General features: G+C 33.7%; 1 long non-coding RNA gene across 1 annotated transcript in view; it reads right to left on the bottom strand.

The window, feature by feature from the left end:
- Window positions 1-70,819: 70,819 nt before the first annotated feature.
- Window positions 70,820-72,089, bottom strand: part of LOC145287954 (uncharacterized) — a 6,491-nt gene continuing 5,221 nt past the window's right edge. Inside the window, exon 2 of the long non-coding RNA XR_013869237.1 lies at window positions 70,820-71,504. This is a non-coding gene — a long non-coding RNA (uncharacterized LOC145287954). The remainder of the gene's footprint in view (window positions 71,505-72,089) is intronic.

The raw sequence follows: 72,089 nt of genomic DNA, 5'->3' as shown, positions 1-72,089 counted from the left end.
TTTTCCACACGTCATAGTGGTAGAGGATCCGTAATGGTATGCGGTGCGTTTTCTCACAGAGGGACGATGGAGCACCAGGTTGTGCAGAGTCGTCAGACAGCAACTGCTTATGTTCAGATGCTACAAAAAGCATCTTTGATGATGGAGGGTCATCGTTTGTGTGGGGATCGGTGAGTAATGCTGCAATCCACACTGCATGACGGACCTTGAGATTTTTACAAAAAATGGTGTCCCTCTCTTGGGACATCCTGCATGCTCAATGGATTTGAATCCAATTGAAAATATTTGGGGATGGATGACAAGAGAGGTTTATCGAAATAGCAAACACTATTGTACAAAACTGAACTTTGTGAAGCCATCTTCAGAGACTGGAGCATGATCTCTCGCACCTAAATGAAACCCTTATTTCTAGCATGTTCCACAGAATTTTGGAAGTCATCAAAAGCAGTGGATATAGAACTCATTATTAAGGTTGATTGTTGAATTTTTACACGCAGTTTGAATACACTTTTGTTACAATTTAATAGAATTTTTGTCTCTAGTCTTATAATTTTGATCATATGTAAAAAACTGAATTTAATACAAATGTAAAATTTTAAAATAAATCTTTGGAATGTAGCTTTTTGTTCCCATTATCTTTAAGATTGTATTATTAGTAACCTTAAGTCGGAAGAGGTTAAAATCTATCCTTGATTTTTTTTTTAAAAGACTTTAAAGTGGTCTGAAATTTTTGATTTACAATGTATATATATATATATATATATATATATATATATATATATATATTTATAATTTACTCAGATTGACCCAGAATAAGAACCTTTATATATATATATATATATATATATATATATATATATATATATATATATATATATATCACCAGCAAGTCTAACACCCAACAAAAATCCTATAATCTACAATAGGCGTCCAACTGTGTAAAGTAATGGTTTTGGGCTTGTAAATATAAATAACCTACACACACACACAGACACACAGACACACACACACACACACATATATATATATATATATAAATATTAAAAGTTTTTATCGCATTAACCATATTTATATCTTTATTGTTTAATTTTATATCTATATAATTTCAGTCAATGAAGCGTTTTACTTTATAGATTATTCTTCTCGAAATAATATTTCAGAATTGGGATTTAAACAAACTATTAGTAAACACAGTTCGTTTAAATACATTTATTTCTTTCTGATGTAAATAACAATAGATTTAATAGAATCATTTTTATGGCACACGTGTAACATAAAGTCACTCCTTTTTTTGCAATTATACAATGGATGGTAATGTTACATCGTGTATTATAAACCCTAAAGCACCTATTTCTGAGCACCACATCTTACTGCACCGACTAGTGTGCGGTCATCTCTACCCGATTTTCTTCATGTACGTAATTATAAAACGCCGACTCTTCTTTTTTTCTCTGGTTTACACGAGTTTATTGGACTTCCATATAGCAATTAGAAAATGCGTCGACAAATATCTGCGATTACTCTTACACTTGGCTCGGACTGATAAACTCTTGCAATTCGGTGGGCTACATCTATAAACACTTTCTTGTTCCCTCGCTCTCAAGAACAAAATTGACTTAACTGTCTAATATGCTGTACAGTCATCTAAATTATCGAACATATGAATGTTGCGATATAAATTAAATTTTCCATTAAGTTTCTTGCAGCTTACTAAGAACGCAATTCGTTTTTCGTTTCTATTTTTAAGCTAATAATTTGTATTTGTTAGTTTCAATCGAAAATATTTCGACCAACAAGCCAATAAATTTTTTCTGTAGATTCCATTAAATTTCAAAATATATTTCGAACTCTGACAAGGCTAGGAAATAGCGCTGGGCAGCTGTTTTCAGTTGTTAATGCGAGCTATAATAAACATGCCGTAGAACTGAAGAAACCCAACTAAACTACTGCTTAATTATGAAAAAGGTATTTTTATGCGTATATAAATAACGACAATTGTGTGCTTTTCTCTCTGTTAATTAGCCGTTTAATTTCCTCAATATGATTATTATATAAATACAGTCGCCCTTGTGCATGTGTGTATGCCCATGAAAAAAGGGGGGGGCAATTAATATTTTCTTGATCAGCGTTGTTCCGGATGAATAATAGTTACATTTCAGACAACGATATTCAGTCTTTGGCCGTATCGCATATTATCGCAGGTTTCATAAAGAGCCAGTTGATCTTCCAACCATTTCCTGCAGTAAGAAATTGTATCTACTCTGAGTGTCAATGAAGGAGTTTAATCCCCTAGTTCATTCCATAAGGAATCTAAAATATAAGAAGTAAATTGTGCGTTTTCCCATGAAAATTCTTGTTAAAGAAAACAACTTGAGGTGGGGAGAAGAAATAAACATTTTATAGACATATCTTATAATATTGTTCCGGCTAACGTCGTTACTAATGTACTAAATGGCGAAACGGCATTATGCTAGTATAATTAAAGTTGTTCTCTCAAACTAACATCACTAAAATAACCGCTCTGTCTAAAGTGTATTTTACTTTACTGCCGTTTTCTCAGTTGTTCATTGGATGTAATAAAATGATTTAAAATAAAGTTAACACTAATTTGTTCAATAACACATACAACATGATGAAACCCAATAGCTCTAACTTAATGTTTTATTTTTTACTATGATTTATGGGTGCCGTTTGCATAAAAAAGAATACGACCATGAACACGCTTTTTTATACGGACATTTTACATGCAATTTTTGCACATAATTACATTTTAACTTATAATTACTCTATCAGTTCGATGTACACACGTCATAAAACCCTTCATCAATACAAAAATAACGATTCCATCAATGGGCAGACAGTCATTAATTCATCCCGCGTCGTTTACCAAAACGTTACAGAACTTTAAAAGTCAGCCGATCAAATAATTTATTCATTGAATTTCTTCAGGACCCGTTAAGGCAATCATCCGTTATTGACGCCATGATCTTTCGCCCATGCTTTTACTAATTCGATCAGAGTCAAGTGTTGAAAAGGCGAATCACTCAGATGTCTCGTTTCGACGTCATCGGCGCTTCCGGGGCTTCAAAAGCATTGCATTTGCGGCTTATCCCGTTTATTTGTCCTGGCCATTAAGGGAAAATCTATTAAATGTGTTTGTCTTGTGAGGACTGCTAAATAACTGAAATAGAAATGGAATTGAAAGACCTGGTGTTAGCAAACATCTCATAATTGACTTTTTATTCATAATGTTTAATGAGAGTGACGGATCACGTTTGTTTATTTTATTAGTGTAGAGGTTGTCCACTCCATTTCCCTTGCATAACATGGTAAATTGGACAAAATATGAGAATATTGAACAAAAATATAACTTGTCTCAAAGGTTATTGTACCTACATTTTGCTCTTATCGACCGGTACTTAAAGTGGTATTTCCCTTTAAATCCTACACTCTGATATGCGTCCATCGCATGTAATTATATCATGCTGAAAGCTAGTACTTTCTTTAAGCGGGTAAGCAGTGTATTTTACGTTATTTACTCAAATTAGCAGAGCCTTAGATTAACTTTGCTTTTAAGGAGCAGGGATTATGTAGTAACTATTTTATTGTCGTTATATGTTCCTCCTACATTTTACGCTAGTTTTCAGGCAGGTGGGCTTTATTTAAAGTTAACTGGGATAAGGGTTAGGTAGATTAAATTTTAGATTTAGTGATTAGGGCAGTGTAGTGATACCATACTTATTACGAAATATTTTTGGGATTTTACTCATAATGCAGCATGCTAACCATTATATAAACAACGACATTAATGATGTCGTGTTGGAAAATATCGCAACCTAACACGAGACCATAGACTGCCTGGCAAACAGTCGGAAATACAGATGAGGTTTCTTTGTATAACTTTCTTTGTAAAATATATTCTTTCTGCCAATAACCCGCTGTTCCCGTCTTTCTTAAGGATCCACAACAACTGTCGACAAGAATGAGGCATACTCATGAAAGAAACACAATTGTCCACATAACAAATGGCGATAAGGATTTGTGAAACCAGGCGAAAAATAAAATTCAACATACCTCAGCGTTCACTACTCAAACTAAAAGACTTGTATGCAAACGACCCACGCCAATGACATCGATCTTGCGACAAAGTAATCGAACATCCAGATGCTGTTCCAAAAACACTAGCAACGAAGCAGTTAGTGTATCTACACAGTAGAAGAGGGCGATCATAAAAGAACTAAATGACTTAATAAAACCAAGAAGGATGAAGAGGACAAGGTAGCAAATAGAAACTGAAAGTGAATAAATCGCTAATCTTACACTTAACTGAATGATAAAGAAAGTGAACTTATTCATGAAAAGACACTTAAATCTTTTGGGGAACCAGATTTTATGCAACAATTAAGATTGTTGTGAGATTTGCCCACGAATACGTTTTATAAAAAAAGTCGACACTATAACGTCAGAGAAGAAGAATCCAAAGACATAACTAAAAGACCATTTCTGTGCAGGTTTTGTAGCTGGGTTGGTAAATGCACAAAAATGTCAGCCAAACTCGAACTGAAAGCGAATACGCAATCAACATTAAAAAAAAAAACTAAAAAGGGAACTTCCCGTTCGCCTCATTGCTAAAAAAATGATAAGGAACTTTAAAGACTAGAAACAAAAAGGCATGCTATCAAAAGTTGAATTCAGTGAATGGGAAATCCCTACTGTCTATGTCAAAAGGAATTCAAAAGATGATTTACAAAATAGCTAGCTGAAATTGACAGATTCACTTCCAACATATTTTGAAAAATATCTTGGAGTAATCGTAACAGAAGACCTGGTCGTTGTGAAAATTTTCAAAATAGTTTCGCCCCGCCATAATGGAACTGCACCGTAGGGAGCAACTTATTCCCATTAAAATCTAATTCAAACCAAAAGATTGTCAGAAAATTTGGAAGCACAGCGTTAAAAAATATGACCCCCCAAACATACTTGACGATGAAAACTCTAGTCCGAAAGAATCTCAAAAATTAGGAAAATCAGTGCAAGCAACTGCAACATAATTCAGAAAAGAATCTCAAATATAAAGTTCCGTATCAGGAATACGACATTTAAACGTTAAGTCCGTATAATTACTCTTTGAATAAATAAATTTAAAAAAAATAGGAACATATGATATGGAACAACTTACGTGCTTCAAATATTAAAGATACACCGCTAACATTATGCTCCTGGAGAAGAGTGTTGGCGGGGTATCTCCGTTATTTACACCACATTCGTTGTTCTCAAAGGAATTCATCTGATGAGTAAGCCACTAAAAGTGCGACAAATATATTATTTTCTTTACTTGTTAGTTGCAAACGAAATAATATTGTAAAACTTTTCCTTTTAAAATGTAATAAAGAACCAACAAAGTAGAATGTATTTGTGATTTTTGAAAGCTATGATATTACACTATATATATATATATATATATATATATATATATATATATATATATGTGTGTGTATGTATGCATATATATATGTATATATATAACCCCCACACACATATATATATTTTAATTTATATATATATATATATATATTAATTTATATATATATATATATATATATATATATATATATATATATATATATATATATCCTATCAGGCCGCAAAAAATTGTCCTGTCGTAAATTACGCTCAAAGATGATATTTTGATTTATGCAGATTTCGTATTTATTATTATTATATTATATTGTACCAAGTATATAGTAATGTGCCAAAAAACTGTCACGTGCGCCACCACCGAGAATCGAAACCCAAACTTTAACTTACTATTTGCTTTTTCATTTGACGTTAATACCTGAGCTTTGAAACATGTTTTTTCAAGGCTAATAATAAAAACATAAACAAATAGCGATTACCTTAAGCATATTCGTAATGCCGTCGTTGAAACTTCATGTGGAAAATTTAATTAAAATTTTCACACTACTGCATTTCTTCATTACATCACATAAATTAATATTGTAAAGTATAAATTTATGCGTAATCTTTTAGTATTTACTTTAACAGTGCTCAATACGTAAGTAGAGCTAGGTAGTAATTTATAAAATATATATGGTGATTAAGCTATACATAATATTCCTCGTTCCATCCAAGCAAGGATTCATCAGGCTCATGTGACTTATGAATCCTAACGTGGATGAAACGCGAAATATTCTGTGTAGCTTAATCGCCATATATATTTTATAACTTATATATATATATATATATATATATATATATATATATGCATACATAAATATATCTAGAAAAAGATTTGTGTTTACTATAAGCTTTATATGAATCATGTAGAATATCGGCATGAATATAATTATACATAAGTGTCAACTAACAATTATCATCCTATAAAACACTGAAAAAAGCTAATAGAAAACTAATGAAAATGAATGTTTAAAAGAATTAGCTAAAATGTTTTACAGAGGAGTGCAATTCCATGCCCCATATATCATGAAGGTGTATTTTTTTAATAAATAGAAAAAGGGGGTTTAATATGAATATCAATACATACACAAAAAACAGAATTTATAAATATATATATATATATATATATATATATATATATATATATATATATATATTACGCGATTTTCAATAACCCCCCCCCCGTTTTCGGAATAAATTGAAATGCCATTTCTTATGTTTCTTTAAAATGCTTACATATTTGTATATAAAACATATAACACACAAGAAAAACAAACATATACAGTTCTAGCTATGATTCTAATGAATCGTTGATCGGTTTCCGTTTCAATCTTCTCATTAGTATTAGTTAGAACTTATATACAATGTTGAGTTCAATAGATATTTGGCCGATTATTTTGTGATATAATAACTTGTACAAAAATATATCACACTCTTTCACCATACACCGTATTTTATACTTAATTCTAAACACCATCCTATCTGGTTACTCAGTGCAATGAGAATGTTCTTATAATGAGGTCAGTTTTTTAACGTGATAATATTATATTTTGTGATAGTTGTGATGCAAACGCGTCCATTTTTCACCTGGGTTTTGCTTATTTGATTATACACATACATGAAATTTATGAAGTACATTTTGCGTCTATAATTAAATAAAGATTCCAATCATTACTAAAATAGCGACAAAGTACCATACCGAAAGTATGCAAGAATTTGCTGTGAATATTTAATATATATTTTGAATAGACTTATGATTGGTTAAGATATTATTGATTAAAATCGGCATTCTCTCATATACATGTTTTCATATTTATTTTCTTATATGAATAAATATAGTAACATATAATTCTCATACTCTTTATAGAGCGTTTCCAAAGAAACACACAGAGACCAATACTTTATATCTCTCTCACTCTTTCTGTCTCTGTCGGTCTATCTGTCTGTCTGTCTGTCTGTCTGTCTCTCTCTCTCTCTATATATATATATATATATATATATAACCACATACACACACACCCATATATATATATATATATATATATATATATATATATATATATAATGTACACCTCTCCACACCCACACACATACATACACACACACATACACATATATATATATATATATATATATATATATATATATATATATATATATATATATACAAGGCAATCATGAAGGGAAGACGTATTCCTTCGGAATTCATTTTATATTAAAAAAAAGACCGAGGAGAGAAGGAAAATGGATAGCGACTAAGTAAAAAAAGTAGGGAAATAAAGGAAGAAAAAAATCAAAACGAGTCAATTGACATGTTTTGCCTTCACTCATCAAAATTTGAATCGAGGGATTTATTTTTTAGTAATTTGTTTTTCTTTAATAATAAAATCTAAAAAAAGAGACGGGATTAAGATCAATCGTATGGGGATGAATTTTTAGAGATTGGTTACTTTCAAACCAAACAAGCAGTCCTTTTGCTTACAACGGGAAGGCTTCTTAAGGCGAACGTGAACAGTCTCCAAGACTTTATATGATATACGGAGTGAGCTCGACTCAATACGGATTAAGAGTCGATGCTGCAGACCGTTGCACAATCTCGGTATTTAATGAAGTGTTCCGTTATAGCGGCTCCATATGTGTTGTTTACAGCGTCGGTAGGTAGGAATGTTCCATTCCTGATTTTGCTCGGTACATGTTGTTGTATGTGACTTGCCAATTTTAAAGACGTTCGACCTACGTATTCGACACTGCAACCACATTTTAATGAATAAATAGCATTACTAATATGATGAGGGGGTAGAACATCTTTTTTTATTGGAACCCATTAATGGTTTTGTATTATACACAACACGAACATTTGAAGCAAAATAACATCCTTCAACAGTTGAACTAATATGTTTGGTGAATTTTTCACTTACTTTCCCAACCACGGTGTTAAGTTTTGATACATTGTGTTGAACAAAGATGGCGGCGAAGTTCAGTTCAGTAACCAAGATGGCGACTTAGAATCAAATGCGGTCCGTGGCGTAGTTAACCCCTTAAGTTCTGAGATATTGTGTTGAACAAAGATGGCGGCGTAGTTCAGATCAGTAACCAAGATGGCGGCGTAGTTCAGATCAGTAACCAATATGGCGGCCAAGAATCAAATGCGGTCCGTGACATAGTAAACGGCGAACTGATTGAATCCAAAATTCGCCAATTTTTATAATAATTTTGGGACGTTTTCATTGGTTGTTTAACACAGCCATTAGTTATAAAAATGATTGGCGAATCAATTCCTCTCATACCCCAGAACTTCACTATGATGGGATGTGTCTCCTAACGGCTTCGGCTGCAGGGAGACAGGGTAGTACACGTCATGCATTCGTCACTTGACACTCAGCCCAACAGGTGAGCGGCCGGGAACCGGCCCAGCACCTGTTGGACTGAGGTACGCCGCCTGGGTAATACCTAGGAGATCCACCCTCCCAGGCCTTGCCACCGGGCTTTCCGGTGGGGCAAGTTTATTGCTTGCTGCCTGAGGCGCCCCGACCGGGGAATGTGGACGGGGTTACTCAGTCAATTTTTAAAATTACAGGAGTACCCCTCCTTTAGGGGAGCCTGCAGGGTTCCCACTTTCCGGCCTTGTGCCACATAATGCTGATGTGGGCAGCATTTAAATAAATACCCCATGACTGCGTCTGATGGGGAAGGTCTCCTAGCGCCTTCGGCTGCAGGGAGACAGGGTAGTACACGTCAAGGATTCGTCACTTGACACTCAGCCCAAAAGGTGAGCGGCCGGGAACCGGCCCAGCACCTGTTGGACTGAGGTACGCCGCCTGGGTAATACGTAGGCGGTCCACCCGCCCAAAGCCTTGCTACCGGTCTTTCCGGTGGGGCAAGTTTATTGCTTGCTGCATGAGGATCCCTGACCGGGGAATGCTGACGGGTTACTCAGGCAATTTTTAAAATTGCAGGAGTGCCCCTTCTTTAGGGGAGCCTGCTGGGTGCCCACTTTCCGGCCATGCTGATGTGAGCAGCAATTAAATATATATCCCCATCATAAGTCAAAAACATTCCACACACGGAAATCGAATATAAACCGGACATTTATGCACCATGTTGGTTTTGTTCGGAAAAAAATCTGCTCTTTTCCTTTTAATGGTGGTTTCAATTACATCTAAAGAATACCCATTATTGGACAAAGCATCTGTAATTGTATTTAATTCCTCATCCAATTTTTCTTGCTAACAGATCATTATATTTGCGCTTGTTAGGGCAGACTGAATCCCAGCGTGTATACAGCCCAGTGAATGTTGGTTTGCGATATATCCAAAAAACAATAAAGAAGATCATATTTTTTTTTGTTTTAGTCAGAGGCCATTATTTTATTTATAATGTTTTTTTTTCTGATTCATATAATAATTACAAAGGGTCAATTTATATTGTTTTAATTGGAATTCATTATTGAGATGATTATTATTTATATTAATTTATTTTATTGCGGACTATTATTCTCATTTTATTTTCGAGGCCCGTGGCGCAGTTGATACGGACGTTGGGTCTCTACGGTTCCAGATGAGCATTGTCTGAAGATAGCGGTTTCAATCCTACCCAAAGCCGGCCAGAGGCTTACTTGGTCACAAACGTGGTGAGACGACAACAGCTACGGATGGCAGTGATTGTTGAGAATGCAGTTAGGAGATTCGAATTTCCTATCCATCGCGGCTACAGAGGAACAGTTATCCAAAACGTCGTGAAACAACAACCAATAAAGAAAAGAATAATAGTCTGCAATAACATAAATTAATATAAAGAGTCAATTGTTTGCGGATTACATGATTCACATTTTCAATTTAGTCGATAATTTATCTGTAATAGAGTAGAACGACTCCTTTCCCCCACAATGCTATCATTATGTTCTTTTAATCTGTGACGTTAATTCCATTAGTATTTACAAAACACACACATTAACCATCTCGTTTTCCACAGTATTTTTCTGTCTTCCTTGACTCAAACATATCGGAATAACATTCTAGTTATTATTACTCGCTTGTAAGTCCAACTACAGTGGAAGTAAGTTTAACGAATCAAGGTATACATCAAAAGAATAAACGAATGCAGGAATACATGTTTACACACTTTGCAGCATACACCCTAGTATACATGATGACGTGTTCATATAGTTTCTACTCTTTTGGAAACAGTGCTTTATCTAGTAAATTCGTGCGTCGACTTTATGAGATGTGTTTTAAAATGTTTTATTAAGTCAATTTATATCTTATATTTATTATATCAGTAAATATCTATCAGTGTATCTGTCTATCTATCTATCAAACGATATATACATCTATATTTATATGCATATATATATACGCACACATAGACCCCCTCCACACACACACACACACAAACACACACACAAACACACACACACACACATATATATATATATATATATACTAGCAGTTCCGCCCGGTTTGCTCCAGCCTTAGAAGTTCCGCTCGGTTTGCTAGGGCCTTATGTACCGCTGATAAGATTACGTGTTTATGTATACATTAACAAGTGTGAATATGTAAAGTAATGCCTTTCTGTATAATATCTTCCTTAACTACTATAGAGAAAAGATATACATTTTCACTTTTATAGATAGATAGATAGATAGATAGATAGATTGGACGCAATATATAGCAATGATTTAAAAAGTATTAAAAAAAGACTCATGCGCACCCACTGAGAATCGAAACCAAAGCGTTTTTCTCACGATTTATTTTGCCTCTGACAACAATGTCTGGCCTATGAAAACATGTTTACTGCAATTAAAACATGAACCAATAGCTACTAGATTATGCATTCGTAATGTCGGCGTTCGACCATCACCTGGCAAGTTTCATTTGTTTTTAATTTTCACACTTTTGCACCGATTTTCCGGTCTAAAACACAAATATAAAGTTGTTCATGGATTAACATACCTTATATATGAAGTTGCATGTCTGTAGCCCAAAAACTCTAGGAGGAGTTTGGTAGGCAACATTTTTGAAACAAAAATATATACGCATACATACATATATATGGAAGTAATTTTGTGTTGACTATAAACTTTTTACACAAAAATTATGCAAGTATAAATTATGTAGAATATCTGCATGAAAATAAGTACACGTAATAGTTACCTTAATATGATTACCCTATTAGAAAACCGAAACAACTAATAGGGAGTTAAATAAAATGAATGTTTAAAAGAATATGCAAATTAGCTAAATCCTTTGTTAGTGAATGCAATTCCACAACCCATATATAAGAAAGTTGTACTTTATTTTAAAGAAATAGAAAAGAGGTTTTTATTTCTGTTGCTCTTGGCCTTCGGGCCAGGATCAAAGTGTAGTATCTGCCCGGCAGATAGTGAAAGCAAAGATAACCTCACATATAAGACCTTGGTTAATGTAGGAGCAACCCTTCATACCAGTTGTCGCTATCCAGCTCCCCTACTCCCTGGGGAGTTGGTCCCCATTTCCCCTTCACTCCCCACATTAAAAATCGGCCCTGTGCTTAATTTGCTCGGTAGGAAAGCAAATAAATACCATCTTTTCTATTGTTCTTGGCCATCGTGCTGGGATGAAAGAGTAGTATCTGTTCTGCAGATGCTGCACTTAAGGTAATTTGCCCCAGTCAATTGAGGAGAAACCTTCCTTTTATACTGAGATAATTACTATTGAGGGACCATTTTTGCCTTTTTTTGGGGGGAGCTGGTTTAACTCCACATTAAAAACGACCTCGTGTCAAATTTTGCGTTGGTGGGAAAGCAAATAAATACTAATAGAAAAGAAGCTTGCCTTTTTTCTTTTGTTCTTGGTCTTCAGACCGGGATCAAAGTGTAGTATCTGTTCCGGCAGATACTGCAAGCTATGACTAGCTATGACTAGCAAAGACCAGATGTGGGGGCAACCCCACATGCCTGACCTTTAACCAGCTCCCATTTCTCACCTCTCGGGAGCTGGTCCCCTTTTTCCCTTCCCCCTCCCTTCACTCCTCACATTAAAAATTGGCCTTGTGCCTAATTTGCTCGGTGGGGGAGCAAATAAATACCATCTGTTCCGGCAGATGATGCACTTAAGGTAATTTGTCCCGGCCAAAGAAGGCGAAACTCTCTATAGTGCAACCCATTTCCCCTTCACTCTCCACATTAAAAAAAAAACCTTGTGTCTAATTTGCTCTGTAGGGAATCAAATAAATACCCTGTTGTTCTTGGCCTTCGAGCCGATATCAAAGTGTAGTATCTATTCTGCAGATGATGCACTTAAGGTAATTTGTCCCGGTTAAAGAAGGCGAAACTCTCTATACTGCAACAATTATTATTTTTGGTCCCAACCAGAGTGCGCCTTTTGCCTTTGTTTTCGGGGAGCTGTTTTAACCCCACATTAAAAACGACCTCGTGTCACATTTTGCTTTGATAGTGAAGCAAATAAATACTAATAGAAAAGAGAGGGGGTAATATGAATATCAATTCACACACAGAAAAAAAAAACGAATTTATATATATATATATATGTATATATATATATATGTGTGTGTGTGTGTGTGTGTGTGTGTATGTCTGTATATTCTTTTCATCTCAGTTCGTAAATTACGTATCGTGGTTTCAGGTTATTGTGTCTCGGATATCGTAGTATTTTAGACACACACACATACACACACACACACACACACATATATATATATATATATATATATATACACTTACACACATAATCACACACATATATATATATATACACTATTTATTTGTGACAACTATATTTGGAAATAAACATGTGAAATTGATAATTATTGATATCATTCAATATTGATATCGCTATTCATTTTACTAAATTGACCGTTTCTCATAGATTTTATTGCCATAGCACTCAAACATAGCCCTTTCGCATACTTTGCACAATCCTTCAGGAAAACCTACAATTATCCCAATGTATATATATATATATATATAACTACTTCATTTATTCACATAAATTTAATATACGAAAGTATAGATTTATGCGTAAACTTATAGTATTTACTTCAAAAGTGCTCAATAGAGCTAGTTAGTAATTTTTAAATTATATATGGCGATTAGGCTACACTGAATATTCTGCATCAAATATGTTGCTAAGGTCGATGGGAAAATGATCCAGTAGATATCTTACTGCTGCTGCAATTCTCTGCCTATATAAGAGTCCGGTACGTCCAACGTTGGAGTATTGTTGCTACATCTGGGCAGGAGTTGATAGAAAGACTAATCCTGCCTTGACAGATATTATGCATAAGCCTGACGAATCCTATAGTTGGATGAAACGCAGAATATTCAGTGTAGCTTAATCACCATATATATTTTTTAAATTACTATATATATATATATATTTAGTCATCCACATACAGTACTGTTTCGCTGTTTCACAGCTCATCAGTGCGGCTATATATATATATATATATATATATATATATATATATATATATTTATATATATATATATATGTGTGTGTGTGTGTGTCTGTCTTACTATGTGTCTGTCTCTGTGTCAGTGTGTCCGTGTGTTCGTGCGTGTATGCATATATGTATGTCTACATGCATTTATATACATATATATGTATGTGTGTGTGTTTGTGTGTGTATGTGTGTTTGTGTCTGTGTGTCTGTGCGTCTGTGTATACATAATAGTTAAATTTATCTCTAAGTGTGTATGTGTCTCGCACCAGTAGTGTAACTAGTTTATCTTAGAGCAAAATTAACGGCATATTTGGAACCAACATCTTTGATCCGCTATCTTTATTCATATCAAATGTTAAAAATTTCACTGCGTCGTTGGTTTTAGTAGTTATATTCGTCCCAAAGTTCTTTGTCCTTTCTTCTCGGACTTCTAACCAGTAATTGAAACAGATTTGATTCATTGATCACATGCATGGGCGAGATGAACGGCCATCTTTATGATCAAATGATTAATGACGCGATGTATTCATTAAACTCCTTGATGATATATCAAGTTTTCTTGTATTTCTCACTCATACGAGATTTTCTAAATACACCATATCATAATCAGCTGGAAAGCAAGCAAAAGGAAGGTTCCGCAGGTATGCAGTTCTAAGAAAGAAACTTTGTTCATGGAATCTACAATTAGGTTTAGGCACCGGTAAAGAGTGGCGGAAATTATTGATAGTGTTTTCAGCCAGAGGAGTGTATCTCGCGAAAGTTTGGTGAGAGGGAACAATAGATTGGAGCTCAGATGATCAGGATATGAAAATAACGATAAAGCAGAGACAGTCTCGCAACGTCTCCTCTGTGAGAAAGAGGCTGCAGGGAAGAGAAAAGGGATTCGCCCACTAGACTACGAAGTCGTATTTGAACTCTGCTAAGGCAGGATAAGTCTTTCTATCAACTCTTGCCCAGATGTAGCAACAGTACTCCAACGTTGGACGTACCGGACTCTTATATAGGCAGAGAATTGCTGCAGCAGTAAGATATCTACTGGATCATTTTCCCATCGACCTTAGCAACATATTTGATGTACGTAGTCCATCTTAAATCAGGAGTAACGGTCAACCCCAGGAACTTGACAAAACATAGATCCTCCTCAAGATGAGAGTAATTCATTTTAATAGATGCTAGATTGGGACAATAACGTTGATGATATGAGGACAAAATTTTGGTTTTAGATGCATTAAAAGTAACCAGTTACGTAGTTTGTCTTCTTGGGCACAATTCCTTATGTGATATGCTGAATATGTTGCTTGCTTATTCATGCTATTCGGCTTTAGTTTGAGTAAACCAGTAGTCGCCAACTCATTAGTCTCGCGGACCGGATCCGATTATAATAATAGGCTGCGAACTGGTAAATTAAGTAAAATTATATGTACAAAAACCTATCAATCTTAATATTTAAAACCATAATAAAATAAAAAGAAACTCTAAAATTAAAACCATTTAACAAAAGTTAGTTTTTCCTTCACGAGCTTCAAAATTCTTCAAAGTAAAAGAAAAATAACCCAACGCAAAATGAATGAAATTATGTCATGTATGTTTGAAACAATAACTAAAAAACAAAAGGATACAAAACGTGGCCCATTCAAAGATCCCAACAACTTACATTGCCTAAGCGACGTGGGAGAAGGTGGCTGTTAAAGGAATAACACAGAATGCCGACTGAGAAAAGACCTGAAGCTGATCCGCTTTATGCCTGTCGCCAGTCGATCGATCCCATCGGCTCTAAATTTTAGTTTCATATGATGATTAAATATAATAATAATATAATAATATAATAATAGTTTCATATAAGTGATTAAATAAGTGATGAAATATAATAATAATATAATAATATAATAATAGTTTCATATAAGTGATTAAATAAGTGATGAAATATAATAATAATATAATAATATAATAATAGTTTCATATAAGTGATTAAATAAGTGATGAAATATAATTATGCCTATTATTGAGTACTTTCTATTGATTTAATCGCCTTCTGGCAGAGTGTAAGGTTTGTTCGTATCTGATGATTTCGAAAACGGTGCGGCTAGTTATGGGTTTTTAAATGTTCTTTCAGTGATACTGGTGGTAGTTCACCATAAAGCCGTTGGTTTGCAGGAGGCACACAGCAAACCAACAGTTTATGGTGACCTACGGCCATTATCACTGAAAGTACAGCGAGGAAGAATGAGAGTAGCCGGTCATTGCATGAGACACAGCTAAGAGGAAGCCAGCAAGTTAGTTCTCTGGAGACCAACAGACGGATACCCAAACTATGGAAGTAGAAGTATAACCTACATTGACAATCTGCTACAGGACACAGGATTATAACGTATTTGGGACCTGCTAACAGCCATGCGAGAACGAGAATTCGTATGGCTTCGGTGGTGAAGCATGCTGATAGACGACGGAGCTGAGAGATGATGATAAATGTACCCAGTTGAGATGTGACATTTATATATATATATATATATATATATATATATATATATATATATATATATATAGAGAGAGAGAGAGAGAGAGAGAGAGAGAGAGAGAGAAATAAAAAAGAAACAAAACGAGTTATATGTTAATCAACTTTTCATCTTTATTTTGAGAATTCCTCTCGATGAATAACAAAGACAAAACGTTGATGAACATATAACTCTGTTTGTTCCTTTTTTATTTCTTTATTTTGTAAGGTATTATTCTCCGACAGCTCTCGTTGGTCTATTTCTTTTCATTATTTGTTACTGCATTGGGTAAGAGGGAGTTGTTGATATAGAAACGTAGGCAAACGTATCGCCTTTGATTTTACCTTCTCTCTGGTTAGTTTGTCTTACAGCATATCAACCATCTTGTGTTATTTAATTCCGAATCTGATCATTTTAGTAAAGGTGTTTATACTTGAAGCTTACTCTTCTGTCTGGGAATAGATCTGGTAAGCAAACTTCTGCAACAAATCAGACGTCCTACAATCTTAACAAGAGTAACCAACAAGATCCGAAAAAAAGACTTATTGCATCTGGACTCGTCATCTGGTTAATGTAATTTACAGCATTGTATTATTTCCACGAAGTCAACTGGATTCTCGACGCACGGTAGACATTTTATTACAATTAGATTCATCCATTGAACCGATATTCGGTAGATATTAGGTTGGTGCAAAAATAATGCCGTTTTATTATATATATATATATATATATATATATATATATATATATATATATATATATATATATACGATAAAAAACGGCATTATTTTTGCACCTACCTAATATCTAGCGAATATCGGTTCAATGGATTACATTCCCATCCTCGGTAGCTTACAATATACCCTCATGCTATATCATCTTTAGGAATCCTAGGAAACTCATATAGGTGTGGTAGCTTGCTGTAATGTTAAAATAGTTGTCTGTACTTTGCAGATGGTATTAGCTCCTTAATTTTACTGGAGATATGTGACAGCGTCCTTTCTTTTTTAAAATTCGGATGACATTTACTTCAGAGTAGGCAATCCATCCTCTTATATTTGCCAATTTCTTGAAATATGCTGCTCTATCCCTTACCACTGTATCACTTTTTTATGTTCGTAGTATTATGATATCATCAATACTGCGGAGTGACTTGTTTGCCACGATTCCTTTCTTTGAGATATTACGCTTTGGATGCTTTGGAATGTAATGTGTTTCTCTCACATTCCACATTATGTCATCTTATTTTGTACAGAAAAATACAATGGAACACATAGATGTTTATTTATCACTTATTGATGGACAAGTTCAAGCTCCTAAAATGAGACTTTAGAGGAATGCATTTTAATTATGATTTTAATGTAACAATAACTATTATATATTTCCAACTAAAACAATCCAGTACACAATTTTATAATGCGGCAACAATGAAAGCACAATGCTATTTGAACTTATTAATTCTTACTAAAATACTTCTATTACTCATTGGACCCTTAACTTAGTTAATATTTATTACACGGTTTTGAACGATATAACTTCCAAATTCTTCAGTTTCATTTCAGGAGCATTCAAAACATTCTAGTTTTATTTGGATTATTGATTTCGAATTGCTTCATGCAACCAGAGGATGTATGTTTTTGGATTTTTTGTCAATCGCTTCACGAAGTACGGAGATATCATTTAAATTCTTAACCAAGGAAAGAATAAGACAGTTCAAAATAACGAAAAATCATGTCATTATACTAAGCAATATAATCAACTTAACATTAACAGTAAAATTATATTTGTTTTATATGATTTGACAGTTGTTAATATGAAATAAATCTAAAGTAAAATATCCATTTTCCTACTGACAGGAAAACATTAACTTGGCGCCAACACTATGAGGAAGATAAAAGTTGAATAGTGTTTCAAAGCAGAAAACGGCTCATGTATATATCCAGGAAAACTGATCATGTCTTTAGATATGAAAGATTTTACTTGCAGCACTCGAAAACCGATAAAGGATATTACTTTCTTAAAATAGTCCGCATGCAGACGACTGGATGATTGCAAATATGATTTTTCTGTGAAGTTAAATTGAGATCCGGCCTGAAACCAGAGTTTGCTTACTAAAAAAAAAAAAAAAACAATTCGCTTTCTCTGTCCGTCTGGCTCTTAACGAACATATACGCTCACAAAACACAGAAAACGAACAAAACACATACGCACAGCTCCAGCTCTAATAGGCGAGCACACACACATAGACACACACACACACACACACACACACACACACACACACACACACACACATATATATATATATATATATATATATATGTGTGTGTGTGGGTGTGTGTGTTGGTGTGTGTGTGTGTGTGTGGAGAAAAAAAGAACAAACAGAGATAGAGGGAAATAGAGAAAGCCACTTTCGCTACTTGGCTTTGCCCGATGAAACAAGCTTTATTTTCTTTCTCTACTCTTTATAGTCAGGAAAGAGTTCTCTATTCTCTGAGGGAAGACAGCATAAATCTACATATTAATTTTTACCAGAAATATAGGAATCTATAATTTACCTAAAATATTAGAGCAAAACTAACTGCGTCGAAACCGTTCTAAATATTTATTCTTATTTATTAATCTTGTTAACATTCTCAATGAAATAGAAATTACAAAAGAAAAATTTGTCCATATTTTTTCCAAAATGTTACAACAAAGACTCTGCAAATATATGTGTTTTGACTCGTACAGGTTTTTTCATTGAGAGATCATATACACATTTAGAGCCACTCAAAGTTAACTGCTATTATATAATCTATTATGGATGAAAGCATAACGGTAAAATGGATTCTTTTATCAACTTTATAAATAGAAAAGTCGCGCGAAGTTAAGGAAATTGACACGATACGATAATCGTATGCATCAAAACTGAGCACCAAAAGTAAAAGAAAAAAATATAATAAGACTGTCTTTAGTTTGCGCTTCTCTTAATTTTGTTATTTTTCAAAATTAAGGAGCTGACAGATTGGCGGCGTCTCTTTGAATTACCTAATTATGATTGATGATCTGATGATGGATGTAGGTATATATTTTGTATATAGCTCGGTTACCGGACTTTAAAAAAACATTCATTCCAGGCTTATTAAATATGGGGCGGTTGTCAGCTCATACCGATTCGATCGACTAATGCTATTTAGAAAAAAAACACGTATATTCAAGAGGTTTGAATGTGTGCTTGTATGATTTAAGAATTATTTCTCTAGCAAACGACCCATTTTGTTAAACCATATTTATATAATTATGATTAAAGTAAAAAATCCAACAATTGTAAAAATATTATTTTTACAAGTAAACAGAGAACACAAATGAATGATTATTACTATACATTAAGTTTTAGGTTTGATGTTGAAAGTTAATATATTGTCGTTATGTAGTCTTTTTAAAACACATTTTGCCAAGTTTCAAACATCGTTGCTAACCCTCAAGACATTAATTCAAACCACACTTGATAAATTGCTTGACTTATCATTAACTGGCCATTGCCTCCTCAAAACCATGCAGCGTTTCATGCATTGACAAATACGTGCTGTTGTCAGCAAGTTGAAACAAATATATCTCGATGATTTTTGTTGAAAGTATGATAGTAAATTAATCAAACAAAGCAGAAGCTGGATTGAAAATTAGAGATGTTATCTCACGCAGACACGTAATGCATTTATTTTTAACTTCAATTTGCTGTCGGGAATAATGAGGCCCCTTTTCCCTTGGAAGGTCATATGATTTTTATATGAGATACTTGGAAGGTCACATGATTTGTATATGAGATACTTGGTAGTTCATATGATTTTTATATGAGATACTTGGAAGGTCACATGATTTGTATATGATATACTTGGTAGTTCATATGATTATTATATGAGATACTTGGAAGGTCACATGATTTTTATATGAGATACTTAGAAGGTCATATGATTTTTATATGAGATACTTGGAAGGTCACATGATTTTTATATGAGATACTTATGTTATATAGGGGTTTAATTGTCAGAGTTTTTAGAGTGAGTCTTAGAGGAGAGAGTGTCTCATTACAAGGGATGCTATTGAGAGAGGGATGTTGAGAGACTTAGAGAGATTGTTCGTTCCGAGTTCGTGTTATGAAGGGATTCATATATATTAAAATGTTCATTCTTAGGTTAATAGATGTGATGCTATGGAAACTCTTAGAGTGAGGAGATAGTGTTCAGACATTGTGTAGACATGAGATGTAGATTCCCATTGGGGATATGAGATGTGTATGTTATGACATTTAATAACACAGAAATACATACATATAATAACAATTAAATTTACCTTTTTGTATTATCACAACATAAGACGACGTTTTACAAAAGCACTTAATGGTTTTATTTCTTCACGACCGGCCGTTGTTTTCTTATCAAGAATTCAAAGCTTCACATATTAAGTTTAAAAGTGATCGTCTCGCTTCTAGACGTTCGAATTTTAAACTCCAGACTCTCTCTGAGTTTCTCCGCTTCTAACTGCCTAACTACCTAACTCTCACTTCCTATATTGAGACATCCATGCATGCCCGGCCACGTGAGCAAAATTCACGTGCCAGCAATATGTGCGACTTTGCACGTTTCCGACATTATGATTTCCCAATAACCTATTTTTTCTTTGATGTTTTTACAAAAGAATTAAATCTGCATATCTAATTTATTAAACCCATATTTTATTATCCACCTTCTTTCTAACAATTGAATAGTTTATTTATTATTTATTTAATCAGAATTAACAATTTACTGGACATTCCATTTAAACCTATTGTTCTTTAAAACATATATCCAAGGTTCGATTTCTGCTTTCTCTCATTTTATTTTCATTTTAAGTAATCTCTCTATTTTTATATTTACATGAAAAGGGTACAGCCCTTATCATGTAACACTTGGAAGTCATACGATTTTTATATGAGATACTTGGAAGTTCATATTATTTTTATATGGGATACTTGGAAGGTCATATAGTTTTTATATGAGATACTTGGAAGGGCATATGATTTTTATATGAGATACTTGGAAGGTCATATGATTTTTATATGAGATACTTGGAAGGTCATATGATTTTTATATGAGATACATGGAAGGTCATATGATTTTTATATGAGATACTTGGAAGGTCATATGATATTTATATGAGATACCTGGAATGTCATATGTTTTTATATGAGATACTTGTAAGGTCATATGATTTTTATATGAGATACTTGCAAGGTCATATGATTTTTATATGAGATACTTGGAAGGTCATATGATTTTTGTATGAGACTAGCGAGGGGTAACCGGCGTTGCCCGGGTTTTTGTAGGAGTGTGTGGTGTCAAATAAAAAAAGAAGGCGGGGGGGGTAGGATCGAAGCCGAACCCCTGAGGCGAAGTTTGAAAAAAAAATCGGCCAGCCAGATGTTTGAAAATCGTCGAGCGTTACGACGACGACGATGACGATCTAAGCATTGTTATAAGCGAAGTAAGAAAAGAAAACAACGTTTTAATTAAGCTGGGGGGGGGGGTAAACACAAAAATTAACGTACGGCAAACGAACGATTAAAACAGACACATGAACGAACGTTACGTGAAAAATGCCTTAAATAATACAGCGTTCAATATTTAAATTAAAAAGTCGAAAAAAAAGACATCTCACACCACGATTCGAACCCAAAACGTTTAGATAATGATCCAAGGCCTAAACTACCTGAGCTAAAGCGACGTCTTTAAAGTTTGTTTGGTTTATCAACTATTTCAAGTAAATCAGGTCACGACGTCATGACGTAATCTGACGCATGCTTTGTTGACCCTCCCTCCTGTCGAAAATTGTCGATTTCGGGGTGAAAGAGTATACGTTTTTCTCGTTTCTGTCTAGACATCTCTCTCTCACTCTCTCTCTCTCTGTTTGTGTCTCTCTCTCACTTTCTCTCTCACATTCACTCTCACACACTCTCTCTCATTCTCTATCTCTCACACACACTCTCTCTCTCTCACTTCGTATGCTTACTCTAAAGACTGGAAAATGGCGTCTGACTGTTTTTATTTAAAAAAAAAAACTTCGATCGTTAATATTTTGTGTAACCATATTTTGTTTTTACTTTATATGTTTAGCTTGGCTTTATTTTGCGTTTAATTATCGTATTTACCTATTTTGAATGTGGTAATAACTTTGGTAAAGTTGCTATAGCGTAGAAGTTCACAGTTTAGGTTTAATTAATTTTTTTTTTTTACCGATAACAACATTTTTAAATTGTAAATTCAGACCGCCAAGTTGACCCAAAATAAACTGCCGCGTGTATAAATTATGTAGAAGAGTTGGCGGCCGTATTTTGGGGGGCAGTTATAAATCGATAAAAAAATATGTAATGTTTAACATTAAAATGTCACTTTTTTGCCCCCCCCTGCAAAAAATCGATCAGTGGACGCACTTTTGATGGTCACTTCGGGCCAATTTTTCGATACTTTGCGTTCGGAAGGTGGCGCTTTCATATGAGATCATGCTTGTGAATTTTTGTTGTGCCTGTCGAAAGTTTTTAGCATACACACAAACCTACATACATACACACACATACACACATTTTCGCTTTTATATAAATAGATACTTGGAAGGTCATACGATTTTTATATGAGATACTTGGAAGGTCATATGATTTTTATATGATATACTTGGAAGGTCATATGACTTTTATATGAGATACTTGGAAGGTCATATGATTTTTATATGAGAAATACTTGGAAGGTCACATGATTTTTGTATGAGACAAGCGAGGGGTACCCGGCGTTACCCGGGTTTTTGTAGGGGTGTGTGGTGTCAAATAAAAAAAGAAGGCGGGGGGGGTATGATCGAAGCCGAACCCCTGAGGCGAAGTTTGAAAATAAATCGGCCAGCCAGAAGTGAAAGATGTTTAAAAGTCGTCGAGCGTTACAACGACTACGATGACGATCTAAGCATTGTTATAAGCGAAGTAAGAAAAGAAAACAACGTTTATATAAAGCTCGTGTGGGGGGGGGTAAACACAAAAATTAACGTACGGCAAACGAACGATTAAAACAGAAAAATGAACGAACGTTATGTGAAAAATGGCATAAATAATACATCGTTCAATATTTAAATTAAAAAAATCGAAATAAAAAGACATCTCACACCGCGATTCGAACTCAAAATGTTTAGATAATGATCAAAGGTCTTAACTACCTGAGCTAAAGCGACGTCTTCAAAGTTTGTTTGGTTTATCAACTATTTCCAGTATTCAGGTCATGACGTCATGACGTAATCTGACGCATGCGTTGTTGACCCTCCCTCCTGTCGAAAATTGTCGATTTCGGGGTGAAAGAGTTAACGTTTTTATCGTTTTCTGTCCATACACCTCTCTCTCTCACTCTCTCTCTGTTTGCGTCTCTCTCACTCTCTCTCTCACTTTCACTCTCACACACTCTCTCTCACTCTCTCTCTCTCTCTCACATACACTCTTTCTCTCACATACACTCTCTCTCTCTAACTTCGTGTGTTTACTCTAAAGACTGGAAAACGGCGTTTGACTGTTTTTATTAAAAAAAAAAACTTCGATCGTTAATATTTTTTGTAACCGTATTTTGTTTTTACTTCATATGTTTGGCTTGGCTTTATTTTGCGTTTAATTATCGTATCTACCTATTTTGAATGTGGTAATAAATTTGGTAACGTTGCTATAGCGTAAAAGTTCATTCGGATGGTGGCGCTTTCATATGAGACCAGGCTTGTGAATTTTTGTTGTGTCTGTCGAAAGTTTTTACCATACACACAAACCGTCATACATACACAAACATACACACATTTTCGCTTTTATATATATAGATACTGGGAAGGGCATATGATTGTTATATGAGATACTTGGAAGGTCATATGATTTTTATATAAGATACTTGGAAGGTCATATGATTTTTATATGAGATACTTGGAAGGTCATATAGTTTTTATATAAGATACTTGGAAGGTCATATGATTTTTACATGAGATACTTGGAAGGTAATATGGTTTTTATATGTGATTCTTGGAAGGTCATATGATTTTATATGAGATACTAGGAAGGCCATATGATTTTTACATGAGATACTTGGAAGGTCATATGGTTTTTAAATGAGATACTTGGAAGGTCATATCATTTTTATATGAGATACCGTGAAGGTCATATGATTTTTATATGAGATACTTGGAAGGGCATATAATTTTTATATGAGATACTTGGAAGGTCATATGATTTTTATATGAGATACTTGGAAGGGCATGTGATTTTTTCATGAGATACTTGGAAGGTCATATGATTTTTATATTAGATACTTGGAAGGTCATATGATTTTTATATGAGATACTTGGAAGGTCATATGATTTTTACATGAGATACTTGGAAGGTCATATGATTTTTATATAAGATACTTGGTAGTTCATATGATTTTTATATGAGATACTTGGAAGGTCACATGATTTGTATATGAGATACTTGGTAGTTCATATGATTATTATATGAGATACTTGGAAGGTCACATGATTTTTATATGAGATACTTAGAAGGTCATATGATTTTTATATGAGATACTTGGAAGGTCACATGATTTTTATATGAGATACTTATGTTATATAGGGGTTTAATTGTCAGAGTTTTTAGAGTGAGTCTTAGAGGAGAGAGTGTCTCATTACAAGGGATGCTATTGAGAGAGGGATGTTGAGAGACTTAGAGAGATTGTTCGTTCCGAGTTCGTGTTATGAAGGGATTCATATATATTAAAATGTTCATTCTTAGGTTAATAGATGTGATGCTATGGAAACTCTTAGAGTGAGGAGATAGTGTTCAGACATTGTGTAGACATGAGATGTAGATTCCCATTGGGGATATGAGATGTGTATGTTATGACATTTAATAACACAGAAATACATACATATAATAACAATTAAATTTACCTTTTTGTATTATCACAACATAAGACGACGTTTTACAAAAGCACTTAATGGTTTTATTTCTTCACGACCGGCCGTTGTTTTCTTATCAAGAATTCAAAGCTTCACATATTAAGTTTAAAAGTGATCGTCTCGCTTCTAGACGTTCGAATTTTAAACTCCAGACTCTCTCTGAGTTTCTCCGCTTCTAACTGCCTAACTACCTAACTCTCACTTCCTATATTGAGACATCCATGCATGCCCGGCCACGTGAGCAAAATTCACGTGCCAGCAATATGTGCGACTTTGCACGTTTCCGACATTATGATTTCCCAATAACCTATTTTTTCTTTGATGTTTTTACAAAAGAATTAAATCTGCATATCTAATTTATTAAACCCATATTTTATTATCCACCTTCTTTCTAACAATTGAATAGTTTATTTATTATTTATTTAATCAGAATTAACAATTTACTGGACATTCCATTTAAACCTATTGTTCTTTAAAACATATATCCAAGGTTCGATTTCTGCTTTCTCTCATTTTATTTTCATTTTAAGTAATCTCTCTATTTTTATATTTACATGAAAAGGGTACAGCCCTTATCATGTAACACTTGGAAGTCATACGATTTTTATATGAGATACTTGGAAGGTCATATTATTTTTATATGGGATACTTGGAAGGTCATATAGTTTTTATATGAGATACTTGGAAGGGCATATGATTTTTATATGAGATACTTGGAAGGTCATATGATTTTTATATGAGATACTTGGAAGGTCATATGATTTTTATATGAGATACATGGAAGGTCATATGATTTTTATATGAGATACTTGGAAGGTCATATGATATTTATATGAGATACCTGGAATGTCATATGTTTTTATATGAGATACTTGTAAGGTCATATGATTTTTATATGAGATACTTGCAAGGTCATATGATTTTTATATGAGATACTTGGAAGGTCATATGATTTTTGTATGAGACTAGCGAGGGGTAACCGGCGTTGCCCGGGTTTTTGTAGGAGTGTGTGGTGTCAAATAAAAAAAGAAGGCGGGGGGGTAGGATCGAAGCCGAACCCCTGAGGCGAAGTTTTAAAATAAAATCGGCCAGCCAGATGTTTGAAAATCGTCGAGCGTTACGACGACGACGATGACGATCTAAGCATTGTTATAAGCGAAGTAAGAAAAGAAAACAACGTTTTAATTAAGCTGGGGGGGGTAAACACAAAAATTAACGTACGGCAAACGAACGATTAAAACAGAAAAATGAACGAACGTTACGTGAAAAATGGCTTAAATAATACAGCGTTCAATATTTAAATTAAAAACGTCGAAAAAAAAGACATCTCACACCACGATTCGAACCCAAAACGTTTAGATAATGATCCAAGGCCTAAACTACCTGAGCTAAAGCGACGTCTTTAAAGTTTGTTTGGTTTATCAACTATTTTAAGTAAATCAGGTCACGACGTCATGACGTAATCTGACGCATGCTTTGTTGACCCTCCCTCCTGTCGAAAATTGTCGATTTCGGGGTGAAAGAGTATACGTTTTTCTCGTTTCTGTCTAGACATCTCTCTCTCACTCTCTCTCTCTGTTTGTGTGTCTCTCTCACTCTCTCTCTCACATTCACTCTCACACACTCTCTCCCATTCTCTATCTCTCACACACACTCTCTCTCTCTCACTTCGTATGCTTACTCTAAAGACTGGAAAATGCCGTCTGACTGTTTTTATTTAAAAAAAAAAACTTCGATCGTTAATATTTTGTGTAACCGTATTTTGTTTTTACTTTATATGTTTAGCTTGGCTTTATTTTGCGTTTAATTATCGTATTTACCTATTTTGAATGTGGTAATAACTTTGGTACAGTTGCTATAGCGTAGAAGTTCACAGTTTAGGTTTAATTAATTTTTTTTTTTTTACCGATAACAACATTTTTAAATTGTAAATTCAGACCGCCAAGTTGACCCAAAATAAACTGCCGCGTGTATAAATTATGTAGAAGAGTTGGCGGCCGTATTTTGGGGGGCAGTTATAAATCGATAAAAAAATATGTAATGTTTAACATTAAAATGTCACTTTTTTGCCCCCCCTGCAAAAAATCGATCAGTGGACGCACTTTTGATGGTCACTTCGGGCCAATTTTTCGATACTTTGCGTTCGGAAGGTGGCGCTTTCATATGAGATCATGCTTGTGAATTTTTGTTGTGCCTGTCGAAAGTTTTTAGCATACACACAAACCTACATACATACACACACATACACACATTTTCGCTTTTATATAAATAGATACTTGGAAGGTCATACGATTTTTATATGAGATACTTGGAAGGTCATATGATTTTTATATGATATACTTGGAAGGTCATATGACTTTTATATGAGATACTTGGAAGGTCATATGATTTTTATATGAGAAATACTTGGAAGGTCACATGATTTTTATATGAGATACTTGCAAGGTCATATGATTTTTATATGAGATACTTGGAAGGTCATATGCTTTTTGTATGAGACAAGCGAGGGGTACCCGGCGTTACCCGGGTTTTTGTAGGGTTGTGTGGTGTCAAATAAAAAAAGAAGGCGTGGGGGTATGATCGAAGCCGAACCCCTGAGGCGAAGTTTGAAAATAAATCGGCCAGCCAGAAGTGAAAGATGTTTAAAAGTCGTCGAGCGTTACAACGACTACGATGACGATCTAAGCATTGTTATAAGCGAAGTAAGAAAAGAAAACAACGTTTATATAAAGCTGGTGTGGGGTGGGGTAAACACAAACATTAACGTACGGCAAACGAACGATTAAAACAGAAAAATGAACGAACGTTATGTGAAAAATGGCATAAATAATACATCGTTCAATATTTAAATTAAAAAAATCGAAATAAAAAGACATCTCACACCGCGATTCGAACTCAAAATGTTTAGATAATGATCCAAGGTCTTAACTACCTGAGCTAAAGCGACGTCTTCAAAGTTTGTTTGGTTTATCAACTATTTCCAGTAAATCAGGTCATGACGTCATGACGTAATCTGACGCATGCGTTGTTGACCCTCCCTCCTGTCGAAAATTGTCGATTTCGGGGTGAAAGAGTTAACGTTTTTATCGTTTTCTGTCCATACACCTCTCTCTCTCACTCTCTCTCTGTTTGCGTCTCTCTCACTCTCTCTCTCACTTTCACTCTCACACACTCTCTCTCACTCTCTCTCTCTCTCTCACATACACTCTTTCTCTCACATACACTCTCTCTCTCTAACTTCGTGTGTTTACTCTAAAGACTGGAAAACGGCGTTTGACTGTTTTTATTAAAAAAAAAAACTTCGATCGTTAATATTTTTTGTAACCGTATTTTGTTTTTACTTCATATGTTTGGCTTGGCTTTATTTTGCGTTTAATTATCGTATCTACCTATTTTGAATGTGGTAATAAATTTGGTAACGTTGCTATAGCGTAAAAGTTCATTCGGATGGTGGCGCTTTCATATGAGACCAGGCTTGTGAATTTTTGTTGTGTCTGTCGAAAGTTTTTACCATACACACAAACCGTCATACATACACAAACATACACACATTTTCGCTTTTATATATATAGATACTGGGAAGGGCATATGATTGTTATATGAGATACTTGGAAGGTCATATGATTTTTATATAAGATACTTGGAAGGTCATATGATTTTTATATGAGATACTTGGAAGGTCATATAGTTTTTATATAAGATACTTGGAAGGTCATATGATTTTTACATGAGATACTTGGAAGGTAATATGGTTTTTATATGTGATTCTTGGAAGGTCATATGATTTTATATGAGATACTAGGAAGGCCATATGATTTTTACATGAGATACTTGGAAGGTCATATGGTTTTTAAATGAGATACTTGGAAGGTCATATCATTTTTATATGAGATACCGTGAAGGTCATATGATTTTTATATGAGATACTTGGAAGGGAATATAATTTTTATATGAGATACTTGGAAGGTCATATGATTTTTATATGAGATACTTGGAAGGGCATGTGATTTTTTCATGAGATACTTGGAAGGTCATATGATTTATATATTAGATACTTGGAAGGTCATATGATTTTTATATGAGATACTTGGAAGGTCATATGATTTTTACATGAGATACTTGGAAGGTCATATGATTTTTATATAAGATACTTGGTAGTTCATATGATTTTTATATGAGATACTTGGAAGGTCACATGATTTGTATATGAGATACTTGGTAGTTCATATGATTATTATATGAGATACTTGGAAGGTCACATGATTTTTATATGAGATACTTAGAAGGTCATATGATTTTTATATGAGATACTTGGAAGGTCACATGATTTTTATATGAGATACTTATGTTATATAGGGGTTTAATTGTCAGAGTTTTTAGAGTGAGTCTTAGAGGAGAGAGTGTCTCATTACAAGGGATGCTATTGAGAGAGGGATGTTGAGAGACTTAGAGAGATTGTTCGTTCCGAGTTCGTGTTATGAAGGGATTCATATATATTAAAATGTTCATTCTTAGGTTAATAGATGTGATGCTATGGAAACTCTTAGAGTGAGGAGATAGTGTTCAGACATTGTGTAGACATGAGATGTAGATTCCCATTGGGGATATGAGATGTGTATGTTATGACATTTAATAACACAGAAATACATACATATAATAACAATTAAATTTACCTTTTTGTATTATCACAACATAAGACGACGTTTTACAAAAGCACTTAATGGTTTTATTTCTTCACGACCGGCCGTTGTTTTCTTATCAAGAATTCAAAGCTTCACATATTAAGTTTAAAAGTGATCGTCTCGCTTCTAGACGTTCGAATTTTAAACTCCAGACTCTCTCTGAGTTTCTCCGCTTCTAACTGCCTAACTACCTAACTCTCACTTCCTATATTGAGACATCCATGCATGCCCGGCCACGTGAGCAAAATTCACGTGCCAGCAATATGTGCGACTTTGCACGTTTCCGACATTATGATTTCCCAATAACCTATTTTTTCTTTGATGTTTTTACAAAAGAATTAAATCTGCATATCTAATTTATTAAACCCATATTTTATTATCCACCTTCTTTCTAACAATTGAATAGTTTATTTATTATTTATTTAATCAGAATTAACAATTTATTGGACATTCCATTTAAACCTATTGTTCTTTAAAACATATATCCAAGGTTCGATTTCTGCTTTCTCTCATTTTATTTTCATTTTAAGTAATCTCTCTATTTTTATACTTACATGAAAAGGGTACAGCCCTTATCATGTAACACTTGGAAGGTCATACGATTTTTATATGAGATACTGGGAAGTTCATATTATTTTTATATAGGATACTTGGAAGGTCATATAGTTTTTATATGAGATACTTGGAAGGTCATATGATTTTTATATGAGATACTTGGAAGGTCATATGATTTTTATATGAGATACATGGAAGGTCATATGATTTTTATATGAGATACTTGGAAGGTCATATGATATTTATATGAGATACCTGGAATGTCATATGTTTTTATATGAGATACTTGTAAGTTCATATGATTTTTATATGAGATACTTGCAAGGTCATATGATTTTTATATGAGATACTTGGAAGGTCATATGATTTTTGTATGAGACTAGCGAGGGGTAACCGGCGTTGCCCGGGTTTTTGTAGGAGTGTGTAGTGTCAAATAAAAAAAGAAGGCGGGGGGGGTAGGATTGAAGCCGAACCCCTGAGGCGAAGTTTGAAAATAAAATCGGCCAGCCAGATGTTTGAAAATCGTCGAGCGTTACGACGACGACGATGACGATCTAAGCATTGTTATAAGCGAAGTAAGAAAAGAAAACAACGTTTTAATTAAGCTGGGGGGGTAAACACAAAAATTAACGTACGGCAAACGAACGATTAAAACAGACAAATGAACGAACATTACGTGAAAAATGGCTTAAATAATACAGCGTTCAATATTTAAATTAAAAAAAGTCGAAAAAAAAAGACATCTCACACCACGATTCGAACCCAAAACGTTTAGATGATGATCCAAGGCCTAAACTACCTGAGCTAAAGCGACGTCTTTAAAGTTTGTCTGGTTTATCAACTATTTCAAGTAAATCAGGTCACGACGTCATGACGTAATCTGACGCATGCTTTATTGACCCTCCCTCCTGTCGAAAATTGTCGATTTCGGGGTGAAAGAGTATACGTTTTTCTCGTTTCTGTCTAGACATCTCTCTCTAACTCTCTCTCTCTGTTTGTGTGTCTCTCTCACTCTCTCTCTCACTTTCACTCTCACACACTCTCTCCTATTCTCTATCTCTCACACACTCTCTCTCTCACTTCGTATGCTTACTCTAAAGACTGGAAAATGGCGTCTGACTGTTTTTATTTTAAAAAAAAACTTCGATCGTTAATATTTTGTGTAACCGTATTTTGTTTTTACTTCATATGTTTGGCTTGGCTTTATTTTGCGTTTAATTATCGTATCTACCTATTTTGAATGTGGTAATAACTTTGATAAAGTTGCTATAGCGTAGAAGTTCATAGTTTAGCTTTAATTAATTTTTTTTTTTTACCGATAACAACATTTTTAAATTGTAAATTCAGACCGCCAAGTTGACCCAAAATAAACTGCCGCGTGTATAAATTATGTAGAAGAGTTGGCGGCCGTATTTTTGTGGGGCAGTTATAAATCGATTTAAAAATATGTAATGTTTAACATTAAAATGTGACTTTTTTGCCCCCCGCCCTGCAAAAAATCGATCAGTGGACGCACTTTTGATGGTCACTTCGGGCCAATTTTTCGATATTTTGCGTTCGGAAGGTGGCGCTTTCATATGAGATCATGCTTGTGAATTTTTGTTGTGCCTGTCGAAAGTTTTTAGCATACACACAAACCTACATACATACACACATACACAATTTTTTTTTCTTTTATATAAATAGATACTTGGAAGGTCATACGATTTTTATATGAGATACTTGGAAGGTCATATGATGTTTATATGAGATACTTGGAAGGTCATATGATTTTTATATGATATACTTGGAAGGTCATATGACTTTTATATGAGATACTTGGAAGGTCATATGATTTTTATATGAGAAATACTTGGAAGGTCACATGATTTTTATATGAGATACTTGCAAGGTCATATGATTTTTATATGAGATACTTGGAAGGTCATATGATTTTTGTATGAGACAAGCGAGGGGTACCCGGCGTTACCCGGGTTTTTGTAGGGGTGTGTGGTGTCAAATAAAAAAAGAAGGCGGGGGGGTAGGATCGAAGCCGAACCCCTGAGGCGAAGTTTGAAAATAAATCGGCCAGCCAGAAGTGAAAGATGTTTAAAAGTCGTCGAGCGTTACAACGACTACGATGACGATCTAAGCATTGTTATAAGCGAAGTAAGAAAAGAAAACAACGTTTATATTAAGCTGGTGGGGGGGGGTAAACACAAAAATTAACGTACGGCAAACGAACGATTAAAACAGAAAAATGAACGAACGTTATGTGAAAAATGGCATAAATAATACATCGTTCAATATTTAAATTAAAAAAATCGAAATAAAAAGACATCTCACACCGCGATTCGAACTCAAAATGTTTAGATAATGATCCAAGGTCTTAACTACCTGAGCTAAAGCGACGTCTTTAAAGTTTGTTTGGTTTATCAACTATTTCCAGTAAATCAGGTCACGACGTCATGACGTAATCTGACGCATGCGTTGTTGACCCTCCCTCCTGTCGAAAATTGTCGATTTCGGGGTGAAAGAGTTAACGTTTTTATCGTTTTCTGTCCATACACCTCTCTCTCTCTCTAACTCTCTCTCTGTTTGCGTCTCTCTCACTCTCTCTCTCACTTTCACTCTCACACACTCTCTCTCACTCTCTCTCTCTCACATACACTCTTTCTCTCACATACACTCTCTCTCTCTAACTTCGTGTGTTTACTCTAAAGACTGGAAAACGGCGTTTGACTGTTTTTATTAAAAAAAAAAACTTCGATCGTTAATATTTTTTGTAACCGTATTTTGTTTTTACTTCATATGTTTGGATTGGCTTTATTTTGCGTTTAATTATCGTATCTACCTATTTTGAATGTGGTAATAAATTTGGTAACGTTGCTATAGCGTAGAAGTTCATTCGGATGGTGGCGCTTTCATATGAGACCAGGCTTGTGAATTTTTGTTGTGTCTGTCGAAAGTTTTTACCATACACACAAACCGTCATACATACACAAACATACACACATTTTCGCTTTTATATATATAGATACTGGGAAGGGCATATGATTGTTATATGAGATACTTGGAAGGTCATATGATTTTTATATTAGATACTTGGAAGGTCATATGATTTTTATATGAGATACTTGGAAGGTCATATGATTTTTACATGAGATACTTGGAAGGTCATATGATTTTTATATAAGATACTTGGAAGGTCATATGATTTTTATATGAGATAATTGGAAGGGCATATGATTTTTATATGAGATACTTGGAAGCTCATATGATTTTTATATGAGATACTTGGAATAGCATATTATTTTTACATGAGATACTTGGAAGGTCATATGATTTTTATATGAGATACTTGGAAGGTCATATGATTTTTACATGAGATACTTGGAAGATCATATGATTTTTATATGAGATACTTGGAATTTCATATGATTTTTATATGAGATACTAGATATCCGTGTTCGCAACTGATACTAGGTTGTTTTAGTGTTATATATCTGTTAACGGTCGCAAAGAAAAACAGAACACCAACATAAAGTAAAACGTGTATTGCAAAGCATGCTATTGGTGGGCAGTTCGGTGTAGCCGATGAAGGACCAAGGTGGATCTAACGGCTATCGACTGGCACATTACGGCCAAGTCTTTGGATATTTATATAGATTGGAATAGCCTCTTAGTGGGAGTTATAGATTAGTTTCACACATCATCCCCCTTCCAAGCTCCGAACGGTGTATTACTATTTGTTTTCCTTTTTAGATTGACCATACACGACTAGGTGAATTTCTTTTCTTGCCCGAACGTAGTGTTTATGATGTGATTTTGAGAGACACAATAAAAAAAACCCGTTTCAAATAGCCTACACTTAGTGGATTCATCGTTCTTAGCGATTTTTTTCTTTTGACCGGCAAGAAAAACGTTTTATTGCTATTTTCTTCATGTATTGATCGCGAGAATTTAATAAAACAATTGGTTGCGTTGATAAAGTCAGTCACAAGTAATTAAAGGATAGTTAAGAACTCCCTTGTAATAATACAACAGACAATGGACGATATTGTACCAGCGATTTTCAATAGGTTTGATAATCTGAGGACCTGTCTATTTGGAAAATACCCCAGGTAAAACGGTCTGGCAGTTCTCTCATATTGTGGACAAAACTGTTTGAGTGTTATTATTTTGTTGCAATCAATATTTTTGAGTGATGTTTTAATAGAGTTGCCTGATTTTGGTTTCTTAGTTTGTTATCGTTAAAAAGGGAACATTTTGTTCGGTCCATAATAGTATCAGTTTTGTTTTCGTCGTCGCTTTGGCTTGTCGTGGCCTAAAAATAAGAAAGGTTTTGTTTTGATTTGTTTTTTAGGGATGGGCGTTTGTTGTACATTTTACTTCTGTTTTGCAAAAATTATTGATTTGTTGGATCAATAATTAAAATTTATGAATCAAATACGAGCCAAGCAGGCTAGCGGTATTCCTTAATGCATACTTCAATTTTTTTTCGTGTTTCCCAATAATGTGTCGTTCGCCACAAATTCACCTATGAAGATGCGTAGTGATAACGGCTTTTGCTATCTTCCGTCTTCTTAGTATTGTGGTTTTATAAGATTTCTTGCAGGAATTAAACTTACTATCGAAATCTCTGAAGCCGAATCGAGTTTCATTTTTATTTCTTAAACCAGACTTTTTTTCATTTTCGCAAGAGATCTTCGTTATTTGCTGTCTCTTTTAAACACACTCGGATTTTGTATTCATTTTTTATTTCTGCAATGAGAACATTTGTATCCTATTTTTTACATATTAAATGTGTTCTTTATACATATGGTCACTCCCGTAACCCAATGCAAATTGTCACATCGATTACACGGAGACGATATTTTGCTCATCTAAAATTCTTTCCTATCTATGTGTTGATATGTGTGTGTCCTTTTTCTTTAACTAGTGGTTATTTTTTACATATTTTTTTAATTGGTCTGTTTGCTTTTTATCTGCTCAGATCTAGCTTCGATATCTATCGGATCATTTTTAATAATTTCTATTTTCTGGCAAATTCCGTAAACTTTTGTAGAGTAAGGTTTCGTTCATTTTCTAATTTTGTAAGCACACGCCTCCTAATTTCCACATTTCGACCAAAAGCTAGTCCTTGCGCAAATACAAAACATTTTAAATTTTCTGCAGTGAAACCTGCAAATTAGAATTCATCGCAATATTTATTTACCATGGCTGCATACGTTGGGAAATCAAATTCGGCATTCTTCTGCAAATTCAGACAGCAGCAATGACTTTCGGGCCAAATGATTTCGTAAGAAGTTTCATCGGCTTGCCAAAAGATAATTCGGACGTTTTACGTAGTAATATAAAATTCACAAACGTGTTATGCGTTTCTTGTCGGATTATTGGTTTCAGTCAATACTAAAAATCTTCATACCTACGAAAATAAGCTTCAAATGATTTACCTTCTTTAGGTCCGGAATAAGAATTGTCAATCACATTTCATATTGAGTCTTGTAAAAATGCGTTATTATTTTAGTGGACACCTTATTTTATATAACGTGTATGAACAACTCCTTCATGCGGTGTTGTAGCAGTATCAGAATTTTTGTAGGAATTTTTGACACCCCTAACACGAAACTGCGAATACAATATAAAAATCTCGTAATTTCTCTGTTAAAAGTGGGTTATTTATTTTCTTTATGGATTATACTTCCAAAATAAACTATTACAGTTGTTTTAAAAGTAATAGAAATATTTTTTTTTAAAACAGTAATGAATTTTCCGAACTCAATATTTTTCAATTTTTAAACTTTAAAAATCTATCAAAATTCTTCTATTGATTCTATTTTTACGATATTTTCAGAGTCAATGTGAAATTGTATGTTCTTTCCAATAAACCGAATATAATATTTTAGACAAACGTTTTTTTTAAATTCACGCCCCCAAGTGTCACCCATTTTGAAATGTCTATTAAAAAGTAAATAATTAATTTATGTCGCACAAATTGAAGAGAAAGGGTCAATAAATAATATATTCAAATTTAAAACAAAAAAAAAATCGCTTTTTTAGAAATTTACCTGTAAAGTCCGAAGTTTAAAACCTTATTTTATAAGAACACATTGTTTTTTTTGTCTTTTTTTTGTCCTTTTTTTTATGAAACCTTGGTCCTTGCTCCTTTAATTGAAAAAATAATTAGGGCTTGAATTACATTTTTCGAGGAGTTATAAGCTTGAAAAGACAGGGGGTCGAATAATTCACGCCTCTAATTTTGAAATGTCTATTAAAAAGTAAAAAATCAATTTATCTTGAATAGTTTTATATATCACAAATTGAAGAGAAAAGGTCAATAAATAATATATTCAAATTTAAAACAAAAAAAAATCGCTTTTTTAGAAATTTACCTGTAAAGTCCGAAGTTTAAAACCTTTTTTTAAAAAAAACACACATTGTTTTTTTTTGTTTTTTTTTTTAATAAAACCTTGGTCCTTGCTCCTTTAATTGAAAAAAATAGGGCTTGAATTACATTTTTCGAGGAGTTATAAGCTTGGAAAGATGGGGTGGAATTATTCACTATTTTCACGAAATTTCTGACACTGCTAGCGGTGTTGTTGTTGTTGTCTTTCATCTGCGCGCTTCTGGTGTTCAAATAATTGTTGTTGCTTTTCATATGAGCGTTTCACGGGTTCCAATAATTGTTGATATTTTTGTTGCCGATTAATTTAAAGGTTTAAAAATTGTTCCAATGCCCTTTGTAAGGCACCCAATTTTACATACTGAATTTATGGAAATTAACAAAACCGTGTTCAGATTAATCAGGTTTTAGCATTTCAGAACAACTGACGGAAAGGGAGCAGTAATTGGTTTTCTGCAATAACTCTGCAAATGAAGGTTGATCATAATTTTAAAATCCAAGCTGATGTTTTTTTCCAATAGAAAGGAAAATATATGCCGCGAAAAATATTCAGCATTCCTTCAAAGCATATGTATGTCTTTAATAGCACAATAAGATGTTGACCGAGGGTGAAACCCCGAAAACAGTAGTTACTTTTATCAATAGGCAAACAAAAAATATCGCTGACCGACTTAGTTGATGACGCGGGAAAAACGAATAATTCGTATTCATTTTATTGTATTTGCAGGTAAGCCAATATGTCGTGACAATGTCAAGTAAAGAGAATAAAATATGAAAATATTATTACTTTTCATGAGTTAGTAATTCAAACTTTTATGGCCACGCACTTATTTGGGCTTCGCGAGTTCTTATTTTCTCCTTTTATTAGTGTTTTTTAACTTATGCGTGGTTTAATTCAGCATTTATTCGTGAGTTCTTTTGAATGCAGGGTATATTTTAAATTCGAATGATCTCTGTGAGTTGGAAATCCGATGACGCCACTGTTATAGCCATGTGAAGGATTGCAAAGAAAAGCAGAACGTTAAAATATGTAACAATCTTTATTGCAAATCATACAATAAGTGAGTTGTTGGTCGTAGCCGACTAACGACAAACGTTGGTCCACCAGATATCGACTGGCACCTTATGGCTGAGTCTTCCAGTATTTATTAAGATCGAAATAGTCTATTAGTAGCTAACATATGTTAGTTCACCAATAAAACAATTAATATTGATTTTCAAACCCAGTTAATCATTTACCTATAGCAGAGTTAATCTCTATTGTTGACTTTGGTGGACAGTAATGTTCTAAAATATTCTGAGTCAACTTATGATGGGTACTGAAATAATAAAAAGGCAAAAGACAGTTTATGTGACCCGGGATAAAGTAGTTTAATAGGGTTGGCAATGAATCCTAGCCTTAGCCATGATAAAATAAAGTTATAAAAAAGCTTTAATTTCATACGGAACGTTATTATTTTTATATATTTTTCCTGTGCAAATATTTCATTTTTGTAATAAACTTATATCTCTACAACACTGGGAAACACCTTTTAATTTACTTTGAGTAGAATTGGAGTTTAAGGCTCTGATTTCAAACCTCATATTAGTCTTTCTTTACAATATCTTGTTTTTTATGAAATTATAAAAATGTGAACTTGTGTAAACCATGTATAAGCATTATCACGTCCACATATATAGATAAAACGTCCATATGCACCCCTACACACACACACACACACACACACATATATATATATATGTATATGAATAAAATCCTCATTCAGATAGAAATAGGTACATATGAAACGCTATCAAAAAATTTGGCACAACCAACAATAGTGTAATATACTCTATAATAACATTTTAATGTTATGTGTCTTTTGCCTTAATAAATAAATATAAATGATTTAATGCCTTAATAAATAAACATAAAAACATTCTGTTTCGTCAACCTCGTGAAGAATAAACAGTGAATGTGTATTAATGCTGGAGTCCCTCAGCGGTCTATCCTCGGCCCAACTCTCTTCCTGGTCTACATAAACGGTCTTCCAAATCACATCCGTACATCATTCGAATATATTCATGCTGACGACACTACCATCACTGGTAGCACATCAAAGACCGTAAACGACCAAGTTATCTCTGATTCTCTCTCCTCTGAACTTGAGCACGTGGTATAATGGGGAAAGGTGTGGCTGGTTACTTTTAATGCATCTAAAATCAAGATTCTGTCTTTACGTCATCAGTGCTCTGATGCCAATTTGGCATCAATTAAAATGAATGACACTCGTCTTGGGGAGGCTTCATATTTTGAAAAGCTTCTGGGCTTGACTTTTACTCCTGATATGAAATGAAAAACGTAAATAAAATCCATTGCCAAGGTCGCTCGAAAAATGGTATGATCCTTCTACAACTTCAGTAGATATCTCATTGCTGATGCAAAAAAAAAAAAGCAAAAAAAGCCAGGAACGGTCAATGATGGAGTATTGTTGCCACATCTGGCCAGAATAAGCTGCTAAAAGTAGCTTATCCTGCCTTGACATAATTTAAATTAGACTTCGTAGCAAAGCGTAGGATGCCATTTCCTATTTCCTGTTATTCTTACAGAAGAGACGTTGACAGTCTGTCTCTGCTTTATCGTTATTTTCATGGCAACTGCTCGTCTGAGCTTACATCTCTGGTCGCCTCTCGCTAAACTTTCAAGAAAAACACTCGTCTAACCAAAACCATTATCAATAATTTCCCGCAATATTCATCTGTGCCTACGCCTAAATGTAGACTCCATGAACAAAGCTTCTTTCTCAGAAGTGCACGTCCATGGAACTCTTTTCCATTTGCCTGCATATCAGCTGAATGCAATCAGATTGCCTTCAAGTCAAACCTAAACAAATTCTTGATTGACCGTCCCTGTAATTAATCCATTTAAAAAAAAAATCTCCACTACTCATGTTTCTACGCTATAATCACATTGACTAATGTATACCAATTAACCTTTAGCCTCGAGTGGGCTCCGGGCGGTGAAAAGTTGTGATTCCCGTGTAAAAACCAAGTGTTGATATAAGTTATGTAACAATGGATCGTATTGTTAATAACTGAATGTGAAAAATATATAGAATGGAAATCATCGTAAAATGTATAAGCATAATAATCAGTTGCGAAACATACAGCAAAAACGGAGAGCAATTCATTTGCTTAATAAAGTGGTAATGGTTCCTGTGTAAGTTTTAGTAGAAGTGCAGCGATAAGGCGACAGACATGGAATTGGAAAATATTTAATTAAATGAAGAAATACGCTATCAATTGATAAGCCACTTAAAAATATTACGAGCCACTTGTGATTCGAGCAACTATTTCCACTCGAGATAATTCGTTGCAATGGAAAGAAATGTTTTATTGCTAACGATAAACAGTCGATAATTTTCAAGTTATCTTGCTCTGTGGCCTACCCCAAATGCAGAATATATGTTTACTAGTTCCTGTTTCTTTCTCTATTTTTTCTCTCTGCATGTATATATATATATATATATATATATATATATATATATATATATATATATATGTGTGTGTGTGTGTGTGTGTGTGCGTATGTGCGTGTGTGTATATTTTGGTAGCAAGTCGTTATCAAGGTAGTTTTTATTAAATACGACAAGGTTTTATTCCTTCTTTATTTTTTTGGTTAGTTTTTCTCGATGTTCGTTTCAATTGAAAAGTTGTGCATTGGGTTGTAGAGTTACTGTTCGTTCGCCAATTTTCTCAAGAGCTTTCGATCAGTAATCTTCGCCATGCGCAATTCTGTTGCTGTATAAGAGGCTTTATTCTGGTTTTGTTTTATATGTAATTAATCTTATTCTGATTTTATTTTATTGATTTAATTTTTGTAAGATTGTTATTTTGGTTTACATCCTCTGTATGCATATATATATATATATATATATATATATATATATATATTTTGTACGTTTGTATAGGTTGTCTCATTAATTTATTTATTGTTTATTGTGGACTATTATCCTCATATTTCTTAAATATTTTTTCATGAATTTTCGGCCAACTATTCCCCTGGCCTTTGTCAGGTGGTAACCGCGACGAGATAGGAACTCCGAATCTCCTAACTGCACTCGCAGCAACTACTGTCATCCATAGTTGTTGTCGTCATACATTTTGCACAAGTAAGCCTCTGACCAGCTTTAGGAAGGATTGAAACCGCTATCTTCGGACAATTTTCACCTGGGACCGTAAAGATTCAACGTCTCTATCCACTGCGACACGGGCTCCGAAGGGCAATGAAGGTTCTATTTTTTGATCCGATAAATACACATTTATTTATTATTTGACCTTCAATTGTCGGGTCCGTACCCAAGGCCACTTTTTATTTAATTGAAATTCATTATAGAGATAAGTATACTTTATTAATTTATTTAGTATTATAAATAATACTCATCTCAATGGTGAATTCCAATAAAATAATATAGGTTGTCTCATATATTGGATTTGAACACATTGTCTTGTATATTGGATGTGAACAGGTTGTCTCATATATTCGATGTGAATAGGTTGTATTATATACTGCATTTGAACATGGTTGTCTTATGTATTGGATTTGAATAGGTTGTCTAATATTTGGGATTTGAACATTTTGTCTGATTTACTGGATTAGAAAGGATTGTCTAATATATTAGATTTAAACAGGTTGTATTATATATTTGATTTGAACCGGTTGTCTTATATATTAGATTTGAACAGATTCCATTATCTATTAGATTTGAACATGTTGTTTTATGTATTGGATTTGTAAAGGTTGTCTTATATATTGAATTTGAACAGGTTTTCTCATATATTTGATTTGAACAGGTTGTTTCGTATATTGGATTTGAACAGGTTATATTATATATTGGATTTGAACAGATTGTCCTGTATATTAGATTTGGACAGGTTTTCTTTTTTATTGGATTTGAACAGGTTGTCTTGTATATTGGATTTGAACAGATTGTCTCATATATTAGATTTGAACAGGTTTTCTTTATATATGGAATTTGGACGGATTCTCTCATATATTTGATTTTCACGGTTGTCCAATATTGGATTGGAACAGGCTGTATTCTATATTGGATTTGAACAGGTTGTCTTATATGTTGGATTTGAACAGATTGTCTTGTATATTGGATTTGAACAGATTGTCTCATATATTAGACGAACAAGTTTTCTTATATATTGGATTTTGAATGATTGTCTTATATATTGGATTTTCACGGGTTGTCCAATATATTGGATTTGTACGGATTTTCTTATATATCGTATTTCAACAGGTTGTCTCGTATATTGGATTTGAACAGGTTGTCTTGTATATTAGATTTGAACAGGTCTTATATATCGTATTTCAACAGGTTGCCATATATATTGGATTTGAACAGGTTGTCTTATATATTGGATTTGAACAGGTTGTCTTATATATTGGATTTGAACGGATTGTCTTATATATTGGTTGGTTGGTTGTTTTGTTTTACGGCATATCAACCCTTTTCAGGTTATTTAATGCCGAATCTGGTGATTTTGAAGAACGATTTTTTAATATAGTATATTTGTTTTTTAAGTCGTATTCTATTTAACCAATAGTTGGGACCCTAACAGGTGCTACCACTCCGGGACTTGGGAGCAATGGCAATTCAAGGATGACTCCACACTCCCTTAGTCCTGCAAGACGGGACCCTCACCATCGGATGTAGTTTAAGGTCATATCCAGGACCCTTATATATTTAATTTGACCAGGTTGTCTCGTATATTGGATTTGAACAGGTTGTCATATATATTGGATTTGAACAGGTTGTCTTATATATTGGATTTGAACAGGTTGTCATATATATTGGATTTGAACAGGTGGTCTTATATATTGGATTTGAACAGGTTGTCTTTTATATTTTTTCATGGAATTAGCGTTTCGATTTAGGTATAGGTTATCTCATAAAATGTACTCACACTCATTACTTCACCCATTTCAGTGAACAAACAGTGAAAGAATTATTTTGCATACACAAAACATATATAATTAAAGAATGCTGTTTGCTACACAGATCGTATAAATGCCACCAAAATGGTTATTAGAAATATTCTAACATTATTCTTACACGTGTCACTTCAACCCAAACATTGTTAATTTGACAATTTTATCGCTTGTATCGAAAAACTATGTCGTATAAAAATTATAACAGAAGGAAGTTCAGTAAGGCACAGCTTATTCAATGATACAATTTCTCCTATACCATGTGTCTTGAAAAGTTGCATCGTAGTGAAATCGTAAATTGTTACTGTAATGAGAAATCGCTCCATCGTGCTAAAGTAAACTTTACTGTCAGCATCGAACATATAGTGTGGACAGAAAAATTTCTAAAGCTTGTTGAGCCTAGTAGCAATTTTGTTAACATTTTTCTATGAAAGCAAATTAGATATCTCATATCACACTGCTACTTCTGATAAGTTTACATGATGCTAAATTGTGGACTTGTAGAAACCTAGTATGTGCAATTATAATGATTAATGGAATCAGTTAATCTAAAAGTTCCACAGCGTTTTGTGTGGAAATGTTGAATATTCTGTAATTTCGCCAGTTCCCATTTACAAAGCCGAATTTTCCGATCAATATCGTCTCCGCGGAGTGCATGGATTTGTGTGGAAACGAGAATTTTTTTAGAACATACGTTTCATGGTGCGACAGACGTTATCTTTTGGGTTGCACGTTTTCCGAACAGTTTCTGTGATTATCGCAAGAGTATTTCAGGAAACTGTATTATTTTTAAGGGTTACTGGATGTCTATAGTTGTCGAGATATTTTCTTGTTGGAGCGATAGACGGCTCGACTCACTTGAAGATTTGTCGTTGATGCAAGCAGTGATACGGTGAGTTACGGGCGGTTTTTAAAAGTCCTTTCTGAATCGTTTTTGCACTTTAATGACGTTTACGTTTTTTCAATAGAATTTCAGGACCTACCTCCTCTCTTCAAATCCTCCACATGATTTAAGTGAGCTGCTACATGGCGTGGCTCGAGCGCTCCCGGAATATTTCTAAGTTGGCGAGTGACCCAGATCGACGTATCTGAAAGTTCTACACAAACCTGCGGTGCACGCTACTATTTTACTCTAGATCATTTGTGGCCGTAGTCGATGTTCCATCGCTGGATACGGATCACTCCTGTATATTTTATAAGATCTTGAACTTTCCTTTTCCGTTGCCAACGCGCACGGGATTGGAAATGAAAAATAAGTTTCGGCTAAATTTGCACTAAGGTCAGAAATGATTGCCATATTGTCATATAACGCAATATATACTATTGGACCACGCGGAGACGTCACAGTGTTCTACCTGTACAGATAGGTTATGCTAGGTATCCGATCCCGGTTCACCAGCTTCAGAGAGTCGTGCGAAATGTCTCGGTGTTACACGGCAGAAATCGAGAACTACCGAATGGCAGTGAGAACGAACACTCGACTTCCTAGGGCAGGGGAAATATGTCAAGGATCATGAGTAGTGGCAACGGATTACGACATATATTCTAGGGTCCTACGTAGAGATTACACCCAGACACGATTCGCAAAAACCCAAATGCCTACCATTCAGAAAAACAAGGCACACATATATAGCACTGGCTGTAAAGGTTAATGGGAACTCTAAATTTAACGGTATCGAGCAGCTGCAACTCACAGCGATGAATATGACTATCCAGACGGCGTGACCCCCAATATTCAGCAGGTTTCCCAACTTCTCAGCGAGTGCTCTTCCGATAGAATTGGGGAATATGGAGTAAATTCCTATCCACAAGTTGCTGGATGCACTTGGGAATTTATAGGATTTTTTTCATGGAATTAGCGATTAAGGTATAGGAGTATGAGAAAATTGTTTGTAGTGATTGCAGCTAGACTAATGTTCGTAAGAATTATGCAAGGGTTGCATGAATTGAAGCTCAGGGAAAAAATTGCATTGAAAATTAGGATAGACCCCAACCAAACGCATATCTCAGTCTCTTTCTCTCTCTTCCTCCCTCTCGTGTTCCCTCTCTCTCTCTCTTCATATATATATATATATATATATATATATATATATATATATATATATATATATATATATATATATGCATCGTAATTTGTTTTGTCTTGCACCACTCAACGAGATTCGAAACCACGTATGCAATATCTCCTGCTTTCTAATCCATGCATAAATCACTGTGTGAATACAGATTAAGTCTTGAACGTAATAGACTATCAAATAAAATTTTCATATAAATATAATATAATTTTCCTGATATTTGAATTATTGAAGCAAAGAAAATAAGTATTCATTAGACATACAATAATTTTACCTAATAATTTAACATATGTAGCTCTTCAACTCAAAACTGAGATAGCATTTTGTAATGTAGCACAATAGATAAGAATACAATTGATCTAATACGCATTACATTTTTAATAGTTGATGTCATCGTTCAACGTACGCATCCATTAGAGCTATCACGCGCCATCGATGTGCCGATTACGACAGCCTTTCTCTTTTTTTAAATCTAACTTCATACGCGATTTGACGTCATTTAGACTAAAAAGGTTACCTTCGTATTTTAGGATCAACCAGCAACAATATGGTTTGATGAAGAATAATGGTGCATTACTCATATAAGACGTTGGTTTATCGTTGAAATATTTCTAGCGACGTAAATTGGAAATTCAATTGGACATATTAGCAATAAATATTTACTTTGGAAGCCATTAATTCGAAGACTGTCTGCTCGAAGCAGACGAAGGAGACTCTTAGGACTGTGTTTAATTTGATTGCCAAATCTAAAGAAGAATCTGTCCGGGCTGCCTAGACACAATGATATACAATAAAACGGATACACTTTAAGATGTTCGCTTGTTTATTATACTTTGTGGCATATCAATCCTTTTCCGTTTTCTTATTTTCTTAATAAATCCATTAGCGAGAAATTAGATACAAGGCCTATTTTAATGTGGCGTAGATTCATTTCGCCAACAAAAAAACACAACTAAAATATTGCTTCCGTCAAGAAGCGAATTTTTTTCACTGACAACACTCAGGAGAGATGAACCCCAATATCAATACATGTAACGTACTGGTTATTTTTTAAGATGTATGACACACACACACACACAAACACACACACACGCACACACACACACATATATATATATATATATATATATATATATATATATATATATATATATACTAGCCGATTTACCCGAGCTTTGCTACGGATATATTTGTATTACACAATGCTAATTGGCATTCTTTTAATATTTATGCAATTACAGGGTCGAAACCAAAACTTATGGGTAAACGACATTTCTTGTACCACTGGTAAAAATGTAAACGAAAGTTCTTCATTACGTAGAAAAAAAACTGTACAGGTCCGTGTTCAGTTTGTGTTGCTCCCAAAAATGTAAATTACGATTTTTGCGGATAAACTATGCTTGGTTGTGTATATAAAAAGTATCCCATTTTTAATAAAGGAAGGACTTTCACATAAAAATTTAATAAACAAAAGATACGGCAAAAATTGAATTACACTTGTAAATCATATCTAAAAAAAGCACGGTTCGTAAACTGCAGAAGTACAAAACAGATAAAAACACCCGCATTTTTGTACTTCTGCAATTATTTTTCTTTGAGTGACCTCATTTGATTGGCCTTTTATTCTTCTACAATTTTATCTATTCATATTTGACTTTCAGTTGGAATATAATGTTCACGTCAATTTTAAAAAATAAAGCGACACCCCCTCCCCCCGAAAAACAACATAATTACGTCGAAACTCCCCCACAAAAATATATATTATCAACTAAATCAATTACCCAGACAGGAAAACATGAGATCTTTCTCAATAGAAAATCAAAGAAAAAAGTGAAAAAAATAAAAACGCGTAGGAATATATCTGATATAAAAAAATATAAAAAGCATTATTTTACCTTGTTTTTTTTCAAAGTATTATGGATAATAAAATTCAGACAGTCAAGTGAATAGTTGAAAGATTATTTTAAAATCCTCCGTAGGAAATAAATTTTAACCTTTTGGTAAGCGTGCTCACACCTTACAATGACTCGACATTTATAGCTGAGACTTTAATAGAGGGCTAACGATTTAAACTATTTCGTCGAAATATAAAATCATCCTTAGCCTAATTATTCATTTTTTTATCAATATTTGTAACTTTGACATTCATAGAAAATAAATAATTAAAACAAATCATTTTATCACCATATCTCTCGATTTGGTTAAAAACTATATCCGTTCATAACCGGAAGTGAAATATCAGTGAAAATTACTTAAAATATGCCAGTTTAGCAAATAGTACGAAATAACTTGAATTAAAATAATTTAAATAAATTAAATTTAAATAATACTTTTAAATAGAACAATTACATCAATTACATTACTATAATCAGTAATTTTCATTGAGCGAATTATTTAAAAAGATTTTCTTTAATATAATATGCAAATAAGATTTGTTCTATCATGTATATTGCCTTCAATATAGTGTATATATATTGATCGTGATGTTATTTATTTATATAGAAAATCTTATAGAAACTAAAATTTATATAAATAACCGTTTTCAGCAGGATGTTTTTATATATTAATCAAATTGTGAACAAGCAAACAAACAGACAGGATTACGGATTTATATATATATATATATATATATATATATATATATATATATATATATATAGGCGGAAAAAAGGAAGTACGCATTTGTATTTTTTTTTCAAAAACTGATAATACAAGAAAAATTTAATGCAACTGTTTAAACAATCTATACCTCATTTGATTGGCCTTTTATTCTTCTACAATTTTATATATTCATATTTGACTTTCAGTTGGAATATAATGTTCACGTCAATTTAAAAAAATAACTTCGAATTGAGGAGGGAAAAAAAGTCCGCACAATGGAAAATTGTAATTTAAATGTAACTTCAGGACATAAATGCAATACAAATACAAGAACACGACGAACTCGGTATTATTTAGTTGCATAGCCCTTCTGAAATTTCAGAGCCTGCGATTTTTTTTTTGGGGGGGGAGGGTCCTCGCAGAAATACTCCGGAAAAGGGGCGTCTTACTTTTCTTTAATTTTTGTCCAAAGTTCTTTCAAATTTGAAATTTTATCATTGCGTAGCTGTTGTTTGATGTAACGCCGTACGGTTTCGATAGGATTAAGGACAGGAGATTGCGCTGGCCAATCCAAACACGGAATATCATACTCTTCCAGTAACCTCTTGACATTTCCAGCTGTGTGAATGGGAACATTATCCTGCATCCAAATTCTGACCAATGTCTAGTAGAATATGCTCAGTCAACATATTAATGTACTTGGTCGAATTAATTCGACCTTGCAAGCGAACTAAAGACTCTTGATTATTGGTACTAATAATGCCAACACTAAAATTGAACCTCCACCAGCTTGCAGAGTTGAAATTTAGCACCTAGAATGAAATGTTTTGTCTTTCGTCCGACGGACGTACTACCTCGCATCACTGTCTAGGCTATTGAACTAGCTTTCGTCGCAAAAAAAAAAACAATTTTGACCAATATAAAGAGTCATGATTATCATTGCATCTGACGAAGTCCAAACCGAGCTTTCTGTTCATTACAGAAATCATTGGCTTGCGTCTTACAACATCTCCTCGAAAATGAAATTCATTTAATCTGTTCTTGACAGTAGAAATAGAGAACTTTTTAACAAGATTGCACCGTTGTTAGATTTGGGGAGTCTTTCCAAATCTGTTTCTTAGGCTCCGGATCTTGATAGCATGGTTAGAAATACATTGAGCACGACCAGATTCAGCGGCACCTCGAACAGTTGGTGTTTTAGTGCTTTTGCACAGTCTTTCGCACCGTTTTCTCATCACATTTAAATCTGCTGCCGATTTCTCGATTTGATAAACCAGAAGGGTGGAGATTAATGAGCTCCTGACGATCACTAAGAGAAAATCGTGGCACATGTACTAAATATTACGTTGTATAACATGGAAGAACAACAATTACGATTAGAGATGCTTTGTTGCCTGGTGGATATTTTAAACTGAATTAGGGCGATCATTCAAGCTGGATTTCAGCGAATTTGTTGCTGCGGACTTTCTTGTTGCCTCCTCAATTTGAAGTTATTTTCTTTAATTGACGTGAATACTAGAATATTTCAATTAAAAGTCAAATATGAACAAGTAAAATTATAGAGCAATAAATTTAGCTTAAATTCACAGTTTTTTTAAAAAAAATTACAATTGTGACCTTTGGACTTGTGCCTTACACGTGGTCACATTTGGCAAATAGAGAAATATCCACATATATAGATGTGACCTTGACACGTGGTCTTTTACACGCCCTCGACCCCTGATCGCGGCCCAGTTATGCTCTGCACCCTGGTCGGTACAGTTATGATATGTCGACTGGGCAACCAGGTCTGCCAACCGTTAGTACGTCGTGTCACCCAGTGAGTTCTTCGTTAAGGCGTAGGGGATTCTTTTCGGATGCTCGGTCCTCAAGGCCTGTTCTCCGTGGATCGTCTAGTTATCCTGGGTGTTCGTTGACGGATACGGTGTCACAAATGGCAAATAAAGAATGTACATATATAGGGATCAACGCACATCAGCAACAAAACTCCGGAGGTTGGTTAATATAATATATATTTCGGAAATTCATAAAAGAAGTATTTACAGCATATACATATAGTTGACAATTAATTCAAGAAAGCAGTTAGTTCTACAACTGAGCTTCTGTTGTTGAAATACCTGGTCGGTTGTGTAATTCTCATTAAGTGATCGACACGTTACAAGCGTTGAGTTATCAGGCAACAAGCGAGGGGGGGGGAGAGAGAGAGAGAGAGAGGGGTGATTCTGCCGAGACTTATCTCTCTTCTTCTGTTCTTCTGTTCTCTCTTACTCTTTTCCTGTTCTCACTTAATCTCTGATTTTTCATTTCTTTTATAATACAATTATGGAATGATGACGACACCCATGTTCGTCATCGACCAATCAAATTGCTTGATTATAATTCGACGGGGCCTTTTCTCATTGGTTGATTATACTTCGACAGGGCCCTTTTTCATTGGTCCATTTTCAAAATTGGATTGACTCCTCCCTTAATTAACGCCCAACTTACATGTTGTATTAATTAACTCCTCCCTGGCTTACTAATGAAATTTTTCCATATCCAGGAAAATTATTTTTCCTTTGACTTAAAGCAAATCACGCGATTTTATTTGTTTTAAAATTATCTATTGATCTCACTTTTCGCTTTGATAATTCAAAGGAATTTTAGTTTATCCTTGAATTAAGTTCTGGTTGTCGGCCATTTTATTATATCAGACATATTGTTTACGTCAAAAGACCAAGAATGCATTTGTCGCTTTGAACTTATCGGACAACACATTTTCCCATCCGAGCAAACATATTTCATAACTTTTGTTCGACCTGATTCACCAAATGACAATTCTCGATACGTTATTTTATTGTTTTGAAATTTCGGACAATTCATTTTTTCCCTCTTCTTTGTTCTAAACATAATGCCGAGTCACTGCGTGTGTTTCTCTTAGATCAAAAACAACCCGACCTTTCAACTTGTCAAATTCACAGGTCGACTTTGGCTCATAGTTTTGCCAATTGCGGGTGTGAAATCCCCACTCCTCCAGCTACTGTACACTATGATTTCGGCCATTGGAGATCAAACGCCTGTGTATTTGGCTAAAATATTTTATGCATTCTTTTTCGCTTTTGAAGTCTAGCATTTGATTTGTCCTCTCGCTACAAAGGCACTCTTGCCGCCGCCATTTCAACAACAGACTTAGCTCAGAATTTATTCACAAATAAAAATTAATAATAATTTTTATTACTTCAACCCGATCTTCGTCCGGGAACAAAAAATTACTTTCAACCAAAAGAAACGTCACATCAACCCTACAAGTCTGATGTGGCCTCTCTTTAGTGTTACACAATTGCAGACTTTTTTTTTGTCGGCACTATATATATATATATATATATATGTATATATATATATATATATATATATATATATATATATATATATGTATATACAACGTAATCACGTTGACACATAAGTCCCCCTTAGATCACCGGAGTTAAGATACTTTGAGCCTGGTCAGTATAAATACTGGATTGGTGACCAATTTGGGAAATCCAGGCGTTGTATGTAGGAGTACATCGACCTCCCCCTGCAAAAGTTGCAAAAACCTTACTTCGTTATCTCCCCTAAGTGGATATGCATGCCACTGGGGACCGCTTGTGAATTTGATACTCCTATGGAATGTCGCCCTTTTAAGAAAGCCGTTTAATACAGCATAGGGCTAGTGCTGTTTCCATTTTTTTTTTACCGGTATTATGTGATTTAACGTTGAATCCATTCAGTTATAGTATATATTTGTTTAGTAAGTTTTATTACGTTATTTATTCATCGTGTTCAATTTTAGTAATCTAATATTAAAATCGATGTATGTGTGTATGTCTGTTTTCGTTTTTAAATTGTATCTACTCCTAAACGGATCGTCGTTTGACGGCGTGCAGTAGCTTAAAGAATTGCATATAGGATGCAGAATTTTATTAGAGGGTTTTTATTGATTAAAACAATTGCTAAGGGATTGAAAACAGGGGTTCAAACTTGAAAGAAATGACAACTTAAAGAGCATAGCGACAATAGTGTCGTTTGCGCATGTGCACGATCTGTAACTGAGGTTTATTTATTTATTAAATTTACCAGTTTATTAACGCAGTTGTTTCTTTGGTGCAACGCGTAGCGTCATCGATTACTAACATCAATATTGCGGATTCGAGCTCAACCATTTCTTTACTTATTTTTGTTTTTTTTATATTCCGATATTCAGGACTTTTAAATGTTACGTAATAATTATAAAAGAACACTTTCATATATATAAACAAAAAAATTGCTGTACATAACGAAAATATCATATTCCAAATATATAGAATATATTATATACCAGCTTATTTGTTGCATTCCAATAATCACGTAAGTAGATCCAGTAACGGAATTTTGTTTTGAATTCATTCCTAAACTATTTAACCGATCATTATGAATTTTAATTATGTGAATATATCTGTATATTTGTATTAATTTGATTCGCTCTTTAATAAATTAACTGATCACTATGAATTTTAATGATGTGTATATGATTATATATTTCTGTGTATTCGACACACTCATAAACTAATGAACCGACCATTATTAATTTTATTTATGTATATTTTTATGTTTTGGATTCACTCCTAAACTAATGAACAGATCATTATTACGTTTAAAGATGTGTATATGACTATGCATTTCTATTATTGGGATTCACTCCAAAACTAATTAATCGATCATTATGAATTTTGATTGTATTTGTATGTTTATATATTTCTACGTATTAGATTCACTCCTAAACCAATTAACCGATCGTTATGAATGTATGTATAGTATTCACTCCTAAACTAATTAATTGATCATTATTAATTTTAATTATGTGTATATGATTATACCTTTTTGTGTTTTGGATCAACTAAAAAAAAATTAACTGATCATTATGAATTATATATAATGTACATGTTTGTATATGTTTATAGATGTCATATTCCAAAAAATGACATACAATGTTCACTTACTTTCGTAATGTATTTATGTATACAAGGAATTCTATCAAAGTAATAAGGAATTTGACACTATAGTACTCACATTAAAATCTTATGTAAAATCATCGCGTAGTTTCATCTTTATATTAGAAATGAGATACTTGCTCAGTATCCTATCCAAGAAAAAAGGTACGTGTGCAGTATAGTTCTCATATGAAAAAACAAAGAAAATCCTACATGTGACATGCATAAAATTATTAAAACTAAAAAAATCATGTAATATATTAAGGTAGTATGACTTTTAAATGAAAAATAAGGTTCTTCTTCACTATAGCACTCTAATGTAAAACAAAGTCTCTTACCTGTGACATACAGAAAAATTTGTCACAACAGAAAATTATGTAAATTATTTTAAATATGTTTTGTACATTACCTGACCTAGGAAAGGAATTTTTTTCCATATATGTGTTGCAAATTTCCTGTTCTAGGGAAAATACAAGTATTACATACATATAATACCCGTCCTAGGATAGGCAAAATATTCTCTTGTTCAAGATGGCAAATGATACATAGACACCAAAATGTCCTCTATCCTAAGAATAACAGGTTTGTTCAAAATTTTTCTCATACGGTCCCAAGCAACGCCAGGTGATCTTGATAGTTATCAATTTCGGTAGCGGGGCAGCACTATAGTAAAAGGAAAAGTAAGTCGCTTCCTTCCATTTGCTAGTATGTGGAAGAGCTTTGAGAATGGTCGAAAATACATTAGCCCCTCAATCAGTGTAACACGAGGTCAAGGAAAGCAGTTGACTAATGTATTACCGGAGCAAACAGATATAATTATGTTCATGATTTTGTGTTTCGTTGCGTTGAGCAGAAGATACCTCTGAGTAGAATGGTCAGGATTATCGCCCAGTATCGGCCCTAGACGGCCAGAAAGAAACAGCTATCTACTGTGTGTACGTGCAAAGAAAGCTATGCCAATCCACCAAATTCTATATCTGAAGATCAGCGTGAATTGAGATCTGAATCAGGACAATTCGCTTTCTATTGATTACCACGATAGACAGATAGCACCCGATCGTCATAAAATTACTCTACGACAACCAACAAAGACGAAACCAAAGAAGATAGAATAACCAGCATCAAAAATGATTAAGAACAATGGATTTATGAATGCCTCGAGAAAGAAAAATAGATGGAGAGCCATAGCCGTTGTTGTGTAGCGGGTCAGGGTTTATGTTGGAGATATAACGGGGACTCAGGACAGATTACGATGATAATGAGGAAGACATTTACATCAGACTGTTATGATTCTTGGGGACTTCATATTAATACGAACTGGACAGATGATGCAACAGTTCTTAACACATATATTACTACTTGTAAGGCGGTTATACAAGAGTTCGTTTATAGATGAATATACAAAACACAGTTAACTTTTCGGTTTACAAAATAATGATGAGTTTTTTTTTATTTTTCCACCGCGATTGGTGACATAGGCTAACATATCTTGAGTTTGTTTCTAACATTATTTTTTTATCATTTTTTAGTTTGAACCCATTTTCCCAAAATTAACGTTTTCAACAGTGAGCTCTTATCCATTTTTCTTTTAAAAATACATCCATAAACACTATGATTTTCGAACTAAATAAACATTTACATTAAATAAAAACACTAAAAACATATTCAGTTACGTAGAAAAGAAACTTATCTTGCCTTTGATAGCGTTTATTTGTTATATATTTGTTTATTTTGAAAACTTTTTTTCGAATATGTGTATATTAAAACAACCCCCCAAATATCATACAAATTTTATTTTACTTGGAAATACGTGCGTACACTGCACAAGCACCCTTATTATTATCATAATAATAATCATAATACAAAATGGTGTAGATGATATCGACTGGCACCACGGCAACTATTTGTGAAGGGTTAGGGAGGATGGAAAGACCGAGAGTAGTGAGTACTTAATATTCGTGGTTTAGCCCAAAAGAATCGGTGCAAAAGTGTGAAAACAAAAAAAAATCAAGTTTCCCAGATGAAGGTCGAACGCCTGCATTACGAATGCATAAGTTAGTAGCTACTGCTTCATGTTTTAATTTTTAATCCTGCAAAATAAATCGTGAGCTGAACGTTTTGGTTTCGATTATCGGTGGTGGCGCATGCGTCTTTTTTTAATACTTTTTAAATCTTTAATATATATTACATCCAATCAATTTTTCTATTCATCTATCTATCTATCTATCTATCTATATATATATATATATATATATATATATATATATATATATATCTGTGTGTCTGTTTGTACATTTCCCTACACAATAACTATATCAATTTTAAGTGTACAGACTCGAAATTTGATATACAGCGTGATGAGGTTTGGAAAAAAAAACTTTGTAATCAGTTTCTGGTCAGACATTGGTATGTTAAGGGGTCAAACTTTAACGATTTGACCATTGAGATCTGTACCGATCTCCCCCGCCAATTTTGAGTCTACACACTTGAAATTTTAGATATAGGTTTCTTGGACATATATCTAACTGAATAACTTGATTTGAGCACAAAACAATAAATTTTAAGGGGTCGTAATAGGGGTTAAAGTTTAAAAAAATATTGGACTTCTGCGGTCTCTACCAAATTTCTCAGACAATTCCGGGTCTACACATTTGATATATGACATAAAGGGTATTCAGAAAGCTTTTTAATCGGTTTGGGTTGAACATTTTTAGTTATTAATGTATAAATGTATGTATGTATGTAAGTTTGCATGTCGTCCTAAACATTCGACAGAGGCGACGGATTTTTTGCAGCATCAGTATTGTTTTTAGATGACAAATATCGAAAAATTGGCTAAAAACATTAATATCTTCACCTTAAACTGGGCACTTTTCTACAGGGGGGTCGCTGATATTTTTGAAAGTCATTCTACCCTTTCGATGGTCTAGCCTTAATACCTACGCAACCTCCGGTTAGGCGGTGGTAGTAACAGCAAAGACGCCATTTTTATCCCCGTTCTTTTCCTGCTTCGTTGTACGGGTTCGAGCCTACCTTCCTACTACGACTTTTATTTTATTTGTTTATTTTTTTTTTGCTCAACACACACATGCAAACACCAGGGCAACGCCCGGTTGAATGCTAGTATATCTATAAATGTGAACGTGTCTGTGTATCTGTGTGTCTGTCTATATGTGTGTGTGTGTGTGTGTGTGCATTTTCCTACGCTAAAACTCTGTCAATTTCTCGTCGACGGACTTAAAATTTGACATACAGGGTACCGAGATTTGGGAAAATCTTTGTTACCTACCTAAAACTTTCGACAGAGCCGACGGATTTAGCAAGATCAATATCGTTTTTAAGTTCGACCTTTCTGACTACAAATATCGAAAAATTGGCAGAAAACATTAATATCTTTACCGTAACAATGGACACTTTTCTAAAGGGGGCCGCTGTTTTCGCCGATATTTTCGAAAGGCATATCTTCCTTTCGATTGATTAGCCTTAATTATAATCTACGTCATTTCCGGTTTCGCGGTGGTCATAACAGCAAAGACGTCGGGTTTTCCCCGTTGTTTCCTACTTTGCGGTTCGGGTTCGAGCCTGCCTTCCTACTACCACTGTTTTTTTTTTTTTTTGCTTAACACACATCTCCTTACATCCAGGAACACCGGGCTGAAATGCCAGTTTATATATCTATAAAAGGTAACGTGTCTTTGTGTCTGTCTGTCTGTATGCGCGTGTGTGTGTCTACATTTCCCTAACCAATGACTCTGTAAATTTTAGTCTACAGACTTGAAATTTGATATTCAGGGTATTGAGATTTAAGAAAAATCTTTGTGATCGGTTTTCGGCCAGACATTTTGCGATTAAGGGGTCAACGTTCAACGATTTTAGCTTTGAGAACGATACAGAACTCCTCCGACAATTTTGGGTCTAAACACTTGAAATTTGAGATATAGGTTCCTTGGACATGGATCTAACTTAATAACTTCATTTGAGCCCCAAAATGTTAAGGGGTCATAAGAGGGGTAAAATTTCAAAAAAGTGACCGGTTTTTTTTTGGGGGGGGGTGCCCAGCATAGACCTCCAACCACCCGGACGACAGCGGTAACAAATGCTAGTATATTTATAAAAGTGAACGTGTTTGTCTTTCCGGCTGTGTCTGTGTGTCTTTCTGTGTTCATTTCCCTACCTAATGACTCTGTATATTTTTCAGTCTACAGACTGGAAATTTGAAATACAGGGTACTGAGATTCGGAAAAATCTTTTTAATCTTTTTTCGGACAGAAATTTATCTGTTTGGGTGTCAAATTTCAACGATTTAACCTTTGAGAACTCTACCAATCTCCTCGGACAATTTTGTGTAAAAACACTGGAAGTTTTAGATATAGATTCCTTCGACATAGATCTAACAATAACTTGATTTGATCCCAAAACAACGAATGTAAAGTGTTCATAATAGGTGTCAAATTAAAAAAAAATGACCGCTGCGGCCTCTACAAAATTACTAAGACAAATTCTGGTCTAAACATTTGAAATTTTACATAAAGGGTATTCAGAGATAAGGCTAGCTTTGTAATCGATTTAGGTGGATAATTTGAGCTAACAATATATAAATGTATGTGTTTATGTTTGCATATCTGCCTTAAACTTTCGATAGAGGTGACGTTTTTTCACAGAATTAGTATCGTTTTGAAACTCCACATTTCAGACGGAAAATACTGAAACATTGGCTAAAACATTAATTTCTTCACCCTTAACTGGCCACTTTCAAACAGGAAGGGGCCGCTTTTTTAACCGATATTTTCGAAAGTACTCCCCTCTTTTCCATTATCTGGCCTTAATTCAAACCTACGTCATTCCTTTTTTACTGTGGTCGTAACAGCAAAGTTATCAGGGTTTTTTTTTCCGTTCTTGCCCTCCTTTACGGGACGGGTTAAAGCCTGCTTTCCCACTACCACTTTGTTTTTGGTTTTTGCAAAACATACACCTCCAAACACCCGGGAAACACCGCGATGAAATGCTAGTTAATCTATATATCTATAAAAGTGAGAGTGTCTGTCTGTCTGTCTGTGTACATTTCCCTTCACAATAACTACGTCAACTTTCAGTCTAAAGACTAGAAATTTCATATATAAGTTAGTGAGATTTGGAAAAATCTTTGTAATCTGTTTTAGATAGATATTTAGCAGTAAAGGGGTGAACGTTAAACGATTGAACTTTGAGAAATCTACCAAACACCTCCCACAAGTTTTGCTATAAACACTTGATAGGTGTCATAGACATGCGCCTAACTTAATAACTTTATTTGAGCCCAAAACAATAAATGATAAGGGGTCATAATAAGTGTAAAATTTTTTTAAAAAATGTTCCTTGGCGGTTTCTACCAAATTACTAAAGACAATTTCTGGTCTAAACATTTGACATCTTACATAAAGGGTATTCAGAGATAGGGCAAGCTTTTTAATCGGTTTGGGTCCAAATTTGTGCTAAAGATATATAAATCTATGTACGTATGTTTTCATGTCTGCCTACAACTTTCGACAGAAGCGACCGATGTTCACAAGATCGGAATCGTTTGTAAGCTCGACCGTTCAAACGACAAATACCGGAAAAGTTGCTAAAATATTTATTTCTTCACTCTCAACTGGGCATTTTTAAACAGGAAGGTGTTGCTTTTTTCGCCGATATTTTCGAAACTCATCCCCTCTTTTCGATTTTCTAGTCTTAATTTAAACCTACATAACTTCCGGTTTCTCGGTGGTCATAACAGCGATGAAGTCGGTTTTACCCCGTTTTTCCCTACTTTGCGGTACGAGTTCGAGCCTGCCTTCCTACTACTACTTTATTTTTTGCTCAACACACACGTCAAAACACCCGGAAACGCCGGGCTGAAATACTATTCTATATATCTATAAAAGCGATCGTGTCTGTGTATCTGTCTTTGTGTGTGTGTGTGTGTGTGTGTGCATTTTCCTACGCAATAACTCTGTAAATTTTAGTCTAAAGACTCGAAATTTGATATACAAGGTATTGAGATTTAGGAAAGTTATGTGATTAGTTTACTGAGAGAAATTTTGCTGGTAAGGGGTCAAAGTTCAACAATTTTACCTTTCAGAACTCCTCCGACAATTTTGGGTCTAAATACTTGAAATTTTAGATATAGGTGTCTTAGATATCGATCTAATTTAATAACTTGATTTGAGCCCTAAACAATATATGTTAAGTGGTAATAATAGGGGTCAAATTTTAAAAAAATGACGGTTTTTTTTTTGTTTTTTACTCAGCATACGCCTCCAAACACCAGGGCAACGCCGGGCACACAAGCTGGTATATCTATAAAAGTGAACGTGTTTATCTTTCCGTCTGTGTCTGTGTGTCTTTCTGTGTTCATTCCCCTACGCATTAACTCTGTGAATTTTCTGTCTACAGACTGGAAATTTGAAATACAGGGTACTGAGATTCGGAAAAATCTTTTTGATCTGTTTTTAGACAGAAATTCATCTGTTAAGGTGTCAAAGTTCAACGATGTAACCTTGGAGAACTCTACCAAACTCCTCCGACAATTATGGGTATAAACACTGGAAATTTTAGATATACATTCCTTCGACATGGATCTAACTCCATAACTTTATTGGAGCCTAAAACAATAGATATTAAGTGGCCATAATAATTGTCAAATAAAAAAAAATGACTTTCACGGTCTCTACCAAATTACTTAGACAAGTTCTGGTCTAAACATTTGAAATTTTACATAAAGGATATTCAGAAACAAGGCAAGCTTTTTAATCGGTTTGGGTGGATAATTTGAGCTAACAATATATAAATGTATGTATGTATATTTGAATATCTGCCTTAAATTTTCGACAGAAGTGACGTATTTTCACAAGATCAGTATCGTTTTGATGCTCCATCTTCCAGAGGAAAAATACTGAAACATTGGCTAAAAACATTAATTTCTTCACCCTTAACTGGGCACTTTCAAACAGGAACAGGTCGCTTTTTTTCGTCGATATTTTCGAAAGACATCCTCTCTTTTCGATAAGGGATCATAATAAGGGTAACATTTTTCTTTTAAATTTTCTTTGGTCGTTTCTACCAAATTACTAAAGACAATTTCTGGTCTAAACATTTGACATTTTACATAAAGGGTATTCAGAGATAGGACAAGCTTTTTAATCGGTTTGGATCAAAATTTGTGCTACAGATATATAAATCTATGTATGTATGTTTTCATGTCTGCCTACAACTGTATTTTTTCATGTCTGCCTGCAACTTTCGACAGAAGCGACTGATGTTCACAAGATCGGAATCGTTTGGAAGCGCGACCCTCTATACGACAAATACCGAAAAAGTTGCTAAAAATATTTATTTCTTCACTCTCAACTGGCCATTTTTGTACAGGAAGGGTTGCTTTTTTCGCCGATATTTTCGAAACTCATCCTCTCTTTTCGATTGTCTAGCCTTAATTTAAACCTACATCATTTCCGGTTTCTCGGTGGTCGTAAGAGCAAAGGCGTCATGTTTCCTTTCACGTTATTTTCCTCCTCTACGTTACGGTTTTGAGCCTGCTATCCTACTAAAACTTTTTTTTTTGCCTAACACACACCTCCAAACACGCGGGCAACGCCGAGCATCCATGTTAGTTTATCGTAAAAACAAAAGTTCAGTTTTAATTAAGGGCGGTTACTCGCATTCTACACAATGTTTTCTTTATTGTTACTATTCTATTCTTTTTCTCACCGTAGACTATTCGTTAGACTAGATCAACATTCGTCCAAGCAAATCTCTAGTCTCAGTTTCTACAAAAATATATCATTAAAAAAAATCAAAATCAATTTTTCATTGTTCCGTCAGTTCTTCTTCTGGAAATTTGTACTCATTAGTCTCCTTCCATTTAGTTTGCATTAGAAAATGCATATGCTTCCGGTGGAGTAATTTCGGTAGCAGATGTATTTTGACGAGATTCATCCTCCCCATCGCTGCAGGCCACCCTGAGGCGTTTCCTAATCTTCCCGCTCCTCAGTTGCTTCCTGACACACCACAACGCTGCCGCTAATATCGGACTTAAAAGCATCATGCTTATTCATCTCCCCTCAGCATCACTCTATGGAAGCTAACTAACGATCCGTTAATTTCCTATTGCAATTTGTAATTTAATTTTTTTTAACTCGATAGATCACTCAACTCTTATTGTTTGTAATTCTAGTTCATCTCAACCCTCAAAGCATTTAATATCGAAGATCCTGCTTCATAATTTCTACCCTCTCTTTTCATGATTACGCCACATCGAGTATAACGTAATACTCCTTTATTCATCCTCCAGAGGATTTAATATTTACACAGTAACGGGAATAACCCCTAAAACCTACGATGGTCGAAAATAGAGAAATCCAGAACGCGACACGCCCTATACCGGCAGTGGCATGATCGAAGAGGGACCTTTCTCTACCACACTTACCTCCGCCGATGCAAGTGGACGGTCTAACCCAGACTCTCAACCACCTAAAAACGTACGGGTCTTATACCCTGCCGTTAGCGTATATAAATATATATTCACTTGGAATTCGCAATTTATAACCAAGAAAAGTCATTAAAGTTCAGGTTACCGCTCATCGTTGTTCCGTCACTAATTCTTCTCTACAATAAATCACCAAAAACTCAGAAATCAGGCTCTAAAACACAATACGGCTTGCTATAATTCAATTTATTTCAATGCGGACAACGCCGTGTTACCCGTCAACGAATTCGCTGACACCAGCTGTATCAACAGGTCTAGCTGCTTGCTTGATGAACACTACCAGTTTGGCCTGCGTTGCTTATTTCTCCCTTTTTACTTTTCTCACAACTCAGGTTGTTTACATTTTAAAATACGACACAAACGTCTCTCATAGTTTTATTTTTTTCCGTCAATAAACCATGGCCTTAAAGTGTTGAGTAGACAATACTCTGATACCGGCGGTTTCGTATTTACAACGAGTTTTTTTCGCGTTTATGTATTTCTAACTGCTTTTCAATTTTAATTTCAACGTATTGATTTAATTACCTCAATTTTTCTGTTCAAATTAATTCATAATTATTTGTTTAAAGCCTTTGCTGGCCCCTTTAAATTGAATTCTTAAAATACCAGCCCACAGATTTTCAAAAACTATTCTTTGTTTAATTCCCAAAATATCAATGCACATATTGTTTAATTTCTTCTAGATTGCCTAAAGATTCAAATCACTATCACAATTAAACATTTCATTCCTTTATTCCGATACTCTATTCGTACTCCCAGTTTCACATGTACACATCTTTGTCACTTTTGTTTATTTAATTTGCATCTAATTTTAAATTTAATTCAAATATTTTGAATTTCAGATTAGCCAGTTTAAATGCCTTCAAGAAAGTATTTTTCATATTGTGATCGCTTATTCGTATTTTCAGTTTCACATGTAGAAACCTTTATCTCCTTTGCTTATTTTATTCACAACTACTTTTTAATTAAATTCAACCCTTTGAATTTCAGATTTGCCAATTTTAAGGGTTTCAAGAAAATCTTTTTGTATTTAATGCAGGACTATTCTTTTTACCGGTGTTTGATTTAATTCGCCATTTTGAATTTGTGGATTAGTCAGTCTAACCACTCCAAAATCGCTGTTAAAATTCAATATTTCGTTAATTTATTACTTTCAATCCTCTATCTTAACAGTCGGTTATAATTCCAGTTTCTACAACAGGGTCAGTGAGCTTTACACCCTTGCACCGCTGCTTCATAAGAACGCTATAGATTTATCTATCTAAATAAAGTATCAGCTGTTCTGTTAATTCCGGTTATCTTTTTGTGGGCCCTTTAGCCTCTCCTTCAAGGGTATATCGCGGTTGAGTCTTGTCCGATCATTTCCGTTCGGTGGTTCGGTCAATCCTATTGCGGAACATAATCGAATGGGATCTTCTGTTCCTAGGCTCTTATCATCCGCCTATGATTTCATGGTTTTCTCCTACGCCTATGGATTTCATTAGACTCCCATCTACTTCCTCTTCCACGCCCTCTCTCTCTCTCTCTCTCTCTCTCCCTATCTCTCTCAGTAGGTCTAGTGGGATCTTATCTTTTTCTTTCCAGGATCTATCAGAGTCGAGTCGAGCCTCGATATCTCCGCAACAGATCATCCTCAACCCCGAGAGTACGGATCGGCACCTTTCCAGGAGTACACCCCGAATAGATAAGATCCCTAGTCGATGGTCGTTCTTGAAACTCTGAGGTATTAAAAATTATAGTTTCAAAAAGTGGGGGATCATGTTTCTTTATTAATGGTACGTAAAATGAAGATATATCTATAGCCAGCTGATAGGCAAACAAAAATCTTACATTAAAAAGCTGGTTTTCTTTAGGTTTTTGTGTGTGATTTAAATGAATACCGCATTAAAATGTTCCGCAAATAGGAAGTTTTTCCGGGCATTAAGTAAATTTGTGCGCGCTTAAAGAATGCTCATATTGTTTATTTCAGGGTCAATATAACAAGAAATATTGTTTTTTATATAATTTATACAACTAGATTTACATATTGCCATATTGTATATGCTGCATTTGATTCTGCTACCTTTCCCTACATTATATTCATTTTTAGATACATAATTTCACTTATATGTTCTGAGCTATGTAATGATTCATTATAATTTTTTCTGTAAAATTTATGTTTGTTATAATATAATCAGGATTATCTTTTGGGCATGCTGGTTGTAATATATTTCTTTACCGTTGATTTGATGCGTTGTCAATTTAATGGGAGGGAAATTAAAAACATATGGTTGATTCTAATTTTTAAAAATAAATATTCAAAATTACGCTTAGGATAAGTATTGAATATATTAATTGTATATTTTGTTTTGGAACATCTATTTTGTTTCACTGCTTCCAACAGTTTTCTATTGTTCGCCACATGTTTTTTCACAATGGTCAATCGAATCTTTTTCCAACATTTTTATTGACTGATTCTTTTAATTCTTTATATTTTGTGAAATAAGCTTCCGAAGCTTAGTCATATAAAACTTTATAGCATTTACTGAATTAAAAACTAGAACAAGTCAGCAGGCTGATGAGCAAATTTAAAAGTATTAATATCATTATTTTCAAGATCTTTCATCATTTGTGTGACACGTTTGGAATCATTGTCGTGTTGAAGCCCTTAATTCTATCCACGTCCAAAGATGTTGCCGATTATCTCAAGGTTCTTCTATGACTACCATTCATTTTTCAATAGATAACTTGTAACGCACCATTGCCATTCGAGGAAAAGCATCCACATATCATAATGAAACCATTTTCATTAAATGAAAAAATCACGAAGAGCAATATATATATAATTAAATTATTACTCAACTATATATATATATATATATATATATATATATATATATATATATATATATATGTGTGTGTGTGTGTGTGTGTGTGTGTGTGTGTGTATTGGTTTTAAGGTTATGAGGGTCTGTGGAAGCATGAACAACGATGTTACTTTTTGTATTTAATATTTTTATTGTTATTTTTTTTTCTATATTTCAAGCGGACCTTCGTTCTTGGTCACAAAAATGTATCGAAATGAAAAAGAAGAAGAAAACCGTTGAAAGAACTGGAGATCTGTAGCGTGGAATGCGTTCATTCCTAGCAATAACGTTCGAAAAAGTTCACGTGAATTATTTTAGCCGTTTCTGGAAGAAGATAGCGCTTTTTAATGTTTTTTTTTAATGTTGCAACGCAAAAGAGTTTAATTCAAACGGCAAAAATGAGACGCAATTCATTTCAATATGTATAATGGAATAGAATGAAATTGTTAAATGGTAAAAATAATGTAATTGATAATTATGAATAATAATAATAATACCACTACTGAAGAAGGCAGAGTTAGAGACAATGTTGGCTTTTTTAATGGTGAGTAAATTTCGTCTCTCCCTAAATAAAGATGAGACAAACATAAATAAATAAATAAAAAAAAATAAATAATAATAATAATAATAATAATAATAATAATAATAATAATAATAATAATAATAATAATAAATAGATAAAATTAATATTAGTTAATAATAAAATGAGAATACAAATAGTCTCGGTCCTGAAGAAAAATTGCCTCAGTCTGGAATGAATTTTCATACACTGGCTCGAAAGTCACTTGTGTATATATTATTATTATTATTAATATTATTATTATTAATAATAATAATAATAATAATAATATTAATAATAATAATAACAAACACAACAACAACAACAATAATAATAATAATAATAATATATAAATAATAATATTTATATTTAAACCATCGACCAATATTAGCTTTTACCTAAGAACATGTGCATAAGATTATATACATATGGTCGTATATTATGACTGTGTATGCCTATATATGTGTGTTAATTAGTATGCCTATATATGTGTGTTAATTGTGCACACACACACATATATATATATATATATATATGCGTGCACAATTAACACACATATATACGCATACTAATCAATACACAGTCATAATCAACGACCATATGTATATAGTATATGCACCCCGCACATATAAATATAATATGCAGAAACAGATATGCAAGCATGCACAGATGTACACGCATATATATCCATACACATGTATATGAATCCAATGACATGCACAGGTTCAGGCTTGCATACGTGCACGCATATGCATGTGTACATGCAAACACACATAACCATATGCGCACATATACATACATACCATATGTACACAGAAGCACACACACACACACACACACATATATATATATATATATATATATATATATATATATATAATGAAAATTACAATTGAATTTACCAAAATGACCCATGATGGTAACATTAAAGTAAATTATAAATATTAAAGAATTAATATTTATAAAATTATCTCACCCAGATAAAAAGCTCGATAAAATTAAATAGGAAAAGAGCTTATAATATGAGCAAATAGTTAATAAAATATGTTAAAAACACTTTGAAATGAGTTAAAAACATTAAATATGTAAAGGAAACACTAGATAAATGGATAGTCCTTAATCCGCGGAGTTGTGAAGAAATACTTTCCTTCTACTCAGAGGGTAGGAATTAGCAGAATGCGGGATCGGATTTTGCATGCAGAAGTATTTGATGAAACAACAAGTAAGTCAAAGATTTACTTGAAAACAAAAGAAAGTGAAGCAGAGGGAATATGGTAAAGAAAAAGGTGATTACACACGAATGGATAGTCTGGTGGAAGATAAAAAATCCAGTGACGGTAAAATCCAAATGTAAAACTTCAAAAAAGTTAAAAGAATTTCCATTTTTACAAGTAAAATCCAAGGAGATCCCGTAAATGGAAGAAGATGGTCCATAATAATCCCAAGGAAATCCATGGAATAATTCACAAAAATGTGTACAAGGGGAAAAAAGAAAAGATTCCAATAATATTAATAAAAGAAAAATAAGATGCGCTTTTCACTCTATTTCCGAGACATAAATATAAATAAGAAAGATCTGGGAAGAGAAAGAAGAGAAAAAGAAAAAAATGCATCCATTGCATTAAATTTACATTTTTTGCAAAACTTTGCTTTTCCAATTCTTGAAAAGATCCAGCGTAAAATGCCGTGACATGTCTCATGTCTACCGTTTTTGCATCAAATTGTTCTTCGTTGCTCATCTCAATGTAGGGAGTCAGCTCATCTTCATGGAGAAAAAGAGGGAGGAAAACTCGACAGGTCTTACACATTTTGTAGATAAGATACCAATTATACAGTTTGATCAACGCGTCCACATAAACTACCTCACTAAAAGACAATATCGCATCTTTTCCCAGTCTCAGTAAGTCATATTCTATGATACCATCATGTCGAAATTGCGTATAATCCCATTACAACAAAAAATTACATTCATCTACTTGTATTTCATGCTAACCACTCGACAATGTCTATTTGTAATATGGTTATTTTATGACATTTGGGGGGGATGATAAATTTGATTTTTTAGAAAAAACAAATTATGTAACGATAGATATTTATATAAAAAAAATAATTTAAAACAGATAAAATTAAACAATAAAAAATCTAGAAAAAATAATTACATAATAAAACCTATAATAAGATGAGTAACAAGTTTTACGAATATTAAATTTAACGATCTGTATATTAAAAAAAAAAAAACGTGTCGATATTTCATGTATCACTTTCGGTGCCGTAGGACAGTAATAAAACAATTTCTATACATCCACCACTTTCAGTAAATACTGCAACGTGCTACACCGTTTAGTATATATTGCAATTCATTGCCTTTGACCCACACTCTTCAAATCCCACTTTCGTACGGACAGTAGCAAATATTTTTCCCTCATTAAATTAGTCATCCCGCAGAACTTGTAGCAACTATGGTTTATTTTCAAATTCATATACAGTCGGATATCCCGGAAAACTTGTTCGCTTTCTTAAATGCAGTTATTTATTGCATGTTTACTTACAATAAAAAGCTTAAAACAACGCCTATTCATTTTAATGCCAAGTTTGACAGACTAATCGAATAGACGACATCATCAGATCGATATACGCATTACTATTAGACACAGCTCCTCTTCAGAAGAGGAGTTTGTATATTCGAACATAAAAATATCAACGATGTATATTCTGAATACGTTTAATCAAAATCAAGGATTCTTCTTACATTTCGTATTATAATTTCCTAATTTTTATTTATTTCATTCAATATAAAACCATAATTTATATAAATCATTTGACTTACTAACTGAAAACGCAGGGGTTATATCTAAAGGTTCAGTACGCAAAGTTAGGACGCGGAAAGTTGACTCGGTTTACCTAAATATTGAATAGAAATCAGTTAACATGAAACGCAATACAAAACAAGATGGAAAAAAATTATTGCTAAAAATATTTCACTTGTATACTTCTTGTGCTATCATGAGACAGTAAGATAATAAACATTCATTTACGTACAGTTCAATATTTTTTCGTCTTAATCTTTGTGTTACCACGAAAAAACTAATGATTTTTTATTATTTACATTTCTATAACCTTTTATAATATGGTTGTGTTTTCCACAAGTTTTACCACATAATTTTGTTATACATAATTTTTTTATACATAATTTTGTTATACATAATACATGAAAGCCCCGATTCGCAGTTCTTTTGTTATAAAATTTCTTTTTATAAATATTTGTGTATAAAACTTTCTTTAAATGAATAAATAGAATGTTGTCATAAATAATGTATTACTTTTCTGAAAAAAATATTCCATATAAATATATTTTAAATATAAACAAAAATTCATAGAAATATAAAATATAAAATTTTATTGTTTTAAATGTTGCATACTCAAACTAGACGTGATTTCATATGGTTTCGTTTTTCGTTTATGCTTAGTGACTTCCATCCCATATTGTGGCAATCGAGTCCACTTCTGTGTCTTAAATCAGCGTACTGAATATTTGCACATAACTAATGTTGGTACACAATTATTCACGCAACATATCACATTGCCCGATTTTCTCATAGCCAGTTCAGCCATTCATAGGTATAAGTGATCTTATTAGTAGTCAGTATCGTCTTTTGATGTGTGTACATCAATGAATCTCACATCACCTACTGCTCTTATCATTGCTATTATTGATATCTGTAGCAATGTAAATACTATTATATCTAATACAAATATGTCTTAAATCAGCGTACTGAATATTTGCACATAACCAATGTTGGTACACAATTATTCACGCAACATATCATATTGCTCGATTTTCTCATAGGCAGTTCAGCCATTCATACGTATAAGTGATCTTATTAGTAGTCAGTATCGTCTTTTGATGTGTGTACATCAATGAATCTCACATCGCCTACTGCTCTTATCATTGCTATTATTGATATCTGTAGCAATGTAAATACTATTATATCTAATACAAATGTTATTTTTTTCTTGTTTTTATTACAATGTATTACTTATTACTCACCGCAGTATTACTATTTCTATAAAACAAATTATTTATTTTCTAATATACCACCATAATTTTGATAACTCAGTTAACTATTTAATCTGGAATACGTTTAACCCTTACAAGCATTCTTCTTACATATCGTGTTATAACTTTTACTAGATTTCATTTACCTTCTTCCAAGTTCATTTAGGGATGAATAAACAAATCTATGCGAAATTTAAGTTCATTCGGTATTTGGACATGGCTTCAGAAATAGATATGATATTTACGAATTATATAGTCCAGGAGAAATTATGGATTTTTTGGGAATTGCGAAGGTGTAGGATAGGAGGATAGTTACAAGTTATTTGAGAAGGGCTGGGGGAATTACTGTGTACTTGTGAGACGTGGGGATGTCATGTCATATGTTGGGATCATCATCATCATCATCATCATCATCATCATCATCATCATCATCATCATCATCATCATCGACATGGTTTCCTACCTGGTACTGGCATTTAAGGCTATGGCTCTCTATCTCTCTCTCCCTCGAGGCATTCATTAATTCATTGTTGCTCATCATTTTTTATGTCGTCCAGGCATTCAGACTGTCAGCGTGTATTTTTGGCTGCCATCCTCTGATTCTTCTACCACTGAACTTTCCTGTCAAGCTAATCTATTCTATTCCGTTTTTTTTTTCTGTGGACATGGCCTATGAATCTCAGTTGTCTTTTATCTTGCTGTTCTTATTAGAGCCATTTCTGTGCCTGCCATTTCTAAGACCTTCTGATTTGTTTTCTTTTCTGTCCATAATATGTTAAAATATCTCGTCAAAAAACAAGTTGCCTCTAATATTTTCCATCGTGATGTTGGTGATTGTCCAGCACTCACAATCTTATAATAGAACGACCCATACATACGTTCGGAGCCTTCAAATGTTTATGTCTATTTTAATGTTTCTATTGATCATGATTGATGACAATCTCTTATAAGTGTGTATAAGCTGCGGCTATGCGACTTTGTATTTCAGTCATGCTCTTTTAATCAGATGTGATCCAGTATTCCAAATATTTGAATATATTAACTTGTTTAACTGGTACATTGCGACATTGTAGCTTGCATGTTGGAGTTCGGGTGTTTTTGTTATGTAATTTTGTTGGAAATAAACGAAATCGGAAAAAAAACACGTTATGGTTCGTTGCATTTCCGAAGTCTTAAAAAGTAAGGATTTATTCGGTAATTATCGAAGGCCTGAATTCGTTCTGAATTATTTGAGAATCACCAAAATAATAAAAATGTATTTTTGACGTATGAATTTGCACAAGCCTGGAAAATTTTCGAGGCATTTAAAAACAATTATAAATCTAAATGAGTCGTAGGAAATTAAGTAATTAAGAAATAAAAAAATGAATACGATATTTTTTTAAGTTACCAAAAGCTTTTGTAAATTGTGGTTTATTTCATATTACTGGAAGACCCAAAACGGTATGGATGTTCTCACAATGTCGACAGTCTGTTAATATGTGTCTTTTTGAGATAATAAAAGACTTAGAATTATTATCGATAATTTGGAAATTGCAAAATGCTTAACAATAGTTATGGGTTATTTATCGATTATAAAATATCTTAGAAAGTTAAGGCCGATTTAGGAACTGATTAGAACTCGAGATCATACTTACATCAGTATAACTGGAAGTTATGGCTTGTTTTATGAATGAGAAAAGGCTTTGAAAATCATTATGTATTTAAGAAAAATCAAAGGCCTAAATACGTTGGAGATTCTTAGGAATTGTCGAACACCTGCGAAAGGTAAGGTTTGTTAGGATATTTGCGAAAGTTTGGGAAAGCTATGCGTCATAGGACCTCGGGATGTTATGGATCATTTTGGAATTACGGAATATAAAGACTGTTATAAGATGATTGATAATAACGAGATGGCTGGGTAAGTTATGGTTAATGTAGAGATAAAAAGTCCTAAAACACTTGGGGGTATAAGACAATTACCAAAAGCCTTGGAAATTTATAATTTTGAACGGGATGACTTAATAAGGCGTTACCATTTTAAACTATGGGTAATTAAGTAATTCCTAAGGTCTCGCTATCTTATGCATTATTTAGTATTTGTTGAAAACTTGCCGGTGTTATAGGTTATTTTGCTATAGGCGTACAATAATTCAATTATATTGCATTATTCACTAACTCAATCTTTAATAATACATTTAAGACCACAAAAGACACAAAACAAAAGAAGACACAAAAAACAAAAGAAAACAACTTTGAATATGTATATTCTCTGTTTATTTAGGAAACATTTTATTCGATCACTTAAAATCAGTTAGAGAGTAAGCTTACATTCATCACGATTTCGTCGAAGACATGTACTGTGACCGGATCTTATACGGTGGCGAAAAGCATGATAAAGGTAAGTACGGAAATGAGGTTAGAATATTTACCGCATAAAAATGAACCCAGGATCGGAATTGAGATGGGAATAAAGTAAAGTAGTCTATGGGACAATGTCGATGTAAGGTTTGTGTACAAAATTAAAGATCTGGATAGAGACTATGTCATAAAAAAGGAACGGGGCGGACGGAAAGCCAGGACGAGTATAGGGTCGAGATCGGGAATCTAGATGAGAGGGGGTTATGGATAACGTGGAACCGGGGGAATAAATGCAGGTAGGGTAGGAGGTCTGGGAGGACGTTTGGGCCCATCTGTGGGATTTAATGTGTAAGTATGCAAAAAAAAAGTACGGATCCATATCATTAATTTGGCAAGGAAAATTTTACTTAATTTGTTATTGGAAAAAGAATCTATGCAACATTTTAGATTACATCCTTTGGGTTTCATCAATATCAAGTAACAACAGAGCCGAGTTTTTGGATCAATTACACGATTTCCACATACTTTCGTGCTCGTGAATTTATATCGGGCATCATAATGTAGTCCATCAGAGATATCTATAAAATAACAAAAACAAAAACGGTAATGAATAAAAATACATGATTGTGTACATTGTGTTGATTAATTTTAAAGAGGATTAAGGAAATATGTTGTATTGAATAGACCCAATTCTAAAGATGACAATCACTTAACGACTTATATATATATATATATATATATATATATATATATATATATATATATATATATATATTCTTTAGAGAGAACCAGCATAATATATACGCTCACTCTGACCCACTATATAGTAGTATGTTATCGTAAAATATATAAAATTTTACGTCGAATGAAATCATTAGAAACCACTGTAGACTTCGTTAAAATTGATCAGAATAATTTCGAAGATCGGGTTGCAATATATATATATATATATATATATGGATATATATATGTACATATACGTATATGTATATATATACGTATATGTATATATATGTATATATGCATATATATATATATACATACATGTATGTATATGTATATATGCATATATATATATATATATATATATATTCTATTTATTTAAATATAAGTTCTCTGTTAATACTCTTTTTATGCGTTTCCAGCATCCATAGACCCTAATA

This window comes from Euprymna scolopes, chromosome 11 (assembly GCF_053919585.1).
Source record: "Euprymna scolopes isolate OS-2025 chromosome 11, ASM5391958v1, whole genome shotgun sequence".
In the NCBI taxonomy this organism is placed as follows: Eukaryota; Metazoa; Mollusca; class Cephalopoda; order Sepiida; family Sepiolidae; genus Euprymna; species Euprymna scolopes.
Note: the sequence above shows the minus strand (reverse complement) of the source record. Positions and strands in the feature narration are given on the sequence as shown.